Source organism: Durio zibethinus, chromosome 6 (genome assembly GCF_047325235.1).
Source record: "Durio zibethinus cultivar Kanyao isolate XHJ-2024 chromosome 6, ASM4732523v1, whole genome shotgun sequence".
Classification (NCBI taxonomy): Eukaryota; Viridiplantae; Streptophyta; class Magnoliopsida; order Malvales; family Malvaceae; genus Durio; species Durio zibethinus.
The window spans coordinates 14,707,419-14,779,507 of NC_143167.1; the positions used below are offsets into that span (position 1 = coordinate 14,707,419).

At 32.0% G+C, this 72,089-nt stretch overlaps 2 protein-coding genes across 11 annotated transcripts; one reads left to right on the forward strand and one right to left on the reverse strand.

Annotated features, from left to right (window-relative positions):
- The first annotated feature begins 4,097 nt into the window (after positions 1 to 4,097).
- On the forward strand, positions 4,098 to 29,751 carry DEK1 (calpain-type cysteine protease family). Of its 10 annotated transcripts, none has more exons than XM_022873689.2 (33): positions 4,098 to 4,331; positions 4,478 to 4,612; positions 6,928 to 7,178; positions 9,934 to 10,116; positions 10,326 to 10,461; positions 11,183 to 11,313; positions 11,426 to 11,540; positions 11,648 to 11,874; positions 11,968 to 12,671; positions 12,869 to 12,979; positions 14,047 to 14,105; positions 15,383 to 15,545; positions 20,331 to 20,604; positions 20,744 to 20,894; positions 21,042 to 21,153; positions 21,247 to 21,412; positions 21,540 to 21,610; positions 21,723 to 21,814; positions 21,984 to 22,146; positions 22,298 to 22,369; positions 22,792 to 23,169; positions 23,251 to 23,366; positions 23,469 to 23,766; positions 24,773 to 25,092; positions 25,322 to 25,673; positions 25,821 to 26,141; positions 26,222 to 26,323; positions 26,462 to 26,590; positions 27,640 to 28,020; positions 28,119 to 28,256; positions 28,370 to 28,606; positions 28,691 to 29,136; positions 29,290 to 29,751. In XM_022873689.2, the coding sequence occupies exons 2-32, from the start codon at positions 4,494 to 4,496 to the stop codon at positions 28,994 to 28,996; spliced, it is 6,378 nt and encodes a 2,125-aa protein (XP_022729424.2). In that variant the 5' UTR covers positions 4,098 to 4,331; positions 4,478 to 4,493; the 3' UTR covers positions 28,997 to 29,136; positions 29,290 to 29,751. The 10 variants fall into 10 exon arrangements, with proteins under 10 accessions (XP_022729424.2, XP_089618348.1, XP_089618349.1 ...); XM_089762222.1 differs by having other exon boundaries at positions 28,691 to 29,132; XM_089762223.1 differs by having other exon boundaries at positions 4,098 to 4,327; positions 28,691 to 29,132.
- Positions 29,752 to 30,230: 479 nt separating this feature from the next.
- Positions 30,231 to 31,701, reverse strand: LOC111284766 (uncharacterized). Its single transcript, XM_022873691.2, has 4 exons — positions 31,332 to 31,701; positions 30,932 to 31,232; positions 30,764 to 30,841; positions 30,231 to 30,666 (listed from the first exon to the last, which is right to left on the reverse strand). The coding sequence occupies exons 1-4, from the start codon at positions 31,529 to 31,531 to the stop codon at positions 30,598 to 30,600; spliced, it is 648 nt and encodes a 215-aa protein (XP_022729426.2). The 5' UTR covers positions 31,532 to 31,701; the 3' UTR covers positions 30,231 to 30,597.
- Between the last annotated feature and the right edge of the window lie 40,388 nt (positions 31,702 to 72,089).

A 72,089-nucleotide genomic window follows, 5' to 3' on the forward strand; every position in this document is an offset into this window, starting at 1 on the left:
TAAAAGAAAGTTATATTTAATTGAAATAACAAAATAAAAGAGTCATAATCTTAAATTAAATCTTTATAAATAGAGATTGATGTAGGTTTATTTAAAAGACAATTCAATTCTAATTACACATTTCCTTCTCTTAACTTTATCTTAAAAGGCTAATTTCTTTAGCATTGTTTGTTGCAAAAAACTTTATTAAAGATAATGTACTTTCATTTCTCACTAAGGAGTGTCTAGTGGTTTGGTTTTTCTAATGCAAAGTAAACCAAACTTAGGCTTTTATTGCATCTTGGAGGCTATCGATTCAACCTCTCTTGCATTCCATAATTAGTGGTAATGAAATAAGCTTAAGCAAAATGGCTATTGCAGCATGCCTTGAAGCCATTTTTGTTCATGGTTCCATTATATTATAAGAGGGTTACTAAAAGACACTAAAAAGATCATACCAAATATGTATTGTTTAGTGTTCTTAGCCTTGTGCTTTGTTTTTCTAAAAGGTTAGATACAATTCAAAGTAGAACAACACAATGGAATAAAAAGGCAACTTAAATTGGTAGAATGTAAGAAAAGTCTAGTATAAGTAGTACCAGACATGACTAATGTTGTAGTGGCAATGGTGAGCATCCATGTCATAAATATTGCATTATGCAGACTTTTAAGAATGATTAAAAAACTAATAAAGGTAATTACAAAAGTCAATACTACTTTAACAATGGCTTCAGTGTGTGTATCCACTTTCAAAGATGGTTCTTTTATCATGTGTGTATTATTGTGGCATTATTTCCAAGATCACCAGCAAACCACCCAAGACATTAGTTGCTTGGCAGTGAGACATTTTATTTTCAATAATGTATCTTCAACATTTTAGTTGATTATTTAATATTGTTGTTAAATAACTTAATAAGCCATTACTTTTACCTGTAAAAAAGGAAAAAAAAGACAAAAATTTTAACATATTCGTTCTTTATAATGCACCATTTTGTTCACTAATCGCTTTTGAAGTAAATATGCATTATTTTTTTTAATTTTATTTTTCTAGCACACTCAAATTTTCTTTTACAAAGAGGAAGAAACCTTTTAGAAAAAAGAAATAAAATATGGCTACATTTTAAATTTACAATTTAATAAAGCTATAAAGTTTAAAAAGAAATTAAAAAAGCAAATCAACAACCAAAAATGTTAAGAAAAATGAAAAAAATTTCATAAAAAAAAAAAAGATAACAAATTTATTTTTTACCTAACAAGGAAGCGGGGGCTATGGATATTAGCTATCATCATTGACTTGGTAACATAGAATGTGGTAGTTTCAGTAGGATTAAAGTTAGCACTACCAAGAAATTTACCAATAATTTATAGATGAAAATGAAAATGATGATAATGATAATGATAATAAAACTAAGAGCCTAAGCAACTATTTGGACACTAATGGTGGTTGCTATAAAAAAAAGATAATAAACTAAATGTTTATGTACAAAAATCCCACATGAAAGTAATCTCCATGTCCTCGATTGCAATCTTTATTAAATCATTGTCGAGGTTTTTTTCTTTGCTTTGCTAGATTTTTTCAAAGAATTTTCTAGTAACAAATAAATGAAAAGAATGGGAGGGCTTCGCGAAGAGAGATAGTAATGGGATTTTGATTTTTTTTTAGCTAAATGCGAACAAATGTTTCCAAATCATATGTAGTTGTTTTTTACTCTAAGTTTGGATAAACATTAATAAAGAAAAGGAAAAGAAAGTAAGGAAAGTAAGTTTTTTTTAAAGGAAAGGAAAAAATTCATGCACCTCTTATTTGGATAACTAAAATTAATTAAAAAAAAGAAATCTTAATAACCATTGATTAGTTAAAGAGTGTAAAGGAAAAGAAAGCATTCATTATAATATTTTTTTGATTATAGCGGTTTTAAATAAAATTTTTATTTATCACGTGAATAATTTAAAAATGAATTGTTTAAGTAAAAGCGAAAGAAAAAAATTCAATAAAAGAGATGGATTTTTATTAATTTATAAAAGAATGTATGTTTGGAATTATTTCAATATATTTATATTTTGAAAAATTAATTCTAATGAGAAAATTCAAGAATCTAAATATGTTTTAGTAAATGAACTATATTAATATTTTCTTACAAATTTAATAAGCTCCATTAATATATACATAATTTCTCAATTATATGTGTTTTTTCATGTACTTTTTTTCTTTTTTTCTCAAATTTGTGAAATAATAATAAAATATAAAAATAAGGCTTTAGCATAACTAAAAAAGATATAAGAAAGTAAAATAAGTAAGGAGACGAGTAAAAGTATGATGAAAAATATTAATATCACTTATCAAGTTTATAATTTATTTTTTGAAAAATGAAGAAAAAAATGACATAAATGCCATTTTATATTTAAAATTTTTTTTATTGCTTTCATTTTCCTAACTTTTTCCTAAGTTAGGGTAATTATAAAAATTGAGTATTTGAGTGAAAGGGAGAAAAGTTCAATCTCTTTTCATTTTCTTTATTCTAAAATAAATAATATCCAACAAGGGAAATGTTTCTTCTTTCCCCACTTTTCTTTCTTTTTTCTCCTATTCTCTCAAATCCAAACATAACTTAAGATAAAAAAGTGAAAAAAAAAAGAACAGGAATTGGGAGTGGGGATTGGGGGCACTTGAAATAGAAAGAAAGATGAAGAATTGCATCAAGTTAAATAAGACAAAAACATTGGATAAGATAAAAATGATTTCCATATTAATTTTTTAAACTTTTTTTTAGTAATTAATTTTCTAACTTAATATTTTTTAAGTAATAGTTTTATTTTATTGTATTAGTTAATAAAATATGTAATAGAACATACCTTATAGAAAAGGAAATTTCTAAATATACTACACCTTTTATTCTTTACACTTCACATTTTTTTAAAAAAATTTTTTATAAGTAAAATTACTTAAATACTTTTCTTATAAGTTTTGAATATTCATTATATTCAGTTCATAGAAAAAATATTTAAGAAAAATTACAAAAAAAAAATTTATTAAAAATTTTTATTAATTAGTGCAATGAAAAAAGTTATTATTTAAAAAAATTATAAAATTTAAATTAATAAAAATTTAATTTTACTATTTTGAGCTTAGAAAAATAAAATCTTATGAGACCCTAAATAAATTAAAATAAAATAGTAAATTTATTTTTTTTATAAATTTAAGATTCATCATTTGTTTAACAAATATTTTTTCTTGGTATCAATAATTAAAATTTTATAATTGTTTTAACTAAATTAAATTTTTTGGAGAAATTTCTCTATCCACTTATCACGATGAATTTTTTAAATTATCATATTAGATTTTGATAAGATTGTATAGTATTCAATAGTATTAATTATAAGTTTCAAAAAGTTTTAACTTTCAGATATTGATTAAATCTGATAATTAATTTGTCACCCCTCATAGAGTGCATTAAGAGATAAAATGTTTAATTAAGACTTCATGAGATTTTATGCTTTTTTTGAGATCAAAATAATAAGATCAACTTTTTTTTATTAATTTTAAATAATTAATTTTTTATTTCATCACTTAATAAAAAGTTTTAATAAAATACTTTTAGAAAATTTTCCTTAAAAAAGTTATAATCTTTTGAATTTCGTAAAGTTATATAATTTTTTAAAAATTTATTTTTAATAAGTTTTATAATTTTTTGAAAATAAATTTGTAATAAATTATAAATCCTGTTTTATATGAACAATTAGATAATTGTGAAAAAAATAATTAAATAATTTTTTTAAAAAAATAAAAAAAAGTAGAGTTTGAAAAGTAAAAGCTAAATAGCATTTAGAAATCCTTTTGTAATTCCCCCAACTTCATGACCACTTCTTTCATTTTTTGCGAAATATTTTATGTCCACCTTGCCTATCATTTTTCAGTGTGTTTCCATTCTCTCTCTCTCAGAAACACACTTTACTTTCTCTCTCTACAAAGGTTTTTTTTTTATTTTATTTTATTAAATGTTTTTAGTTTTATTGTCTGCTTCTGACTTTAAGTAACTGTTCACAGTTGACATACGGGAGAAGCGAAAGAGTGGAAAGAGAGCTGTAGGCTTTTAAACTTTACTCTTTCTTTTCTTTTTGTATTTGAGAGATTTCTCAAAGAAGATGAGAAAAAACCCTAATAGACCTCATCGCTTTTTCTCTTCACCTTCATACTAAACTTCTTCTTCTTCTTCTACATTTCAACCCTAGCTCACTGCTAAATGACCTATTTGCCCTAGTTGAAGAGCCCCCAATTCCATGCCCGAAACTCACTCCTCTCACCTAAATTCGCCGTCATGCGATTGTCCATTAAGCTCGCTTCACTTAAGTAGGTAAAACCCATTTCTTTGTCACTCTTCTCTATATGGGTTTCGCTTTTTTTTTTCCCTAAAACATAGAAGTTATTAATCTGTTATTGTCTTTTTTTTTTATTTTAAACTTTGAAATATAAAAAAATGGTTTTGCTTTTGGTTTGAAGGTGAGAGAAGGAAGCGATGGAAGGGGATGGGGTTGCACTGGCTTGTTTGATTTCTGGGACCCTTTTTGGGGTTTTGGGTTTAGCTTCATTTTGCATTCTCTGGGCCGTCAATTGGCGCCCATGGCGGATTTATAGGTAGTCCATCTAACTTTGCGACCTTTAATTTTGTTACTGATATAGTTGCCAACATCATAAAGCACCTAAATGCAGCTTCGTTTTTGTGTTCTGGTATGTAAGTGAATTGTTTAGAATGCATTTTGGCTTTGATTATTACACAACTGAGATTTATGTTTTAATGGCATTTAAATCAAATTATGATGCTGATTATTAACCATTTATTGTTTTGGCTTTATTATTAATGTGGTTGACGTTTATGGTTGGTTGAATCCCAGTATATGGTTTATGATCTAATTTTATCTATTGTTTCTGGAAATTTTAATAACTAATTCATCCCAATTGCAACGAATTCAGCCATTTATACAACTTTTTTCCTGTACAAGTCTGTTGGTTTATGCCATTTCTGTAAATAAATTTCCCCTTGGATGAAAAACTGTCAAAACACTGTTTGTGTAATCCTTATATTCTTTTCGGAGTTTTACTGGTTCTTCCAGAACCTTCTTTTTCATGAATTTGACAAGCCTTATTTTAGTCAACTGATCCCCACGTTTGGCTTCTAGAAGAATACATATGTATGAAACAAGAACAAAGTCCATAGTTGAAGGAGAAACTCAGAGAAAAAAAGGAGATGATCATGGAAGGTTAACAAAAGTCTCAAAATATGGTGTGTGTGACATGAGAAAGGTCTAAAGTTTTGAAATGCTGACAAACATGAATTTTAAACCTTACTAAGCCAAAATGTTGTTTCTCATGTTTGATAGTGTAGCAAAGGCAATATGCAACCTTTACTGGGGATCTCATTCTTACTGCTTATTGTATTCTTTTAACTCTATTACTAATTTGCCAAATCATACATTGAGCAGTGTGCCTGGGGATCTCATCCTTTGTGCTTTTTGTATTCTTATTGCAATATAACTAACTTGCTAAATCATACATTGAGAAGTGTGTCTATTCAGAGGTGGTTTTGCAGGTTTTGTCTCAAATAAAATTGTCTGAAATTTTTTTTTTTTTTTGGATTTTCCATCTTGAAGATGTATTTGCAAATGTGGAATAACATGAATTTTTAGTTTTGCTTATAATTCTGTTTTGGTGTTTAATAGCTATAAGAATGGATGAAGCATAGGAATGAAATGTTTTATGACTTTTGAGAAAACATTTTGAAGTACTTTTCATTTTTCACAATGTTCATCTTCACTGGTGCAAGATTCATCATAAAATCTCCATTAGGATCTTGCAAAAATTTTGCTATACTTGACAATGTAATGTTTCCTACAAGACAGTAACAACTTTAATCCTTTTCTCGTTCTTTTTTCTTTGTCCTTTGTTATGTTTGGGGCAAAGAAAATAATTGTAAAATCTTTGATTGTTTGTTTTCCTTTTTCACAAACCCCCTGAAAACAGGAAAAACGTTTGTTCATGTGTGATGTTTGATTCTGTGCTTATTTTTGGTTGCAAGGTAATGGATGCACTGTTCCATTTATTGGTTAATAGAATGGACAGAAAAGTGGCAAGATGGAAAATGTTGCTTTTTCGTGTACGTATGGTGTGAATGAAAAAGTAAATGGATATTGAAGTTTTTTCCTTTATTGAGTGGCATGATGATAAGTTTCTTTTTCTCATACAAATGATAGTTTAATTATGTGGGGTGCCAGACAAATTTATTTCTCATACCTTTCAATGCACAAATTTAGGAAATCAAACCAGAATTCCTCTAAAAGAAGCTGTATTCATGCAGTAGAACCATTCACAGATAAACATTTCTGGCCTGAAGTCGCCAAAATATACTGCCTGACTACTTTTTGTTTTTAGTTTTCGCTACTGGAATATCTAGTGGGAAGTTTTTTTTTATGTTGGTCCTTTCAGTTGGTTATTACTAAAAGAAACAACTAGACAGATTAAAATATTAATAGGGGGTTTTAATATTAGACAGTGGCATTGTCTTTGATGATTTGAAAAATTTTGGAGACCAAGGTATCTATCCAAGAATATTGAGTTGATCAGTTGCTACTGATTAATTCTTTCAGTTGTGCATCTTTTCCTCTCTTCCTGCTTCACCAATTGTCTCAGTATGTTCAGACATTTTGTATATTTCTGTTATATTTGTTGTTCTTGTTTGATTCTCTGGGTGGAGCTATCTCTTCATGACCTTATTATAAAAATATTTTGAATGTGACTGCTACTTTGATTAGTATGATTGGCTTGTTTCTTACTGCATGAAATGCATGTGCACCCTGTGCCTTTCTCTTGGTGGAAGAGGGGGGACAGGAAGTGGTTGTGATATAATGTCGTTTTTCTGATTGTCTTTTGATACTTGTTTTACATCCTCTTTTCAGTTGGATTTTTGCCAGAAAATGGCCGAATATCTTACAAGGACCTCAACTGGGAATGCTATGTGCTTTTTTATCTCTATTGGCATGGGCGGTTGTTGTATCTCCAGTTGTGGTGCTTATTGTGTGGGGATGCTGGCTAATCATAATACTAGGCCGAGATATTGTTGGTCTGGCTGTAATAATGGGTGGCACTGCTCTTTTATTGGCATTCTATTCAATCATGCTATGGTGGAGGACTCGATGGCAAAGCTCAAGTATGCATCTTCATGACCTGCTTCTTTTTTTTTTCCCCTTCAACTTGAAAGGGTGATAATTCTAATTTTCCTTCTAGAAAGAAAACCATGTTTTTTTCCTAGTCGTTTTATTTCCAATGGATTGAAAATTTTTTGAAGTCTTGTGGTGGTTCTTTTATTGCATTAGAGTGAACTTTGCAGTTAATCACATTAGTCTAAATTTCCATCTGTCTTTGCAGAAGGAAAAAGAATATGTCCATCTGAGTAGATTTTTAAGAACATATAAAATTTCATAAACTAACAAATAGAAATAAAATTCATTAGGAACAAAATTAATTCTGGGAAAAGGCGTTGGCTGCAATGAAGAAGTAAATTTAAGAATGTTAGATCTCCACAGAAAGGAATGGTTCTTAGATTATACAGCAACATGTGGTTAAGTAGATTATACTGCAATTATTAATTGTCGGACAAAGTGTTATATGGTGGTTCTTTTTCTCTTGACCCTTGTTTGCGAGTCTTACCAGGTATTTGGCCTCTAGTTGCCCATTTCTCTTGTCTCTTAATCTTTTTATTTTAGACTAGATGCTTAAATTAGGATCAAACCTTTATTCAATTTCTTAGTTCGAGAATAAACCTTTAATTTCATTCTAATTAGGATCAAACATTTCAAAACTGTCCATATGAGGATAAATTTTAACAGAAATTCAATCTGTGTCTTATATGCTCCGTTAAGTTCTTTAACGATGCCACTTGGCAAAAAATAGTGCCACATGTCCACTTATGCAAACTACATTTTAAATGAAAATAAAATCCATTGGACTTTTCTTTTTTCTTTTTTTTTTTGTTTCTTTTATATTGTTCTCTTTTTGGAAAATATCAACGAAAAGAGAAATGCTTCACAACTTCACTGATGAAACCTTAGATTTTGCCAACATTAGGCAATGAAGTAGATTCGAGTTTATGAAAAATCCTCAAGAAAAAGGGGGGGTGTGGAGGTTTACTGGTCTTGCCAAAGAGCAAGAATCACCAAAATATTCTTGAAAAAGTTTAAATTTCTTATGATTTGAATGTTAGGGTTTGAATTTGAGAAAAGATATTTCCAAAATTGATGAAAATATCATAAGCACAAAATTCGTAAAAAATTCATCAGACTCCAAAAATCTACAAGCTTGTAAATAATAAATAAATGCAATCTCAGTTCTCAAGCAACCCCAAAAAACCCATAATCAAAATTCATCAATAAAGAACCATCAAATAGAAAAGCTAAATTCAGCAATGTGTATGGCTTTGTGTTAAGGATTCAAAGCTTAAAAAGAGAGGAGAGACTCTGGTTTGTGGATTTGTTGGTGAGAGAAAGAGAGAGAATGATAGTTGTTTCAAAGAATATATGAAGCAAAGGAAAATGAAAGAAAGAACAAAGGAAGTAGAGGAGATATTGAAAGAAATGGAGCTGCTGGTTGGTGATCTGAGAAGCAGCAGTGACAATGACCAACCTGAAACTTTGTTAGTGAAAAAGGGAGATTTTTGGTGGGTAAAGGAAGAGGAAGAGACCATGAGAAAAAATATTGAGATTTTTTTTAATTTATGCTGAACTTTTTAATAAGTGAAGTGTTGTCACTTTGTCTTTATTTTATCACTTCATGCGATCAAATGGTGCATAAGAGACAAACTTCTAATTAGTGGAAATTTATCTTGAAATGACGTGTCAAAAAACGTTTGATGCTAAACTGGACAAAATAGAAAGTTTTATCCTGAAATAAGAATTTGAGTAAAGTTTAGTTTATGGTTTTGGTCCCCTTTCTGTTTGAATTAGCATCTGAGGCTAATAAGTTACAGTTCAACTATATCAGCCCAAAAGCTTATTTCTTGAAGGGAAAAGAGCATTATGTTGGTATTAAAAAGACTGCTATCCAACTAAAACCATTGACATTACACCTTAGCAGACTAGTTTTACTTAGAATGGAATAGCTTTACAGCACACGTTTTTTATTGTATCTAGCAACAGAAATTGTAGAAAGTTTTTTTTTTTAATTTATGTTTCATTTATTTTCTTGTTAGCAGGTGAAGATTGACTAGAAATAAACACTCTCCACTTGACACTGAGTTAGTGGTGTGCTATTTAAACAACATTGGACATGTGCTTCATATAAAACTAGAAAACTATTGAAGATCTTTTGGTGCCTGTTTGGCCCAGGTTCTGGAGCAACTTCTCTGCTCTAGAATGCTGAGGCTGAGTCTAATGGGGCTTATCTATATCAACTTTTAACTTCTATAAAAGATGAAACTTCAAACCAGAGCTTCTGAAAGAACTGCAATGAGAAGCTGACTGCCATTAATAAGATCTTCAAATAGACAAAATATAGTTTTTTTTTTTTTTTTTTTGTCCAAATAATTTTAATCTGCCAGTGGTTTTTGGAGAACATCATTCGATCAGTGTTTTTGACTTCAGTTCCAGCTGGACCAAATGGCCATTACTTGGGCAGTGATATTATAAATATTTACTTATGGTAGAAGGGAACATAAAAATAGCTTGCTAATGGTCTGGGAAAAAGAAAATTATTTTGGTTTAGGAGGGGAAATGGTGGAAGACACTATCTATATAAGCAACTGGTTTAAGGAAAGTGTTGTTGGAATCCTTTGTTGATGTGTTGATGTTAAGGATACTATGTTTTGTTTATGTGGGTTCTCTTGATTGGCTGTTAATTATCTTCTGTGATTTCCTTTTGTTAATGATTCTTTTTTACCTTATCTCATACTGCTCTGACTCTGCTGACAGGGGCTGTTGCTTTTCTACTTCTGCTGGCTGTTGCTCTGCTTTGTGCATATGAACTCTGTGCTGTGTATGTTACGGCTGGTTCCAGTGCGTCGGAGCGATATTCTCCTTCTGGATTTTTCTTTGGTGTATCAGCAATTGCCTTAGCAATCAATATGCTCTTTATCTGCCGCATGGTCTTCAATGGTAACCTTTGCTCTAATGCTATCCTGATGAGTTTCATTTCAGTTCCTTGTTAAACATGCAACTATAGTGTGATGGTATCATCTGAAAGTTCCAGGACATTAATCTTGTGGCTGCACTAGATTATTTAATGGCTTTTTTTCTTAATTATTTTCTTGTTTAGACTTGTAACTTATTGTCCCTTGTCTATTCAATTGCATCATCTTGTGCAGGAAATGGCTTGGATGTCGATGAGTATGTCCGGAGGGCATATAAATTTGCATATTCTGATAGTATAGAAATGGGTCCTGTGTCTTGTTTACCAGAACCACCTGATCCTAATGAGTTATATCCTCGGGAGTTCAGTAGGTAAAACATTTTTTTTTTTTGTTTTGTGTATTTGCTTTGATACTCAGATGTTAAATTTTAGAAGGCAAAACCATTTTATTGTGTTTGCTTTGATACTCTGGTGACCCTATTTCTTTGCATGGTTTTGCTTCTTCCGTGCATATCAGTCATTTTTACTTACATTGTATGTCGCACCTGCCTTCTTACATAACAACATCCATTTTTGTTGAAGAAATAACATGCATGGAAATAGGATGATCACCCTCTAATATGATGGATCTTCATATTTGACATTCTATGAAATATTGCCAAATGGTAGCAGTTTTTGGTTTTATTTATTTGAGTACTGAGTAATTAAATCTCTCATGATATACCATGCTTAGTGATGAGTCTTGAATAACCGTGATGCAAAATAATGTTTGTAGATTCCATAGGGATAGTGAATTCTGTTTTATATAGCAGGTTAACATACCTCCCAGTATGCTTATATGTTATCAATTTTTTTAAGGCTTTTCTCCACTTCTCTCTTAAGGAAGAGATGGTTTAATTGTTCAAGACCCTCTTCTCTCTCTTTCAAGATAAACTATGTGAATGCTTCAAGAACCTATTGCATACACAGTGTCGAATCTTAATATCCTTTTATGCCTTCTTCTCTAACTGCTTATGTAAAAAGCTTTATGCTCTGCCAAGAACTTATTTTCATACCATACTGTGTTCCTTAGATTTTTTCCTTTGTTTGTAGGGCTTCAAATCTTGGACTTCTTTACCTTGGCTCCCTTGTTGTTCTTCTTGTCTACTCTATCTTATATGGTCTGACAGCAAAGGATGCACATTGGCTTGGGGCCATCACATCTGCAGCGGTTATCATTCTCGGTATGCTAATAACTAATGTGTTAATATTGTTTTAGCTGTTTACAATGATTTCCTGGTACAGCAGTCATATCTCTATTGTGCAAATTTAGTTAACTTACCTTTGTTTCTGTAGATTGGAACATGGGAGCATGCTTATATGGGTTTCAGCTTCTTAGAAGTCGTGTTGTTGCACTTTTCGTTGCTGGAACTTCTCGGGTTTTTCTCATTTGCTTTGGAGTGCATTACTGGTTTGTTCTAGACTCTACCACGACTCTAGTATTGTTGGTTTTGTTACTATTGCATTGTGATAGTTGCTATCTTTTTTTTTTTTTTTTCCCTTTTGAAATTTCTTCAGGTACTTGGGGCATTGTATTAGTTTTGCAGTTGTAGCATCTGTGTTATTAGGTGCTGCAGTTTCTCGCCATTTTTCAGCTGCAAACCCCTTAGCTGCCAGGAGAGATGCCTTGCAGAGCACAGTGATTCGTCTTAGGGAAGGTTTCCGAAGGAAGGAGCAAAATGGTTCTTCTAGTTCATCTGATGGTTGTGGCTCAAGCATGAAACGCAGTAGTAGCGCTGAAGCAGGTCATCTTACTAATATTATTGAAGATAGTAGCAGGGGTTTGGTACAATGCTCGGTTGATGCTAATAATTGGAATAATCTTGTTATGTACACAGCTGCCTGCTTTCAAGAGGGGATCAATAGTGATAAGAGTGTAGATAGTGGAAGACCAAGTTTAGCCTTGCATAGCAGTTCTCATCGCTCGGTTGTCCAAGAGCATGAAGTTGGAACATTAGAGAAAAATTTTGATCCCAATAGCTCTCTTGTGGTTTGCTCTAGTTCTGGTCATGATAGCCAAGGTTGTGAGTCTAGTACATCAACTTCAGCAAATCAACAGATGTTAGATTTGAATTTAGCTCTTGCATTTCAAGAAAGGTTGAGTGATCCTAGGATTACATCAATGCTGAAAAGGAGGGTAAGACATGGTGATCGAGAACTGACTAGTTTATTGCAAGATAAAGGATTGGATCCTAATTTTGCCATGATGTTGAAGGAGAAGAGCTTGGATCCAACTATACTTGCATTATTGCAGAGAAGTAGTTTGGATGCAGATCGGGATCATGGAGACAATACTGATATCACAGTTGTTGGTTCCAATAGTGTTGATAATTCTATGCCCAATCAAATCTCTCTGTCGGAAGAATTGAGACTCCAAGGGCTTGAAAGGTGGCTGAAGTTGTCCAGACTTGTTTTGCATCATATAGCAAGTACTCCAGAGCGAGCATGGGTTCTCTTTAGTTTTGTCTTTATTATAGAAACAATCATTGTGGCAGTTTTTCGTCCAAAGACGATCAAAATTATAAATGCTACACATCAGCAAGTGAGTGGGCCTTTCTTCCCCTGGGGTGTTGCTTATTTTATTTGATGTCACTTGGCAGTGTCCTGATTGATATACTTGTTTTACATCAATTCAATATTGTAAATAGACAATGCTGTAGAATGATCTCAGTTATAAGGTTGTTTGGCATGGTTATATGTGTGCTGATGTGTAGATTCTGTGTATGTATCTCCTTGCAGTTTGAATTTGGCTTTGCTGTGCTGCTTTTATCTCCTGTTGTCTGTTCAATCATGGCTTTCATTCGTTCACTTCAAGGAGAAGAAACCCTCATGACACCAAAACCTCGCAGGGTATGCTTCTCTTCTCAAGTTTATATTGGACGTTTCTACATGAAATTATGATTTGGTTTCAGATTGAATTTGATGGCTAGTATGAGCATTTCCTTGATTTTGTTTGTCCTATTATTTTCTAAGGAGGTTTCTCTTGAGAAGTTACTGTGATTTTCCTAACTCTTTAATGTGGTTGTTTGCAATTTATTGGCTGTAAAAATGCAGGTTAAATTTGTATTTATTTTCATAATCAACTGGTGTATTTGTTTAGTTTTAAGGCATTCTCTTCTTTAATGATCCTGCCTCCTTTGGCTTCAACTAGTGTGCCAAATATACAGTTTTCCTAAAACATGGTCACTGTCTATTTCCTCCTATTCGTTCATGAAGGAACATTCTAGTGGTTTCAGGACGACAATCCCTAGATAGATGCTTTCTTATACTTTTCTTGTCCTATGTTGTCAGTTTCATGATGATTAAACATTTGTAGAAAAGTCTTGTTTGAAAATATGGGTCAAATAGCCTTTCTACTTTCCACATCCCTTGATTTTAGTTGACAATGCTATCTTATAGGGGCTAAGCATTGAGGAGAGGCCCCTGCCCCCTGATACCTCCTAGTACTCATAGTTGATAGAGTATATTTATCTTTTGGAGTGAAACTACACCTATTCATGGTTACACACCTTTACATCACTAAAGGTGGTTGGTTGTCCGAATCTTCATTGTTGGTTGGTAGTCTTGTATCTAGAATGTTGTGTTACAGAGTTGCATTTTGCCATTTAGGTTGTGCATCCTTCATTCCTTGTCTTGAGTGGGCATAAATGAGATATTGAATAAAAACTGTGGACTTTTTAGTGTGTGCCTCTAATAAAAATATTTTATGCTGCAGTTGCCTTCATTTTAACCTTCTTCCCTTATCTTTTAATAAGTTTCTTCCTTAGTGAAGAAGTTAATAATAAGTTTTACTCCTTTTGTTTCCTTTGGCTTCAGTGTTTAACATTGTTCTTTTGGCCATTAATATTGTAATGGCAACCAATATGAGATTACCATTTCTGGTATTAATTCAAGTTGCTACTGCTCTTTTTGTTCAGTATGGCTTTGTTGCTTGGCTGCTCAGCACTTGTGTTGGATTGCTGCTTTCCTTCCTAAGGTATGCTTTATGTTATGCACGAATGAATTAAATATATTTTTTGCTTTGTTTAGATTTTTTGCCTTTCAGTTGATACCGATTTTGGCCATATAAAATATGTGAAGTGGATAATAGTTTGATGTCTTATTTAAGATTTTTAGACACAGTTGAATTGCTATGTTATGTTTCTAAGTATTTGGTTTTAATTTGCTAGAAATGATTCTTTTTTCATCATATAAAATTTATTTCTTTAAATTTCCTCTGCTTCAATATCCTCTTTCAACTCCAATTAATTTACCTACACAAAAGCTGCCCATAGAGTCCACCAGTAATGTAAAACTACAGGGTTGTTTATCTATTTATTTATATATGATCATCCAAATTCAGGGTTCTTTTATCTATTTATCTTTTAATTTTGTTGTGTTTGAGCATGTGTTAAAATGAAATATTAAGCTGTAAGAAGTTTCTATATTTCTTTCAGGACCATTATTTATCATTTCTTTGAACAGCTTTGCATTGGTTCATTCTGTTATTGGTACATTAGCTAGGCCAAGTTTTTTATTTTTAGTTCGGGATATGGAATTAAGAATGTAAGCTACTTAAGCTCTGTTTGATTGGTACTTGCATTTTGCTTCTTGAAAATTTACTGTAAAGTAAAAAAAAAAAAGGCCAAAATCAAAGTTATTATTGATTAAAAGTGGACAAATAATTAGAATATAGCATGAATTAAAAAAAAAAGTCTATATAGAAGTAGAATATGCATTTTTTGCTATCTAAAAACAATAACATGTTTTTATCTATGATCCTTTTGTTTCTTTTATCTGAACTCAAATTTTGCTTTTTTGCATCCAGAAGGAAAAAACAAGTAGCAAAAGAGCAATTGAATGGAGCTTTAGTTTTGCCAGTAATATATGTCAGTCATGTACCTTATAAGTGTCGTTTTGTTTTTTCCCTGAAGATTTCATTTTAGTGATGGGTATTACAAATATAAATTAATAGTGCTTTTGATCCCCTACTCCTCGAATGGTAATCTCTCTTTATGGTTCTCTAAGTACTTAAAGAAATTCTGAGGTTAAAACCAAATTCAATTATGTGGAACTCAATATCTCTTGCTCATTGTTTAACAGCTATATATTTTATAATAACATGCTTGTTAAGAATGTTCCTCTTGTTATTATCTTTCCTTTTTCATTATTGGTTTCCCATTAACAATTTCTTCTTTAGACTAGCACTGCAACTATGGTTATGGTCTCAGGTTAATTGCCTGTTATGCTCTAATATCCTTTTTCTTTCTGCAGCAAGTCATCAGTGCTTCTTGGATTGTCTTTGACTGTTCCTCTCATGGTAGCCTGTCTATCTGTTGCCATTCCTATATGGATCCGCAATGGCTACCAATTTTGCGTTCCTCAAGTTCAGTGTGCAGGGCTTGCAGGAAATCATCAAATTCCTGGGAAAAAGGAGGTTTGTTCTGCCCCTTCTCTCTCTTTCCCTGCCCACAACGTCTTCCAATGCTCCTTTGTCAGTCAGTCTCAATCATCTTTCAACTTGCCTTCAGGATCTTTGATTCTATGGATTTGGCTCTGTTATTCTTTTACAGTTTACACATTAATATTTTTAGCTTTTGGCATAAGATCAATCTAAAGGTTTTTAGCTTGTAATTTTTTTGACACTATTGTTAGGGAAAATATAAAAAGCTATAAAGTTTAATGGGATAGCATGTGATGTTGTGCAGAAATAGAAACAATAAAAGAAAATTAAAACAGTTACAGAAAACCATTATAAAGGCTAAAATTGATGTGAAATTGAAGTTGGAACAAAAAAACTATACTATGGGTTGGGGGTTCTATACCAACGAATAATATCCAAATATAATAATGGCTGCCTAATGTGTTGAAAAGACTATTTATACTAAGGGATAGCAGCTTTTAATCCTAGCCCCTGAACACAAATAAAGGCTACTTGTATGATCACTTAATAAGAATAAAAATATAGTTGACCATAGAACTAAATAAGTAACAGAAAAGAACTTATAATAAACTTAGTAGAGTTTTAGGATGCTCTTGCATCAATCACCTCAGGTTGACAAAGGCTTTCATTTGCGAAAACTTTAGGAGCTTTAACTTAGATTTCTGAAGCTATCCATCTGAATCATCTTCTTCTATCTAAGTAAACTCACAAGCTGGATCACCCAACCACTTTACAAAAAATTGCCTCTTCTAGACTTTACTTCCTTGACATCCAATGCAGTGTTCAGTAATTTACCTTGGAAATTGATGAACATGTTCATTAATTGTGGCTACCTCCTCATTAAATCTCTTAAATGAATATAAATCATGCAATTAAATATGGGACTCACATTTTATGTAGAGGGCATCTCTATCACAGGCATTAGAGCTGATTTTCTTTAAAAACATTGCATGGTCCAAACTTCCTTGACTTCAGTTCATGATAGGTATGTTGACAATTAATGACAGATCTAGGGTTTGTACTCATTGGAGGCAGATTTATTAAGTAATAATAGGTTAGATAATTTACTTAAATATTGTAACCTAAAAAAATTTCATTAAAAGATAAAACAAAAAATGCTTCTTATAACACCAAAGGGAGTAAAAAAAAAATTTTTAAAGAAAATTTAAAACAATGAAAAAGTCACTATTTTTTTTTTTTGGTATAAAAATTAACTGGTCTATAGTTTTTTAAACATTGTCATTTAAAAATGTTCTGGAATTTTCTTTTTATAACCCAAGGCGAAAGAGATACTACTGAAAACATATGGAACATGGTACAGATGTCCACCCTTTAACAAGCAAGAATAACCTGAAGGAAGCCCTTAACAAGAAACCAATCAATTGCTGACCAAAAAGACATTGGCCAAGAGTCCCTTGTAAAAGAACTAAAAACAGAGTTAAAAACCTTCCAGAAGCTAAGCACCTGCTAATCAATGAATTACTTGAAAGTCCTATAGTTATATAGTAGCACATATCTTTGACAATTTATTTAGTGGGGGGAAAACAATCTATGTTCATCAAACATTTTGGTCTTTTACTAATAATCCTTTTATCCTTTTGGATCTGGTGGGGGCAGCTGCCTCCATTGTCCACACTATGAATCTGTTTCTGTTGGCCGTAGTAGCATAAGATTCATTGCTTGCCTTCAAAGCATCCTTAACCTCCTCATTCATTCACCTAATACATTCAAAGAAAGCCTCTCCATGATGTGGCTTTATGTGGCAGTGGCACTAAATCAATTTTATATGGTTTAAGCCCACAAGCAGCTTGAAATAGTGTCTTTTCTGTAGTTAACCGCATTATAGGCAAAATCTGCGTTTGGATAACAAAGTTCAAAAGCCTTAACATGATGAAAACCAAGTCATCTTAACATGTTACCCAAACTACTATCAGTTGCTTTGATTTGACCATCTGTTTGTGGTTGGCAAATGCCAGATTACTTCAATTCAGTCTCCAACTTCCAACTTCCTTCAAAGTTCCCTAGAATTTGACTTATCAGAAACTATAGAAGTTGGAATGCCATGTAGCCTCACTATTTCTTTGAAAACAAGTCAACGTTGAGCATCTGATATTTGAAACATGGTTTAAAATGTGCCAATTAGAATCGATCCACTGCAAGAATGGAGTCATATCCTTTTGCAGTCTTTGGCAGCACCAACAGAAAGTCCATGCTCAAATGAACCCACATAGCCTCTGGTTGTGGTAAAGGAGTTTACAAACTTGTATTTTGTAAATTCCCATTACCTCTCTAACAGGCTGAACATGCATCTTCTGCCAATAATAGCAATCATTCACCATATGCCTGGTTTACCTCTGGCCAGATGTCCTCCTAATCTTTTCCAATGAAGTTCTCATAGAATCTGCTCCAGTAAAGACCCCCTCTGGCATGCAGAATTGATTGCCTTTGAATAACTAACCTCCATGCAACCTGTGTGGTAGCATTTATACTTCTTGCCCATTCAATTTCTCCAAAATATGACATAAAAAAGGATATTTTTTGATGCTTTTTTAACGGTTCAAAACCAGTAACTTGAATGGTCATTATAACTTCTTCGTCTGTGATTGCCTATTTTTGCAATGTCTGCAAGTGCACAGATTGAGTTAAGTAATAAAGTGATAAGTATTAGAGTATCGTCTCACACAAGGATTATAGAATTGATTGTTAAGTGGATTCAAGTACCAAAGGTGACAATCTAGGCTCTTATATCTGAACGAATGAATACTTGAGTGAATTGCAAAACAAAGAAAAAGGAAGATTGAAAACAATATAGGCCTCAATCTTACGCAAACGTCACTTGGTAAGTATGAGATGGGTGGCCAAATGTAAATAAGAGAAATAGGAGTTGAACAAATGAGATTAAGAAAGAATGATGTAGTCGAGAGTTGTGAACAATAAAACCAAAGAAAATGAAAGCATAAAAGATTAGGACAAAGTGCATGTAAACCAAAATTTAGAAAGCAAAAATAACAATGGCTGAAACTTGTAATGAAGAAAACAATAATGAAACCGAAACTTATAAAGAAAAGAAAGCTTGTAGAAAACTTGATCTTGAAAATATAAAAGAGATTGTATTGAGAAGAATTTAACGAACAATTGTATTGAGGAATTTAGAAAACAATCTTGTATCGGCAAATCTGTCACCTAAGCCAATAACAAGAAACTACAAGAAAACTAAGAACTAAAGAAGAGAAGAGAGGACGGGTGTGTGGGATGATGAACACGTGAAGAAGCCTTGCCTATTTATAGGCATAGGTTTGGCCAAAAGGGGGGATAGGGTTACAATAGTTTAAATCCTATTCAAATGCTAAAGGATCAAGCTAATCCTCATCTTCAAATGGTTGGCCGATCATGGTCTCTTCATGCTTGGAGAGGCTTGGCCGAATGGGGGTCTTAGAGCTACATCTTGGCCTTTTGATCATGGTAGCTTCAATCTTGCTTCACCCTTGATCTTGTGTTCAGCTAAGGTTGGGATTACAAGACAGTGTAGTTGAAGTTAATCCAAACTTTTGCAATTCAAATAGCTAAAGTTCTTCTCCATGTATAACTCTTCAAAGGATGACACAAGAGAGTTGTGGTGGAGTACAAACACCTTTGGCCGAATGCTCTAGTGTCCATGTTAGCTTGAAATTCCTCAAATGGCACATGCTTGCTTAATCTCACTTGGAAGTACGTTAGCTGATTGGTTGTGGATTCCTTGTGCTTGCAAACTTCTTATCCTCTCTTGCATTTGATCTAGCTGAATGTACATGTCCTAATGCGAGTGAAATACTTCAAATATGCATGCAATCTTCCTCCCTTGGCCGAATGAATCAAGTGGTTGAAGGCTAATAGGATTCGGCTATATTCTTGCCTTGCATGGTTGAAAATCAACTTTGCATGTGGGCTTGCATGGTTTGCATGGAAATCGTATTCCATGGTTTTAAACCCAATAGAATCAAGAAAACATCATTAAGGCACCAAAAATCTATCAAAATTTAAAATTTTGCACTTATTTTAACATGTAAAATCACTATATAGTTAGGTGCTATCAGTCTGCTACTTATTTGACCCCCCAGTTTTGCACTTCAATGAAAAGTTGAACTCATCAAGAAATACTCCATTTATCATGATGATTGTTAAGTTTATTCTTAGAAAAATTCAAATGCTTATTGTGTTGCAAACCATATCTTAGAACTCAGAAAAATTAAAAGGAAGAAAATCCTTGCCTTTTGGTCATTTGCTGGTAGAACAAAAGGGAACAGTAGCATTCTCTTGTTCCTTCTTTCCGAAAATGTGGGTGGAAACTTTTGTCTTTTGTCTTTCTTGCTCTTTTGCAGTTTTCAGTTTGTAGAACTTACCTAATTAGACAAGATCATGTCATTACTTTTGGCATTGTAGTTCCTTTGATTTTGATATGCTTTTTGCTTGACTAGTTTTTAAGATATGCTGCAATAAGTTTTGACTTTCTTACTAAATTGATCAATCTCTATTTGTATTTTTTAAGCTAAAGTATGGCCAAGAAGGTATCCTTTCTAAGCTTTTGTTGCTAGTTTCATCCGGGCTGTACTCATCTGAAGTGAAATTTTTATGCAGTTTCCCTGTTTTGCTGATTTTGTCATTTTTTGGAAGTATCCTGTCAAAAGAGATGCGATTGGTTACTCCTTAAGAATTCTGATTACACATCATTTTACTCTCTCAAAGTAATTCACCATATTGGGTTCTCTGTTCTGTTGTAACATTCATTGCTGTCTTTGTCAGGTTGTTCTTCTTGCTCTTTGCATTACGGTATTTACTGGTTCTGTACTGGCACTTGGTGCAATTGTGTCTGTGAAGCCTCTAGAGGATTTAGGGTACAAGGGATGGACAGGTGAACAAAAAAACTTTACTTCCCCCTATGCATCATCTGCTTACCTTGGCTGGGCAATGGCATCTGCAGTTGTTTTAGCAGTTACTGGTGTGCTTCCAATCATTTCATGGTTTGCAACATACCGGTTCTCTGTCTCTTCTGCTATATGTGTCAGTATATTCTCAGGTATGTTTTGTTTATTTTCATACTCTACTTTTGGCTCATCAATTGAAGTTGTTTTGTTCGTATTTCAACAAACAATTATCTCATCCATTTGCTGGAGGTTGTCATTCTATCTTATTTTCTGCTGCTGCTATTTTTCTAGTTGTACTTGTGGCATTTTGCGGTGCCTCCTATTTGAAAATTGTGAAGTCTAGGGATGACCAGGTTCCTACAGCTGGTGATTTTCTTGCTGCTTTACTTCCATTGGTTTGCATTCCGGCACTGCTATCTCTTTGCTCTGGATTAGTTAAATGGTTTGTAAACTTCTTCTGAATTTAGCAAATAACAAAAGTTTAAGCCACAATCTGATGTTGCTACTGTTTACATGATTTGTTTTAACTTATTGTTCGCCATTACAGTTCACTATGGAATTTTTGTTTATTATTATTATTATTATGCAGGAAAGATGATGGTTGGAAACTTTCTAGAGGTGTATATGCATTTGTCACTATTGGTCTTCTCCTTCTGCTTGGTGCAATTTCTGCTGTTATTGTTGTAATTAAGCCATGGACAGTAAGTGAGGCTTATTTTGATGTTCTTGTTTTAGCTTACCCTTCGATAGTTATTTCCCTATCTAATATGTTGTCTTTTTTGAGTCACAAACAGATCGGGGCAGCATTTCTGTTAGTACTTCTCTTGATTGTTCTAGCTATTGGTGTTATCCACCATTGGGCATCAAACAATTTCTATTTAACCAGGACACAAATGTTCTTGGTTTGCTTCCTTGCTTTTCTTTTGGGTTTGGCAGCATTTTTTGTTGGTTGGTTTCAAGGTGAACACAGCCGCTATCCTGCCTATATTATTATTTGGTGCTTTATCTGAGAAAATCCAATATAGCTTTGATGTATAACTTTGAAACTTATGCTATTGGTATCATTACATCTCACTTTGTTTTTCAGATAAACCTTTTGTTGGAGCATCTGTTGGTTATTTTTCATTTCTGTTTCTCCTTGCTGGAAGAGCGCTGACGGTGAGTTATGTTGTCTTAATACAAAGTTTGTATTATTTTCTTTGTTTCTGATTCTTCTGCTTGTGCTACTTCATTTTGTTTTACAAAAATGACCCTTTTTTTTTTTCTGTAGGTTCTACTTTCACCTCCAATAGTTGTTTATTCTCCACGAGTACTGCCTGTATATGTTTATGATGCTCATGCAGATTGTGGAAAGAATGTCAGGTTTGTTATAATAGACTGTTCTTTTTTGTCTGATAGATTTCCAATTTTTCTTCGGTTACATTTGTTTATCCTTATTTTCTTTTTCTGTTGGTATTCTTAAATTCAATGATTAATCTAAATGTTCAGTTATTTATTGACATCTAATTTTTTGGCAATCAATTGCCTACAGTGCCGCATTTCTTGTGCTGTATGGGATTGCACTTGCAACTGAGGGCTGGGGTGTTGTAGCTAGCTTGAAAATTTATCCACCATTTGCTGGTGCTGCTGTATCTGCTGTAACCCTTGTTGTAGCCTTTGGCTTTGCTGTTTCTCGTCCGTGCCTAACTCTTAAGGTGCGAGTCCTGTCTGATCTGCCAATGTGCTTGTCACCGCAACGTGGAGCTAAATTTTTAGGGCATGTTGCCCTAAAGAAGTTTCCATTTTTCTATTTCAATTGACATGCATGCAGCCTTTTAACTTTATGTCATTTGTTATTTCTAACAGATGATGGAAGATGCAGTTCATTTTCTCAGCAAAGATACTGTTGTCCAAGCTATTGCTAGATCTTCTACTAAGGTGTGTGGGGATGTTTCAACAAATAGTTTCACTTCTTGAAGAGATGTTTCTTGTCACTGTCTTGTAAATTTTTCAGTTTTGCAGCTCTGGGAAGTTAAATGTATTTTTCCGCAAGCAGTCGTTGCCATTTTCCAAGTTTTTATTTTGTAATTTCATTTTCATGTTTCTTCATTATTATCCATTCTGTTCCCTCATTCGTAGTAGATGCATAAAGGTTCATTTATGTTTTTTTTTTTTTTTGTCTTCAGGGATACTGTTTAGTTGTTTGTAGTGTTCGACAGTATTGGTTCCATTCCATTCCATTCATTCCTTATTTTCTGCTTGTTTCCATTTATATGTCAGAGTAGTCTGGTTAGGAAAATCTTTGTGATTCAATGAATTTTTTTTTTTTCCGATCACTAAGTTGTTATGTATGTATGCAGACAAGAAATGCTTTATCTGGAACATATTCCGCTCCACAAAGGTCTGCTAGCTCAGCAGCTCTTTTGGTAGGAGACCCTGCTGCTGCACTTGATAAGGGAGGAAATTTTGTGCTTCCCAGAGATGATGTCATGAAATTGAGAGATCGTCTGAGAAATGAGGAACTAGTTGCTGGATCGTTCTTCCACAGAATGAGATATTATAGGAGGTTTCGGCATGAACCTACAAGTGATGTGGATTATAGAAGAGAAATGTGTGCGCACGCAAGGATTTTGGCTTTGGAAGAGGCAATTGATACTGAATGGGTCTACATGTGGGATAAATTTGGTGGTTATTTACTACTTTTGCTTGGTTTGACTGCTAAGGCAGAACGAGTACAGGTTTGTCATTGCCTTGTGTGCTTTTCATGTTTGAAGCTGTAGATTTCAAATTTTAATGATAGCTTCATAAACATGTGGCAGGATGAGGTGCGCTTGAACCTCTTTCTTGACAGCATAGGGTTCTCAGATCTAAGTGCCAAGAAAATCAAGAAATGGCTGCCAGAAGACCGTAGACAGTTTGAAATCATCCAGGAGAGGTAGCGACTGTTTTAACATGTTTTCATATGCTATTTTTACCCTACACACTATCATTCAACCTTTCTACTGTGTTTTTAAATCCTCTTGTTATGACTTTATAGTTATATAAGAGAAAAGGAGATGGAAGAGGAAATCTTAATGCAGAGGCGTGAAGAGGAGGGGAGAGGTAAAGAGAGAAGAAAAGCCCTTCTGGAGAAGGAAGAACGTAAGTGGAAGGAGATTGAAGCTTCCCTCATTTCTTCTATTCCTAATGCTGGCAGCCGGGAGGCTGCTGCCATGGCAGCTGCAGTGCGTGCAGTTGGAGGTGATTCTATTCTTGAGGATTCTTTTGCACGTGAGAGAGTTTCAAGCATTGCACGGAGGATACGTACAGCTCAATTAGTTCGTCGAGCACTTCAGGTTAAGTTTTCTTGTTATTTATGTTTTGAAAAGCTGTCGGTTAGCCTCTCCCCTATTTGTTTTTATCTTATTTATATCCCTTTGGCATATCAGCATGGTTTGCTCCTTGATAGTTATTACTGTCACAAGGAATAATTTCCTATTAAGAAATAATTTGATGAGAAATACTTATTCTTAATAACTGTTAATTCCTAGTTCTAAAAAATTTATGTTTATAAATATCAGAATGAGTTAGCTTATTCTGAGACATGATAGTTTAGTCTATGTGATTGCATTTTGTGATGTATATTATGTTCAGGTACTTGTCTGCTAAATAAAAATCAATAAGTACAAGTATTAAATCTTTTTTCTTTACCTAGTATTATTTTCTTCTATTTATCTGATATATTATATGAAGGTAATCAGTTAATTTTGAGGTTGTTCATTGTTTTTCTACATTTATTTTTCAGTGTTTAATTTTGTTTGCATGATTCATAGATGCCATGCATGTTATTTTAAGGTAATTGTGTGCTATACCAATTTAAAATCATATATAGAAAGCCATTAATTAATTATAAAAATGTAAACCTGTTTAACATTGCTATTCTAACAAGTTTAATTTTCTCACATCTTATGTTGTTTGCTCCTGAATAGTTATCTTTTTGTTTTTCTTTTTAAAGAAAAAGAATGGATGTAAAAGTACTAAAACATACATTGGTTGAGGTAAATGTTGATTGACTTAATATTGCTAAATATTTTAGATTTCAGGATATTATAGTGTAAGATGTGCAGTCATTCTGCCTTAATGTCTATAGTTCATGTGTGTGTGTATTCATCTACTGTAATTTGTGATTTTTTATTCCTTTGAAAGACATAATTATGAATTTGTAAGACCTGTATTTTTACTCACTTTTTACTCACTTTGGGTTGTACTGGTTTGTGTAATGTATCATTTAGTATCTATCAGATCCGTGCTTTTGGATATAATTATTTCTTAATTTGGTAAAAAGCTATATGTCATTGACAGACGGGAATTACTGGTGCTGTTTGCATTCTTGATGATGAGCCAACAACAATTGGCAGACACTGTGGCCAAATTGATCCAAGCATATGCGAAAGTCAAAAGGTCAGCTTTTCAATTGCAGTGACAATCCAACCGGAGTCTGGGCCAGTTTGTCTATTAGCGACTGAATTCCAGAAAAGAGTTTGCTGGGAAATTCTGGTGGCGGGTTCTGAACAAGGTATTGAGGCTGGACAAGTTGGACTTAGATTGATTACTAAGGGTGACAGACAGACAACTGTTGCAAAGGAGTGGAGTATCAGTGCAACAAGTATTGCAGATGGAAGGTTTGACATTTTTCTTTTTAATGGAGATACGTTTTAATCAGTTTTTCTCCCACCAAAATTTCTTGCTCAATGCATTGTGATCCTTTTTCACGAGTTTATTTTCATAACCTATATTAGATTTCTTTTATGGAGCAGGGAAATAGAGTACAGTTTCCCTATATTTATAATCTACTGCTTAAGTATTTCCTCTTTGACATTCAAGCTTACCAGGATTACAATTGCTTTGCAGGTGGCATATTGTGACAATGACTATTGATGCTGATATAGGGGAGGCAACTTGCTATTTAGATGGTGGTTTTGATGGCTATCAAACTGGCTTGCCCTTGATTGTGGGTAATAGCATTTTGGAACAAGGGACTGAAGTTTGGGTTGGTGTTAGGCCGCCTATTGATATGGATGCATTTGGGAGGTCAGATAGTGAAGGAGCAGAGTCTAAGATGCATATAATGGATGTTTTTGTCTGGGGAAGGTGCTTAAATGAAGATGAGATTGCTTCTCTTCATGCTGCTATTTGCTCAACTGAGTTTAACTTGATTGATATCCCCGAGGATAATTGGCATTGGGCAGATTCACCCCCAAGGGTATGGTTTGTGTCAAATTTAATATATATATATATATATATATATATGTGTGTATGTATTTGTGATTGTGTGTTTGTGTGGTGTGTTGTATCTGACCAATTTATAGAATATATATAACTCAAATCTGTTTATTTATTATTGCTTCAGGTTGATGAATGGGACAGTGACCCTGCAGACGTTGACCTATATGATAGGGATGATGTAGATTGGGACGGTCAGTATTCAAGTGGGAGGAAAAGGAGGTCACAGCGTGAGGGTTTTGTGGTTAATGTGGATTCTTTTACCAGAAGGTATAGGAAACCTAGGATTGAAACACAAGAAGAAATTAATCAGCGGATGCTCTCTGTTGAGTTGGCTGTCAAAGAAGCCCTCTTTGCCCGAGGTGAAATGTATTTTACTGACAATGAGTTCCCTCCAAATGATCAGTCACTTTTTATAGATCCGAGTAATCCTTCTTCAAAGTTGCAGGTGTTTTCCTGGCTAATCCTTTGCAGTCTCGTGTCTTTATTTCATTGTTATCCTGACCTTGTCTTGGCTTTCTAATCTAGGTTGTTTCGGAGTGGATGAGACCTACTGAAATTGTGAAAGGTCATCTAGATTCCCGTCCATGCTTATTTTCTGGCACTGCAAATCCATCTGATGTTTGTCAGGTTTATTATTTTATGAGCTTAGTTTGCCATGATGTTATCCTTTGTCCCATACATTTTCTTTTGCATTTATGTTTCTTAAGTAATGTTAATTTAGTGGTTCAGTTCTTTTTAATTAGCGTTTGTCTGCCAATTTAATAGGGGCGATTGGGAGATTGTTGGTTTTTGAGTGCCGTTGCTGTTTTAACAGAGGTTTCGAGGATATCAGAAGTGATTATTACTCCAGAGTACAGTGAAGAGGGAATCTATACAGTTCGCTTCTGTATTCAGGTAATGTGCTTGTAGGTCTATGCTCGGGCTTGCAATGCTCATTGCTTATTAGCAGTTGAAAATTGAAGGAACACTATTGGAACTGTCTTTCTAGTCATTTAAATACTTTGGCTTTATTTATTTACAATGCTGTTGGATGGTAAAGGAACTGGGATGTCTGTCTGGCACAATTGGTTTTGATTCCATTTTCAGATTTTCTTGAGACAGCTTAAGGCGATAGGATTTTTTTATAACAATAATCTGAAATTCTTAGGAAAATAATGAAAACTGAATAACAAAAAGGGAAGAAGAAAATGAAATATAACCTAAGCTTCGCACCAAAGCTTCCTTGATTGCATCACACAGAAAGAAATGCTAAGTATCACACCTAGGGTTCCTTAGGAGTCACTGGGTTACACCGAACGATGATTGCATCAGACAATGAAAAAGCAATAATGTTGAAACATCTCTTATCAGCAATAATGTTGAAATATCTCTTATCATAATTATCTGTTTCAAAAGAAAAACTACATTGATATTTAATAATCTACTAATCCTAAAAGAAGTAGAATTCCTATGTCAAATAAGACTTTTAAAGAAAATACGTAAGACTCCTAAAAGAAATCTAATAAAACTTTACCTAAAAACAAAACCTAATAGGATAAGGTAAAAAAACAATACTAAACCCTGATGTAAATATAAAATACCAAATATAACCCTAGATCCATGAAGTATTACAATTAAGGCCCATAAATACAAGAAGAGTAAGAAAATTAATTCCTAAGTTAGCTAATCTCTCAATTAGCTCTTTTTTTGTTTTATTCCTTCTCATTCTGTATCAATTCTGCTTGTAGAAAGAAATATCTATTTCTTTGTGATATAATAAAATGACATTTCATCTGATTAAAATTTTCCTTATCCGTATCTTTTAAACATTATTGGCTTTCTAGTGTTGCCTGATTCTTTGATGAAGTAGCTGCTGGTGTTAAATGTATAGTATATGTGTTGACAAGCAACATATAATTAGCATGTTGATCCTTGGACATACTCTGGCTATCAACACTCTGCAGGGTGAGTGGGTCCCTGTTGTCGTTGATGATTGGATTCCATGTGAATCTCCTGGCAAGCCAGCATTTGCCACCAGCAGGAAGGGTAATGAACTATGGGTCTCTATATTAGAGAAGGCGTATGCAAAGTTGCATGGTTCTTATGAGGCACTAGAAGGTGGGCTTGTTCAGGATGCACTTGTTGACCTTACTGGAGGTGCTGGTGAGGAGATTGATATGAGAAGTCCCCAAGCCCAGATAGATCTTGCAAGTGGTAGACTATGGTCTCAGTTGTTGCGCTTTAAACAGGAAGGATTTCTTCTTGGTGCTGGAAGTCCATCAGGTTCTGATGTGCATGTTTCTTCCAGTGGCATTGTACAAGGACATGCATACTCATTACTGCAGGTATATTGGAATGCAACCTCATATTTTGCTCAACATATCATATTAACTGCTAAAGAATTGTTGAAAGAGGTAATCGCATTTATTAATTTCTTATCCAGGTAAAAGAGGTGGATGGACACAAGCTTGTCCAAATTCGAAACCCTTGGGCTAATGAAGTTGAATGGAATGGTCCCTGGTCTGATTCCTCTTTGGAATGGACTGATAGGATGAGGCACAAGCTGAAGCACGTTCCTCAGGTTGTTGCTTTTTGCCTACTTTGGCATTTATCATTGGATGATTGCATTTATCTTAAGCCTGTTATTTTAGCAGTTGTCATTTCTGTGCTACTTATTTGTTCCTTTTTGAACAGTCAAAAGATGGTATATTCTGGATGTCTTGGCAAGATTTTCAGATTCACTTTAGATCAATTTATGTGTGTCGGGTCTACCCTCCTGAGATGCGCTATTCTGTCCACGGACAATGGCGTGGTTACAGTGCTGGTGGCTGTCAAGATTATAATTCATGGCATCAAAATCCCCAGTTCCGATTGAGGGCAAGTGGTCCAGATGCATCGTATCCAATTCATGTGTTCATCACCTTAACTCAGGTATACAGTGTAACCAATCTTCAATTAGTTTGTTACATTTTCTCGAGTTTCAATTTCTAACCTTAAGTGGTATTAACTGTTCAGGGTGTTAGCTTCTCAAGAACCGCAGCTGGTTTTAGAAATTATCAATCTAGTCATGATTCATTGATGTTCTACATTGGAATGAGGATACTCAAAACTCGTGGTCGTCGTGCTGCTTACAATATTTACCTACACGAATCAGTTGGTGGTACAGATTATGTTAATTCTCGAGAAATATCATGTGAAATGGTTTTGGAGCCTGATCCAAAGGGTTACACAATAGTGCCTACAACCATACATCCTGGGGAAGAAGCACCGTTTGTTCTTTCTGTATTCACAAAAGCTTCCATAATCTTGGAACCTTTGTAGTTAGGGTGGTGGCTTCTTCAGTCTGCTTGTCTTTAGGGCTGAGGGCATTCTGCTAAAACTTTTGGGTGCTTGGGTTGTTCGTGAACTGTGTGCACCTGCGGGCAGGTCTTATTGGACCAAATCAGGCAAAAAGCAAGTAGGTAATTCAACAGACTGATTAACGGATTTCTTGGGGAACTGTGCTATTTTTGTGTTAATTGAAGTTAGCTTCTTTTGTGTTTTAAATGTCACAACAACAAAAAATGGTTAATTCGTGGACTGTTAAGTCACTGATTTGAAGCCTCATGTAACAGGTAAAAGTGCCGTTGGGGCTCTCAGCTGCAAGGATGGCCTGCGAGTTGGCAGTTCATATGACCACCGAAAGCATAATGTTGATTCATTCTCAAAGATGTCATTCCTGTATGTGCCGGCATGTTTTTATCTGGATACAATGATTGATCAGATAGATCAGGTTTGGAGATTCCTCGAGCTTTGTATTTCGTGGATCTTTAGTGTTTGCAAAGAACCGAAGAGTGTTCTCATGGGAGATTAGTTGTACATTTGTAGGTATTTGTGAGGAGTATAGATCCGATCATGTAAATGAAATTAAAAAGGAAAAAAAAAATGAAAAATAGAAAAACAATTACTAACCACTAGGGAACGTAGAAAGGCATTGCAGCTGTAAAAGGTTTGATAGTTTCTGCTGCAGTTTTGAAGTGCTTTTATAATCTTAACGAGCCATCTTTGGAATAATTCCAATTTAATTATTTGTTGCATCCTCTCTCAAACGAATTCTGGTCACTCATTGGATAGGAGCATGTGGAGGCTCGCTGCAAAAGAGTTCCTACGCGTCTGGGATCTCATGCATTCATTAAGCTTTTGCACAAGACTTTGCCTAGGAAAATTTAAGAAAATTTTGGATAGTAAGGAAGAGGGAAAACATGATTTTTTTTTTTTTCTATTTGCATCCTTGATATATAAATAGGAAGTCGAGGAAAAATAATTTTCTTTTCATATTTTAACATGGTAGAGTGGAAAATGGGAGAAATGAAAATAAAATTATATTGTTCCATCTAAAGATGAAGACATAAATATGATGAGTAATTTTGTAAATAAACGGCCTTTGGTCCATTGCCATCCGCCGTACCAAGTAAAGCCGAGGATTGAAAGAAAATGAAAATTTTGAAAGATGGAATTTATTTATCATTTGTTACGTCCGAAGTCAATCATACACATACAATACGAGGGGCACGCATTGGAACTTTGAAGTGTTCGTTCGGCACAGCGCTAACGTGACTTCGAAGAATGATTTAACGTAAATTGAGTGTGTTACATTGCAATCCACATGTGCATGTGTCAACCTAATCTCTGAACAAAGATTTCCGACCTATCCAGAACAAGGTATTGAAAATTCAGATGTTCTGGATTGGTATGGCATTCACTTAGATTACCCATCGTTTTTTCTTCATTTGTTGGGTATAGGATCTATGATTTTGGAACTGTAAGGTTGAAATTAATTCGAAATGTTTTTCATCAGTGGTATCAACAAAATAAAATAAAATATGGGCAAAAGCTGAATCTCTAATTGTCTCTCCAAGCGACCAAAAGCGACAGAGTTTCATTCATTCCTCTGTATCAACTCTTTCTGAATCACTTTCCATAGTTCCCATAGCCTTCAGTCCTCTTGGTTTCTGAATGATTGGAGCAAACAATGACTAGGATAGTGATCAAAACAATAAATAATTTGATTAAAAAAAAAAAGATGGTGTAAAAGCCAAAACAAGTTACCTTCTTTGAAGTTTTCTTCTCCCTGACTTGATACCTCTCTTGGCACAGGTCTGATAGCCATGTCCCAGGGCTTACCAACTACACAAACTAACACAATGGTGAACAATGATAAATGAGAAAAGATAACAATCTTAGCAAAAATATTATAAAAATAGTAGAGTGACTCACGAAAATGCTTCTTTGGATCAACTTTGCCCTTTTCTTTGGCCTTTGAGGAAGCTTACATCCCTTCATAGCCATGAAATCTTGTTCCTTTTCTTTACTAGATAATGTGGTGAACAATCTCGGCCATACAATCCCTGTATCTTCCTTCACCCGTTGATCCATCAAAACTTTTGTATTATCATCCAATCCTAAGGAACCCGATCCCCTTGTTGCATAATACCTATCTTCCTTGGCTGGCGATGTCAATGCCGATCTTTGCTTATTTGTTGCCAAATCGGAATTCCAGTCAAAAGAAATTCCGGATCTACGATTACAGTTATTCTAACTAAGTCTTGGGTAATCAATAAACAAATAAACTTACTACATTAGGAAGAATTTGGATTTGGGTAACGATTTTTTTTACCTGTTGAGACGATTGGCAACAGGTGAAGCCATCTCCATCTTTGGCAAAGGTAAAGACTCTGATGTTGTTGACCTGCTGCTGCTGCCGTTGCCAAAACGGTGCTCTTTTTTTAGTTTATTAAAACATCTAAGCCTCTTTCTGTTTCCCCATTGCAACACAAAATCTTTCTCCTTATTCTCCGTCTTCCCTTTTATTTCCATTACTTTCTCTGTAAGATCTGCGGACAAATGTAAAATTACTTCAAAAAAACAATGCCTCCGAATGAAAAAGCTTGCAGCACACTAGATTTCTGAAGCCGCTCACTGCTCTCTCAACAAAATCAAATACGGCGCTTTTTATTTTATGAAGCCGCTCACTTCTCTCTGCTTTCTCGCCCTATTTTGTTTCTTTTTCCTTTTATTCATTTCACAAAATAAATAAATAAATAAAATAAAATAACAAAAAAATAAAAAAACAGAAAAAAGCAAAAAATTAGCTAAATAAAGCCGCTCACTTCTTTTTGCTTTTATGTCACATTTTGATTTTTTATCCATTTAATCAGTTAACATATCATTGGATCTTACATTTGAAGGTTATCGATTCAATAAAACTTAAGCATGTAATGTTATTGTTAGTCAAATATGTAATTGGGTAGAGATGTTTAAAAGTAGATTAAAAGTTTTAAAATAAAAAAAAAATACTAGCTAAACAAAGATTTTTGGGAGTATTAACAACCAAATTTATGTTTTATACACCTCAATATTTTTATTAAACATTTAACTAAATATCTGTTAGTGAATTCATTTCTATTCTCTATATGCACTTCATCATCATCTTCCTTTCTCATTTTCTTTTCTTTTTGTCTCTTTTTTTTTTTTTTTTGTTTCTGTAACCTTTCATCCTAAACCAAAGTAAAAGTATTTGTAGTATTTTGTACATTACCAAAATGAAAAGTGAACTTGGGAAAAATACTTGCAGCAACAAATATTTCAGACCATATAGTTGGATAAGCTGATTTTAACCTTAAATTTACACATTCTGAAAATATGTTTCCAGAACATAAATGTAGTATTCAAAAATTAATTTCAAAAATCTTTGTGTAAATTGTATGTGAATTGCCAAAAATCTCTTTATGTTTATAGAAAGATCTTACTATTATTGATATATATAGAGTCTAAATTGTTAAATAATTTTAGAATTAATTGTAAAGTTTTGGATATGCATTGCCAAGAACTTATAAATGTAACGAAAATGTATTTTTAAAAAAATGTAAAGTTTTGAAAATGCATATCTAAAAACTTAGAGAATTTAATAAAAATACATTTTTGGAAATATATTAATAACAATTTTTTCATTTTTTTAACATGAAGAATAATTTGGGAATTGCGCTGATAAATGGAATGAATCACCATAAAAATTGAATTCCAAATATCATTGTAATTATTCATTTACTATTGAAAAGGAAATATTATGTTTTTGAAGATAACTTTGGGATGGATAAAGATTGTGTTTTTTATTATTAGTTTATGTAGATGTAAAATGTAATAATTCAAATTGTTGTGCGAGAGTTTTGTAGTAAGGAAGCATTGATTTTTTGGGTAAGAAATGTTGGAAAAGATATTGGTTTTGTGGTTGTGATTAAAAACTTTGATTTGAGAGATCTAGTAATGCACCCTAAAAGAAGAAATTGTGTTGTGGTTTGTTTATGTTTGGTTAAACAAAAGAAAAGAAAGAAGAAAATCAAAATTCAATTGACTGAAAAGTTTGCATGTTACAATCAAAAGAATAATGCGTTGAATTGCCACACTTTTAGAAAGAATGAAAAAAGAATGGTATAAATTGAAGTTAATTTGCCACAAAACAAAGGTATTGTTTTGATAAGAATTGAAGACAATACAAGTATGCAATTATGAATTTTATTGATGAATAAACCAAAAAGTGTCATATATTGCAATTATAAAGCCTTTATATAGCAAGGCACAAAAAAGAAACCTAAATCCTAAGATGGGTAGCAATAACAGAATAAATCCTAAGTTTTCTTAATTATTGAGATATCCTGTAGATTTAACAAATCTAGAACATGTCCAAGATTTGCAAAGATTTAGCAAGTCCAAAAAGTCTTCAAGATATGCAAAGATATACCAAAAAGAAAATAGGAAAGAAAAAATTATAAAATATCAATTAAACTAAATAACTAATCTGATAAATTATCATGTAAGCCATTCAAACAAATCCTCCACACGCAAAGCCCATATACTAGGCCTATGATATGTTTTGGCCCATAAAAGCCTAAACTTGCAAAAAGCCTACTTTCGACCTAGTTTTCCATACAAGTGATCAGTGTCATGAATGTGGGCTTCTTTTCCTTAACTTCACTACCCAAAGCATTCAATTGAGTCAAATTTTACCTAAGAGGTAATTCAAGGGCTGATTGAAGTTTCTTGGCCATAAAATAAGGAATTGGACCAAGTGATGGCACAATAAGGTCTCGATCCAGCCTATCATCATCCTTGATCATTGATAATTTTATTTTTTTTAGAATTATCATGTACTTAATTGATTAATTTTATATCTCACTTGATCAATTTTTGCTTAATTATCCATTTAATTTTTTTATATTTCATGTGTAGGTAAAATTGAAGCATCATGCCCACACCTTATTCTCTTATGTTGGAAGGTTAAAATCAACTTGAAAATGGAGCAAAAAAAGGGTTATAAACTGCTTGCAAATGGTGTCAACATTAGGTGGAATTGAAGATTGATTTTCAAAGCTATTTGCAATGATATTTGACTTACGTTCAAGGTTGGTTTTGAGCTAAATTGGAGCTGCATTTGAAGTGTTAATTTCAAGTTTAAGTGGCTGATTTAAAGAGTTAAATTTGGAAGTAAACAAGGTGCAAAAGCTGGCTAGAAATTCAAGATATACATGGGGGCTGTTTGGCGTCACTTTGTGGGTTATGAGTGGCTGGTTTTTGCAAGCTTTTGAGGCTATTAATTAAGCTGAAATTAAGCTATATTCCAAGCCTTAATTGAACCATGAAAAGGTTAATGAGCCACCAAGAAGCCAACGCAAAATTAGGACAACAAAATGTTCTAGCCGAAAGGTGTATGTGTGCTTGAGGGAGGGCTACTTTTGAATTATTGCACAAGTTTACTTAGAAGAGCTTCAAGTTGAGTTTTTGAGCTGAATATAGACATAAGGAATAACCAACAAAACATGAAACACTCTGGAATTGAAGCAAGAGAACTAGCCATTAATGCAAGAAAAATGAGGGGGGTGACACTAATTTCATAACAAGATAAAAGTTGAGACCCCACTTGAAAGGGACATTTGCTGCCACTCTTTATTGCTTCTAGTTTACATGGTTTGGAGGGGTTCATGGATGGAAAAATGTAGAAAATGTCTCCAAATAAGGTTTTTTTTTTTTTATGGGAATTGATTGAAGAAACACGTAGGGTCATCCATAGTGGCATATGTGCATTGGTGCCAAGTCAACACCAGGTTGCTAACTCAGGCCAGATTTAGTTTTTTGCCTCATTTTAGCTACCAAATGACTTATTTCAAGAGGGGACCAAGCTACCAACATATAGCCAAGGTGGAGGTATGGAGATATCTCATTGGACCAACCAAGTAAGCATCACATGGGCTTGAGCTAAGCTAGAAATTTTAACTCTTGTAGTCATGCTTGACAACCTTCAAAATAACTCAAAAATTACCTTGGCTGTGATGGTTGAATGGAAGGTGGGGATAGCTTATTTTGGATAGTGGAGATGTTGTAAAATGTCCTATATTTTGGCTATAAAAAAGAGAGAGAGTGCTAGCCAAGTTTTTTGCTTTTCATATTTTCTATTAGATTAGGATGCCTATTGGGGTTTGGTGGCAGCAATTTTGCTGGCCAACCAACCCCTCTTTTAAGGCTTTAAATCTTTTCATTTTTACTTATTTTTTAGCTTTTTCTTTTTTCTTTTAAGTTATTCTTTAGGTTGTTCTAATTTCTCTTTAAATTGTAAACACATTCCAAGCTTTCATTTACTTTAGATATGCAAGTTCGATTTTTTTTTATTAATTTTTGTCAGTTTTTTATTTCTAGCTTTTAGCTTCTATTCTCTTTATTTTTCTAGCCTTTTTGCATGTATTTGACAAAGAGAATTATGCATCATTATACAATGTTAAAGTAGCAAAAATTTAAAAATTTTAACTCCCTAAAGCCAAGGTCAATCAACAAGATTATACAAATATGCAACTTTACAATCATGCATGAATTTTGGCTTAGGTGCTTACCTTGGATGCCAAAATTCCTTTGGTTGAATTTAGTGGCCTTCCAAATAGTTCTCCAAGCCTAAAAGCTACCTAAGTGTTTAGCCTTTAATAGTGATCCACACGAGCTCTTGTGAAATAACTTTTTCTAAGGTTTGGTAGAACTCAAAGCCACACTTTAGCTAATAAGTGTTTGGAAGATCTTTTGTACTTTCTTAAGTGAAACTTTTTCTCTTAGTTTTGTTCTTGTTTCTTGATTGCACTTAAATTTTAGCTTTTTCATGTTTATTTTTAATGCAATTTTTCATATATTATGGTTTGTTCCTTAGCATTATTTTGGCAAAAATACTCTTAAATGCACATTTATCACATACGTAGGTATAAATGATGAAAATAAAGAATTTTGAATTTTTTTATACAAATTTGGAGGATTTTTGATACAATTTATGCAAATGACCTAAACTAGTGTCAACAAGCAAAATTGACACTTGACTTTTCTTGCATAATTTTTTGAGTATTATTTTCGTAATTTTTTCTTGTAAATTGTAGGATAAAAATGTTCATATAATGTTTGGAAATTGTTTGTAGAAAAAAAATGAAAGGCAAGAAGAGCGTTGGTGCATGGGTGTATGGAAGGAACATGCAAATGCAAGGCTTTACAAGCTGGTTTAAGAGCATCAAAGCTATGGGCTGAGTTTGTACTTTTAAAGGCTGTGATTGGCTACTATTTTGACCATGTGGATCAACATTTTACGTGTGAAATCAACTTGCAAGTTGGATTACAGAAGCAACAAGATGTGAGATGCCAAACCAGTGCACCTGGCGCTACAGGACCAAGAAAAAAAAAGCTCCAAAAGCTCTAGCCAAATGAAGAATTTTCTGAAATATTTTTAGATTTGAGGCTTTTACCCTCTACCTATAAATAGGGAGAGAGTTAGTTTAGGATTTAAATTTTTGTTTCTTTACTTTCTTGCATTTTCTTTTTTACACTTTACATTTTCTTAGTTGCCTAACACTTTATTTCCAGCTTTTTTCCATTGAATTTCATTACAATTTTATTGTTTCTTAAGTGTTTTTTAGTGTTATTTTAGAATATTTCAATAAAATTTTCATTTACAATTGTTTTCTAACTCAAATCTACTGATTTCTCATGGATGTTCAAATCTATTTTTAGATTTGCCTATTCTAACCTATGTGTAGTTTTTCAGATCATAACTCCATCAAATCTTGATTGTTTTTGGTCAAGCCTTTTTCCATAGTTTCCTAATTCATACAAATATAACTTATTAAAAAATAAGCTTCAAACTTGCAGCACATTGATCCAGATCAAGGTTGGAATTCATGTATAGATGCAGGTAACAAGTGTAAGTCAGATGTGAAGGTCAACTTTGGTGTAGATCTTCTCTCCACTTTAACAACTTGTTTGGCTTTCTTTCTTCTTTAGATCCATAGTTCTATTAGTTACCTTGTTAAGTTTCATGTTGTGCAATTTTTTTTATACTTTTAGGTGCTGTTTGATTAATTTTCTTTGATGAGGTTTTGTTTTTCTAGATTCTACATTGTTTTTGAATTTGAGTTCATTGAGCTAATTTCTCTTTCGATTCATGCTATTTTCTTATTGATTTAGGTAGTTAACTCATAGATCTAGGGTGCTTTAGTTCAGTTTTAGTTCATTCCCTCTAGAGAATTGTTAATCTAATTTTTTTCTATGAATTGTTAGTTTCTAGCTTATAAAATCAGTTTTGATTTCTACTTTCTTTTGTTGAATCTTGCAATTTTTCTTGAGTTTTTGTTCTTCAATTTGAAATATCATGATGCTCATTGAGTGTTCTTCCAATTTACAACTTGTATACATTTAGTTTTACATGATTTAGTTCCATTTTCCATCAATTCATTTGAATTTCTAGATTTTGGCATTAGCTTTCAATTTGCATTTTTCACATTAAATCTTGTATTTTTTTTATTATTTGAATTTCATACTTGTCTTTACTATAGTCCTTTACTTTATTTTGTAATTTTTGAGCTTTAGTTCATTACCTTGTTGCCATTTAGATTCCAAATTATGTTGTAAGTTATAGTTTAGTCTAGGTTAGTTGAGAATTTTTTGTTTTGCAATGTTGTTTGTATTTTGCATTTTAATCAATTCAATTTTACTTCAAATTTGTCTTTTTCATTAATTTAGCCACTGTATTTTATATTTTATGGCATGCATTTACTTTTTGTTTTTGTTTATTTTCTCTTTTACTTAACTTTATATTTTTTATACTTAATTCACTTTTATTTTCATAGTTAATTTTCATGCTTATTTTTTGATCGAGCCAACTTTAGAAGGGTGTAGGGATAAAAGGTATTTAGTTTAAGAATTTCTTTAACTAATCCTAGTGGGATCGACATCTAGACTTTTATAGTATTTATTATTACTTGTACAGGTTGTGCACCTATAGAATTGTCCAATCAAATTTTTGGTGCCGTTGCTGGTGACTAAATCTAAAGAGTCTTAGGCTAATATTATCCTTCACCATACTCTTCTATAGATTGGTTCAACCTTAGTGTACTTTTGTTAGGTTTGTTACTAACTTGCCTTGTTTTTGTTTTCTTCGATTGCACACAAACTAACTTTCTTTTGTAGGATTTTGTTTAGGATTTGTTTTTTTTTTTTTTTTTTCACATGTAGGATTTTAATACTTATGAAGGAACCAAGCATCATTTGGACCTTGCTAAATCTTATTATTTCAATAACTACCTAGGACCATGGCCTAGTGAGGAAGACAATGCCAAAATAAAGTCAGCCCTTAAAGATTTGACAGAAAAATTTGACTTGATAAAAAATGCGGTAGAGGCCATTAAAGCTAGGTATGATCCTACACCTACTTTTGTCGATAACTTTGCAAGCCCATATGATAATGGTCATGTGTGTGGTGGAGTTTACCAAAGTGATAGGTGTCCATTTGACCAACACTATCAATCTTACTTAAACACCTACACTAGTCAAACTTGGGAAGGTCATCTTAAGCACATGTGGGATACTAGGTTGGGATATTCCTTTAGTTTACCAGTTTAGTACACCCCGACTTATCTTATTAAGCATTCACATCCATAGTACCCTTCACCACCCTAATATTCTTCACCATCACCATAAGTACCTCAAGTGCTACACTATGGTCAACCATAGCAACATTTTTCTCCATCACAATAGCATTCCTCTTCACATCACTTTCCATCAACACCATATTCACCACCACCTCCTCCATAAGAAAAGAAATCATCCCTTGAGGAAATGCTTACTGAATTGCTCAAAACTCAAGAAAAGTACGAATAAGACGTAGAGGTATGCATTAAAAATTTTAGAGAATATGGTTAAAATGCACATACCTTAAATACTTGCCTTTTATATCCTACGCCTAAGACTATAGAGTCAACACCTTGTTGGGAGGAAAAATAGAAGCTTACATTAGGGAATCATTTGAAGAAAGAAGATTTGAAATGGATTAATGATGATGATGATGATGAGATTGTTATGTTAGAGATGCCACATTTTGTAAAAGTTATGGAGGAAGAGATAGTGAAGGTAGAGGATAAATTTAGGGCTAGAAAAGATGATGATGGATCATTTAGGGGAGTTGAGAGAGAGGATATCATTCAAGAAGAAGTTGAGCTTGACATTCTACTCATGCCATTTCTTAAGTTCTTTGATGATCACTTACCCGATTGGGTAAAGATGAAGTGGATAGATGTGTTTATAAGGTAAGTTTACAAGATAGATCACTTAAGCCCTTAGACACATTTTTTCTTGAATCTAGTTTCCAACTTAAGAATGATAAATAACTCATTAGGAAAGAACTTACTTGTTTAGTAGCTTTTTCGTTCCTTAATCTTATGCTCGAAGTTTCAAGCTTAAGAATGAGAATTAACTCATTAAGAAATAACTTGTTTTGTAGCTTTTCCATTCCTTAATCCTATGCCTGAAGTTATAGGCACCTTATTCGTAAAGTTTACTCTAAATAGACCATTCATGGAAGAAGAAGTGAATGATATGGATTTTAGAAATGATGACTCAATTTCCTACTTTGAGTCGCAAGAAGGTCTCAACAATAGTCCTAGTCAATAAGAAAGTACACCTCATAGTGCAACCATGCTATTTCCTCAATTATGTGAGAGTCCATTATATAATGAGTTAGAAATGTATGTGTTTGAAAACCTACTATTTAATGATTGTGATGGGGGTTGTTTAACTCCACTATGAGACACAACCCTTGTTGAGTTTACATTTATACCATCCATGGAGGACTTTTTCATCTTAGAGCCTAAACCCATATTCTTTATGATGGTACCTTATTCATTAGTATTGGAGCCAATGACCACCTTTATTAGTCCATATTGCATTATACTTAGATCATTCATAGAGGTGGGATACAAATCTATCAATGTGCAATGCATTCATTTAAAGCTGATGATTACACATTTGGTTTAAAGGAAAAGAATAAAATGGGTAGATTTGGGAATGAAGTGTGGAGTAATTCTTTAACACTTGTGAAAGTCAAGGTTTTGACTTTAAATAAAGCACTTATTGGGAGGCAACCCTAGCTTTACATTTCATGTTTTGTTTTCATATATTTTGCTTATCTTTTCTTGTACATATTGATGTAGTTTCTCTGTATAGTTGTTTTCGCTATTTTGTTGGTTGAATAAGAGCTTAAAAAGGATGCACTAGTTTCTACCAAGCATTGATGGAAGATTCAACCACTATGCCTCCACATTAATAGAGGAGTTTCCTTGTTCCTCTCTTTTGTACTTTATTTCTTGATGCTTACATATTGAGGATAATGTGTTGTTTAAGTTTGGAGGTACGAGAAAATTGCTCAAAATTTAAAATTTTTTTGAATTTTCCTTGATTTTTCCCTTGAAATTGAGCTTAACATGTGGTAGCTTAAATTGTTAGTATACTTTCTTTGATTAGTTCTTCATGAAGCTAATGATAGGCAATGATTGATAATGAATATAGCTTTAGGAAAGACTTAATGTGTGTGAAAGATGATACTTAGGTTTAGAGAATTCTTGAATATGGTATTCATTTGTGGGTGATGATTTAAACATTGAATTACATTTTTTTTATTTAGTATTGATTATGTGAGCTTGAGATTATTTTTGCATTTGTAATTAAAGTTGTGTTTTATGATTCTAGAATTTGTTTTGATCATTTCTCGAGGTAAAATCTTAGAGGGCACATGATTAGGGAAATGATATAGGCAATCTTTGGATCATTTGAGCTTTTCAAGGTAACCTTGAGACAATTTTTCCATAGTCACCACATTTGAGCCTTATGATATCCTTTTCTTTGTTTTGAAACCACATTACAAGCCTATAGCATTATTTTGATATTTCTTATCTTTTTGGTCCCTTATCCTATATGCATTAGGACATTCTTGCACTACTTGTGGGGGAATGCATAATTAAGGAAGAATGGTAGAGTTTGGAAAAGAATGAGAAATTAAAAAAAATACAAAAGAGAAAATGAAAAAAAAAGTCAAGCTAGCTTGCTATAGAGAAAAAAAATAAATGAAAAACAAAAAAAAGAACTAAAAACAATAAAGTGGTGAAAAATCAAAGAAAAGAAAAAAAGAAAGAAAAATGTAAAAAATCAAAATTTGGGGGGGTTCTTAGTTAAGCTTACCTTTCTTACCTTGAAAACTCAACTATGGATGATCCTAAACATGTGATGCATTGTTTGGGTATTTAAACCTAAATGACTTTAATCATACCTTGATCCTAGCCTTACATTGTAAGCTTGTTAGAATCTTAAATGATCCTTGGTCAGGTGTTTATCTACTTTAGTGGAGAGAGATGTGATAAGCAAACTTGTAGAAATGAGCATACTTTATTGATCTTAGGTATTAATGTTTCATGTTTTGCATAACATTATTGGATTTCATGCAAGGATATGTGAGAGGTGTTGCTTGCTTATGAAACCATAGTTAGGAATGATCTTGGCCTAGGTGAATTATAGTATCTTAACACTTATTCGTGATTTAACTTTAGTTATATTCATTGATCAATCCATGAGACATTTATGTTGAATGAGGCATTGAGAGTATAGTATGATTCTTGCTCAATCTTGTTTTGCTTCAGGACAAGCATAAGCTTAAGTTTGAAGGTTTGATTGCACTTAAATTTGAGCTTTTTCATGATTATTTTAGTGTAATTTTTCTTATATTTTGGCTTGTTCCATAGGATTTTTGGTAAAAATACTCCTAAATTCATCTTTATCTCGTGAGTAGGTACAAATACTGAAAGTGAGAGATTTTTTATATTTTTGATACAAGTTTGGAGGATTTTTGGTACAATTTATGCAAAGGGCCTAAACTAGTGTCAATAAGGAAAATTAACACTTAGGGAGTTTTCTTGACATTTCTAGCATATTTTTTTTAGTATTATTTTCATAGTTTTTTGTTTTCTAGTAAATTTTAGGATAAAAATGTTTATAGAATGTTTGGAAATTGTTTGAAAAAAAAATTGAAAGGCAAGAAGAACGTTGATGTATGGGTGCATGGAAGGAGCATGCAAGTGCAAGGCTTACAAGTTGGTTCAGAAGCACCATAGCAAGGGGCTGAGTTGGTACTTTAAGAGGCTATGATTGGTTACCATTTTAACCTTGTGGATTAGTATTTTACAAGTGAAACCAACTTGCAAGTTGGATTGAAGAAGCAACAAGATGTGAGGCACCAAACCAGTGCACCCAATGCTACAACATGAAGAAAAAACGAAGCTCCACAAGCACCAAGCAAATGAAGAATTTTCTAGAATTTTTTTAAGACAAGGTTTTTCTCCTTTGCCTAAAAATATAGGAAGAGTTAGTTTAGGATTTAAATTTTTGTTTCTTTGCTTTGCTCCATTTTCTTTTCTACCCTTTATATTTTCTTAGTTGCCAAACACTTTTTTTCCAACATTTTTCCTTTGAATTTCATTACAATTTTACTGTTTCTTAAATATTTTTTAGAGCTCTTTAGGAATCTTTCAATAAAATTTATATTTGCATTTATTTTATTAGCTTAAATCTACTAATTACTCATGGATGTTCACATCAATTTTTGAATCTGTTTATTCTAACCTTTCTTCGATTTTTAGATCATAACTCTATCAAATCTTGCATTTTTTTTGCCAAGTCTTTTGTCATAGTTTCTTGATTCATAGGGCTATGGTGGTGTCAAAAATCAGCTTGAAACTCATAGCACATTGACTCAGATCATGGTTGGAAGTCAAGAAGGGATGCAGGAGATAGGTGCAAGCCAGACGTGAAGGTCAACATTGGCATGGACCTTTTCTCCACTTTGGCAATTTGTTTGGCTTTTTTTCTTCTTTAGATCCTTAGTTCTATTAGTTACCTTGTTAAGTTTCAATTTGTGCAATTTATTTCATGCTTTTAGTTACTGTTTGGTTAATTTTTGTTGAATATATTATGTTTTTGCATATTCTATGCAGTCTTTGAATTTGAGTTCATTGAGCTGAGTTTGTTGTTTATTCATGCTATTTTTTTGTTGATTTAGGTAGTTAACTTATAAATATGTGTAGTTCTAGCTTAGATGAAGTTCTTTTCTAGCATATGATCACTTGTTGAAAATTTTATCTTAAATTTTCTTTCATTCTAATATAGGTCAAAGTTGGATTTAGTTTCTATGCATTGTTTGTGTATTATCTATATATTTTCTTTTACAATTTTCTTTTTTCATTTATTCTTTTACTTTCTCATTCAATTTCTATTTTAGGTTTAGTTTTATTTATGCCAATTTGAGAAATATAAAAATCAATTTACACTTTGCATTTGTTTTTTGTAGTTTCTAGTTGATGCATTTATTGGTGGAATTTTTCTAAATTATGTTCATGCTTTTCTATTAAAATCATGCATTCATACAGGCTGGTTAATAGTTGTTTCAAATTTCATTTTGGAGTTTAGAATTTTTTTTGCTTAGCTTAGTTACAATTGCAACCTTTAGCTTTCATCTCTCGATTCTACTATGTCATTTTCAATATCTAGATGATGTTAAATTAGCTTAGATATTATTTTTATTTTTTCATTTTGACATCATTTTTATACATGCATTTCACATTTAATTATCAATCATGCATTTTATTTTAGTTTTTGGTTTTTGTATTTAGGACTAATTATAAGAATTTTTCTTACATTTTGTTAATTTTTTTTCATGTCTTTATTTTTTAGTTAGTTTTAGTTGATTACTCATAATTTTTTAGTAGAATTTTAAATTTTCATGGATTTTTTTTTATTGAACCAACTTTAGAAGGGATTTGAGGATAAAAGGTACTTAGTCTAAAAATCTCTTGAGCTAATCATTGTGAGAATGATGTCTAGACTTTTATAGTCTTTATTATTACTTGTATGGCCCCTGCTCTTGCAGAGTTTACCCAATCATTTCTTCTTTCTAGTTCCTTTCTTATTGTTGTAAAAGGATATGATTTGATGTTCCTTCTATAGGAGAAGCATTCGGTCACAATAGGTTTAATGTATGGAATGCAAATTTTCGTAATTAACCTTACGCTAGTTGAATGTACCACACAAGAGAAACTCTTTCACTTGTTTTTATTTCATTTATTTTTGGTCATATCTAAATCAAATTAAATCCTAGTTAATTTATCCCAATTTTAATCTTTTATAATTTTTCTATTGTGTATGACCCATTTGTAAACACAAAATTTTAGCCATTTGTGAAGCTTTTAAAATCTAACCCAATTCAAATCCAACATGTCTTTAATTCTGATAAGTTTCTAAAATTAAAATTTGGACCAATTTGACCAAAATATCCTAAATTCTGCTTTAATCAAACTTGGTCAAATAAAGTTAAAATTAGCCAAAGTTGGTAAATGGATAGAACCCAAGTCAATATTCAAATTTTACAACCAAGATGAAATCATTCTGGATTAAGATTGAAATTTGTGATTTTAAAATGCTAAAAAGTTTGATTGCATTTTGAGAAGTATAAAATTATTGAAATGCCCATAGGGGTATTTTTTAATTTAGCCTACTTGAAGTCAAATTTTTGTGAAAAACCTCTAGATCGTAATTGAATATATTTTCATAATTTTTAATGCATTAAAAACCCATATTGCATATTGGGAGGTGTGAAATTATCAAAATACTTTTTAGGGGTATTTTTGAAATTTGACCTTCCCAAGGTCAAAATTTTGCGAAAAGCTTCATATCATGGTTTTATAATATTTGATGATTTTTGGAATTCTAAAACCTTTGATTGTAAGTCATGAGGTGTGAAATTATCAAAATACCTTTTAGGAGTATTTGTGTAATTTAACCTTCTCGAGGTCGGTTTCCTGTGAAAACTTTCTAGATCATGCTTTTAAAATATTTGATGGTTTTTGGTGTACTCAAAATCACAACAGTATCTTAGGAGGCATGAAATTATCAAAATAACCTTTAGTGGTAATTTCATAATTTAACCCTCTCGAGGTTGAATTTTCACAAATTTTTAGATCTTAGTTTCATATTATTTTATATTTTTGATGTCTTAAAATCATAAAAATGAATATGTATCACTTGATTTTAAAGTTCAAGAACTTTAAAAATCATCAAAATGGTTGAAAATCACTTGATCCAAGAACTTTAAAAATCCCATCTTTGCTAGTGTTTATTCTAGGCCATTAGATCCTTTTGGGAAGGTGAATCCAATAGTGAAAGCTCACACCTTGCATCCAAAAAAAAGAATGGAATATCAACCTTTAGATGAGATTTTAATCCAATCTTAGGAGATTTTTTTCATCTTTTTTCATAAGGGGCTCGTTAACGTTGGAGAATAGAGGGAAAAACACATAAATGAAACACAAAGGAGAAAACCAAAGAAGAAAAGTGAGAAAAAAAAAAGAATAAGAAAGAAAATTTCTAGTGGGTTGAAAGTCAGAATAATCCTTCTTTTATTTTTGTTCTTTTTTTTGCGCATTCCATACCATTCATCACATCTTTCATGCCATTTATTTTCTTTTTTTTTTTTTTGAAAAATCTATAGTTTTTCATATTTTATTGTTCTTAAAGCTTGAATCAAACTGCTTCAAACAAGTTCATAGCTTAGGTTGGAGTTGGAAAATCAAGCAACAAAAATTCAATACCACTAAATATCATTTGGAGGTTTGGCCAACCTTTCTTTCATCATGGCTGAACTTCTTTTTGTTCTCCATGGATGTTTCGCTTGCTCTCCAATGATGTTCATGATGATTAAGTGGTAAATTTATTTGTTACTTTTATAAATTTTAGTTTGTATGTGATATATGCATCTTGTTTGGCTTTGAGTGTTTGGCCACATGATTTCTTTTCCATTTCATTATATGTTTGTTGAAACCTCTCCCATGATATAAATGCTTCCAAATAATGGATATTATGATGATCAATGCATGCTTGAATATTAAACTAGATGTAAATATGTTGGATGGGAAAGCTATAAAGGTTTTGCATGGATATCTTTAGGTTGGTTAAACCTTGGTTTGTTTCTTAGGAAAAGGAAAAAAAATTGAAAACAAATAAATGGTGAAAAAGAAAAGAAAAGAAGAAAAGAAAAAAAAATTGGCAAAATCAAAGTTTGGGGGGATTCTTTAGTTAAGCTTACCTTTCTTACCTTGGAAGCTCAACTATGGATGATCCTAGATATGTGATGCATTATTAATGTATTTGAGCCTAAATGACTTCTATCATATCTCGACCTTAGCCTTACATTACAAGCTTGTTAAAGGCTTAAATGATCCTTGGTTATGTGTTCATCTACGTTAGTTGAGTGAGATGTAATATGCAAACTTATGGAACATGAGTATACTTTATTGATTGTTGTTATATTTTGCATCACATTACTAGATTTTATGCAAGGATATGTGAGAGTTGTTACTTGCTTAAGGAATCATAGTTATGAATGATCTTAGTCTAGGTGAATTTTGGTATCTTAACACTTATTCATGATTTTACTTTAGTTATATTCATTGATCAATTCATAAGGCATTTATGTTGAATGAGGTATTGAGAGTATAGTATGATTCTTGCTAAATCTTGTTTTTCATGAGGACAAGCAAATGCTTAAGTTTAGGGGTTTGATTGTGTTTAAATTTTAGCTTTTTCATGATTATTTTAGTGTAATTTTTCATATACAAATTTGAAGAATTTTTGGTACAATTTATGCAAATGGCCTAAACTAGTGTTAATAGGTGAAATTGACATTTAAGGTTGACTTTTCAACATACTTTTTTGGGTATTATTTTCATAGTTGTTTTTATAGTAGATTGTAGGGTAAAAAATATTCCTAGAATGTTTAGAAATTTTTTTACAGAAAAAAAATTGAAAGGCAAGAAGAACATTGGTGCATGGGTGCATGGGTGCATGGGTGCATGGAAGGAGCATGTAAATGCAAGGCTTTACAAGCTGGTTCAAGAGCACCAAATCTTGGGGTTGTGTTGGTACTTTAAGAAGCTGCGGTTGGCTACCATTTTGACCTTGTGGATCAACATTTTACACATGAAATCAACTTGCTAGTTGGATTGAAGAAGCAACAAGACGTGATGCACCAAACCAGTGCACCCAGTGCTATAATAGCAAAAAAGAAGAAGGCTCCAAAAGCACCAGCCAAATGAAGAATTTTCTAGAATATTTTTAGACTTCAGGCTCTTCTCATCTGCCTATAAATAAGAGGAGAGGGTTGGCCATAGGGGAAGAGTTAGTTTAGAATTTAAATTTTTGTTTCTTTACTTTCCTACATGGTTTTTTTCTGCACTTTACATTTTTTAATTGCCGACACCTTTTTTCCAACATTTTCCCTTCGAATTTCATTGTAATTTTACTGTTTCTTAGCTATTTTTTAGTGCTCTTTCAAAATCTTTCAATAAAATTTACATTTGCATTCATGTTTTAGCTCAAACCTATTGATTTCTCATGGATGTTCGAATCAGTTTTTGAATTTGCCAGTTCTAACCTTTTTTTGATTTTTAGATCATAACTCGATCAAATTTTGTTTGTTTTTGGTCAAGTCTTTTTTCCTAGTTTCCTAATTCATAGCCTTATAATGGTGTCAAAAATTAGCTTGAAACTCATGGCACATTAATTCAGATCATTGTTAGAAATCACATATGATGTAGGCGACAAGTGCAAGCTAGACATGAAAGTCAACTTTAACGTGGATCTTCTCTCCACTTTGATGATTTGTTTGGCTTTTTTTCTCTTTTAGATCCTTGGTTCTATTAGTTACCTTGTTAAGTTCATTTTGTACAACTTATTTCATGCTTTTAGTTGTTGTTTGGTTAATTTTTGTTGAATATATTCTATTTCTGTAGATTCTATATAGTTTTTGATTTTAAGTTCATTGAGCTGAGATTTCTATTTATTCATGCTATTTCCCTATGAATTTAGGTACTTAACTTATAGATATGTGTTATTCTAGCTAAGATGAAGTTTTTTTCCAACCTATGCTCACTTGTTGAATTTTTTCTCTTGAATTTTCTTGCATTCCTAGTATACGTCAGAGTTGGATTTAGTTTCTATACACTGTTTGTGTATTATTTGTATATTTTCTTATGCAATTTTAATTTTTTGTTTAGTCTTTTACTTTCTCATTCAATTTTTAGTTTAGATTTAGTTTTATTTGTGCCAATTTGGGAAATATAAAAATCAGTTTACACTTTGCATTTGTTTCTTGTATTTTCTAGTTGCCGCATCTATTGGTGGAATTTTTCTAAATTCTGTTCATTTTTTTCTCTTAAAATCATGAGTCCATATAAGTTGGTTAATAGTTGTTTCAAATTTCATTTTAGAGTCCAGAATTTTTTTGATGCTTAGCTTAGTTACAATTGCAAACTCTAGCTTTTGTCTCATGATTCTACTATATGTTATTTTCAGTCTCTAGTTGATGTTAATTTCAGCTTAGTTATTATTTTCATTTTTTCATTTTGACATCACTTTTATACATGCATTTCACATTTAATTTTAAATCATGCATTTTATTTTAGTTATTTGTTCTTGCATTAGGACTAGTTATAATTTTTCTATTGCATTTGGTTATTTTGTTTCATGTCTTTATTTTGTAGTTAGTTTTAGTTGATTACTCGTAATTTTTTAGTAGAATTTTAAATTTTCATGGATGTTTTTTTTTTAACCAACTTTAGAAGGGGTTTAGGGATAAAAGGTATTTAGTTTAGGAAATTCTTTAGCTAATCCTTGTGAGATTAACGTCTAGATTTTTATATTCTTTATTATTACTTGTACGGCCTGTGCACTTACAGAGTTTACCCAATCATTTCTTCTCTCTGGTTCTTTTCTTTTTGTTAGAAGAAAGGGTAGTTTGATATTCCTTTTATAGGGTAAGCATTTGGCCACATTAAGTTTAATGCCTAGAATGCAAATTTTTACAAGCAAAACTCTTTCACTTGTTGTTATTTCATTTATTTTTGGTCATACCAAAATCAAATTAAATCCAACATAATTTGTCTTAATTTTAATCTCTTAAGATTGTTCTATTATGTATGACCCATTTGTGGACATAAAATTTTGTCCAGGCAAAATCCCAATCATTTGTGAAGTGCTTAAAATCCAACCCTATTCAAATCTAACATGTCTTTAATTTTGATAAATTTCTAAAACCAAAATTTGCTCCAATTTCACCAAAATGCCTCGAAGTTAGCTTTGGTCAAATTTGGTTAAACTTGGTCACATAATGTTAGAATTAGCCAAACTTGATCAAAATGGATAAAACCTAGGTCAACCTTAAAATTTCACAACCAAGATGGATTCAATATGGATTAAGATTGAAATTTATGATTTTAAAATGCTAAAAAGTTTGATTGCACTTCGAAAAGTATAAAATTACTAAAATACCACTAGGAGTTTTTTTTAATTTGGCATACTCCAAGTCAGATTTTTGTGAAAACCTTTAGATCATAATTGAATGTATTTTCATGATTTTTAATGCATTAAAAACCCATATTGCACCTTCAGAGATTTGAAATTACTAAAATACCCTTTAGGGGTATTTTTTGTAATTTGACCTTTCCATGGTCAGTATTTCACGAAAAAGCTCCAGATCATGGTTTTATAATATTTAAATGATTTTTGAAATTTTGAAACCCTTGATTGCACATCATGAGGTGTGAAATTATAAAAATACCTTTTACAGGTATTTATGCAATTTAACCTTCTCGAAGTCGATTTCTCACAAAACTTTTTAGATCATGCTTTTAAAATATTTGATGATTTTTGGTACATTCGAAATCACAGTAGTATCTCAGGAGGTGTGAAATTGCTAAAATACTTTTTAGTGATAATTTCGTAATTTGACCTTTTCGAGGTTGGATTTTCACAAAAATTTTTAGATCTTAGTTTCACATTAATGTATGATTTTTAGTTGCTTAAAATCTCAAAAATGAACATTGAAGCATTGATTTCCAAGAAAATGGCCTAAAGACCAAAAACTTTGTATTTTGGGTAAAATGATTTTTTCACTTAATTCAAGAACTTTAAAAATCTCATCTTTAGTAGTGTTTATTCTAGGCTATCAGATCCTCTTGGAAAGTTGAATCCAATGGTGAAAGCCCACACCTTGCAACCACAAACAAGGATGGAATATGGACCTTTAGATGAGTTTTTAATCCAACATCGGGAGATTTTTTTCATCTTTTTCATAGAGGGCTTGTTGATGTTGGATAATAGAGAGAAAAAGGTAGAAATGAAACACAAAGGAGAAAACTAAAGAAAAAAATGAGAAAAAGAAAAGGAATAAGAAAGAAAAATTCTAATGGGTTGAAAGTAGGTATAATTCTTCCCCCATTTTTGTTCTTCTTCTTTCGCATTACATGCCATTCATCACATCTTTCATGCCATTTAGTTTTCTTTCTTTTTTTTTTGAAAAATTTGTAGTTCTTCATGTTTTATTGTTCTCAAAGCTTGAATCAAACTCCTTCTAGCAAGTTCATGGCTTGGATTGGAGTTGGAAAATAAAGCAACAAAAATTCAAGACCACTAAACATCATTTGGAGGTTTGGCCAACCTTCTGTTCACCATGGCCAAACCTCTTTTTGGTTTTCCATGGATGTTTTGCTTGCTCCCTAATGATGTTCATTATGATTAAATCGTAAATTTGTTTGTTACTTGCATAAATTTTAGCTTGTATGTAATATATGCATCTTGATGGGCTTCGAATGTTTGGCCCTATGATTTCTTTTCCATTTAGTTCACTATATGTTGGATGAAACCTCTCCCATGATGTAAATGCTTCCAAATGATGGATATTATGATGATCAATGCATGTTTGAATACTGAACTAGATGAAAACATGTTGGATGGGAAAGCCATAAAGGTTTGGCCATGGATGTTCTTAGGTTGGTTTTCATTTTTAAAGTAATTGTTACTTGATTTCAATTTTATAATATGTTTGATTAAATTTTTGAATGAAAAAAAAGATAGTTTATTAGGTTGTTTTGGCTGATTTCTTTTTATTGATGTTGTTTTGACTGATTTTTTTTTTTTTTTAGGAAAAAGTGGTGGAACATTCAACCAAATTCAAAGTTTTCTTTTTGGTCATTTTTTTTTTATCTATTTTGTTCTTTAATTTTCATGCACAACATGTTTGTGATTTAATTTTGAAAACACCTTGTTTTTTAATTATTTTTCAAGGTCATACTTTTGGCACATGTATTCATTAATGGCAATTTTGTAATTTGCTTTTATTTCATATCTATTTTCATAAAACGCCAAATCCTAAATCTTAAACTTCAAACCCTAAACCCTAATTTTAAACTATAATTTGAAACACTAAACCTTAAACCCTAATACTAAACCATAAACCCTAAACCCGATACCACAAACCCTAATTCTAAACACTAAATCTAAAACCCTAAACCATAACCTAAATCCTAAAACTAACCCTTAAACCCTAAACTAATCATGCATTTGCATTGCATGTTATCTTGTCATTACATGCATTTTTATATTATCATGCATTCATACTTTGTCATTCTTATTATATTATCATGCATTCATCATATTTTATTATGTTCATGCATCTCATGCGTTTGTTTTCAAAATTGGTTTTCAAAGTAAAATGTTTTAACATAAGATAATATATATAGAAAATATAGTCATTGAGATCTTGTCTAACTATAGGGGGACTCTCACTGATTATTATTTATGAGAGTTGTTATCTCAATTTTGTTAGATCAAAGACTTGAGTTATACCAATAAGGGGTGAATTGGTTGATTATGAACTTTTAGCAATTTAATATCCAATGAACACAAAATTCATAAATTAATATTTCTAAACAAATAAACACAATAAATATGAGCATAATAATAATCTTGAAAGTATAGAGATAGAGATAGAGAATCAAACATTGAAATTTATAGAGGTTCGACCCTTTTTATAGGCACCTAAATCCTCTTGCCTAGCTTCACTTGCCAAGGAGTTTAATCACCTATGTGTTGAATGTTAAAAGCTAACTTTTCAAAGCTCTATACAATCAACAACACAATCTCTTAAGGATCCCTTAAACTCACAACCTCACAATACAAGTTTTGAAGTGTTTTGCAAACCCAAAGAACCTTTCTAAGGTTAGGTGTTTGCTAATTTGAAGTACAAATCAAAATTATGATGGATATCAAGAGAGAAATAAATATGAGATGAATTTTTTGTACTTTTCACATAACAAATGCACTTTAATGCTTAGAGAAGATAGTAGATAGAAGCAATAAGTTTTCTTGTTTCTTGATAGCTTGTAATATGACAAGAGACCTCCTTTTATATGTAGAGAGTGGAAAATAGTCATTGTTGCATTAAATGTTTGGAGTCTTTGTAAAATTTTTTAAAAAATAGCCATTAGGGGTTTTTTGGGCAAGATTGGATCAATCCTTTCTTGTAGGGGATCAATTGGATGAAGCAAAATGAAAGCTATTTTTGTGCATTAAACAAGACCCGATCGATTGGGTCAAGTACCCAAATGGTTGCTTTAATAAAGTGATTGATCCTTTGCCTTGGGTGATCGATCCCTTTTGGCCTAAATAAAAACACTTTTGCTTTTGGATGAAAAATGGATTGATCCCTTAACTGGGGGAATTGCTCGGGTCACTTTGAAACCCTAACCAATCAATCCCTACGGGGAGAGGATCGATTAATTCTTGAAAATTTTACATGGGTGAGCATATAGGCAAAAAAATCAATTGATCCCTTTGTATAGGGGATTGATTAGGTCAAAGAGGGTATCAATCCTTTCCACCCCAAAGTGCCCAAATATGTTTTTGATTCATGTAATAAGTTTTGTTTAGGTTTAAAAACATTTTTGGTAAGATAAAAGGCTGGAAAAACTTTCAATTTGAGTTTAAATCAATTTGGTTCAAGTATAGCAAACTTTTGTTTTGTCATTTCAAAATAAATTGATCAATTTAAGGCCAACAATCTCCCCCTTTTTGATATGATAAAATCAAATGAATAAAATTTGCTTTGAAAAACATTTTTCTTTTTGAAAATAAGCTCCCCTCAAATTTAAGCATGAAAAATTTTTAACAAGTCGTCAACAAGTATATCCATCCATTATTGTTAGTACAATAAGCACAATATCAAGAGCATTAATAAGTAAAGGCATTGTCAAATATTCATTGAAGCATTTGCCTTATAAAATTTCTCCCCCTATATTAAGTATTGAAAGCAAATAATTTTCTCCCCCTATTAGCATGTGTAGCAACATAATTTTTTAATCCAAGCAAATTAGCAATAGTAAACCTTCTCCATTTTTTTAGTATGTGCAAGAACATAATGTTTTTAATCCAAGAAATTAAGCAATATAATCAAAATTTAATTCCTTTTCCCCTTTTTACCAACCTTCTTCCTCTTTTTAGCAAAATTTTCATTTTTATTACTTTCTCCCACTTTTTGTCATAGCAAAAAGAATAAAACAACCAAAGTAATATGACATCAATTCAAGGCAACAATGAGATATAACAATTCAAACTCAATATATCCCTAAAGTAAATCAATTCAATACTACATATCAATGCCATAGCAAATTATCAACCATTTGCAACACAAAACAAAAGATATCAAATGCAAAATGGAAATGAAATGCTTATATCATTATTAAAAATGTTAAGTTCTAATGTTTAAATAATAATGCAATTTGCTTTTAAGAAAATAAAAAACTTAAGAAAAATAGATATGTAGGAAAAACAACCTTGGCATGGTATCAAGGATGGGCCGTGGTGAATGAAGATAAGGTGGGAAATGGTGGAAGTGCTGGTTCATTTCAATCCTTATTTGGTGGATTTCTTCATTCGTGGCATTTTGACTTAGCTCCAAATTTTCAAGCTTTTAGTTTAGTTTCCTAACCAATGAGTGCAAACTATTCATCAAACCATGAGAACTTGTAGAGCACCTTGAGCATTAAATTATGGACTAAAAGGGCCTTTTTGAGGAATATCTTGAACATCATGCTATTCTTCTTCTTGCTCAACCCCAATTTCATTCTTTCTAGCTCACAATCCAATAGCGTTCCATGTATAACCTATGTTATGTAATATATGAACACCAAGAATAGTTAATAGATCATTAAACACAATTTCTCTTAATAGATTATTAAACATAATTTCTTTATTACTTCTAGTGTTGATACCCAACTTTTTCAAAAGATTACTTATAGCAAACCTATAGACTAGAGTATAATCCCTATTTTGCACCACTCTTATCATGTCATTAAAAATGAAATGCACAAAGATTAGGTCTTTCCTCATGTTTAATCTTGTATATCCACCAATAATCTTGCTTTTTAATTGTAGAATATTAAGTGCCAAATAGTGCTAAAACATGTGTAAATATGAGATGCAACAATCTATCATGCATAGGCAATTTTGTGGCTTATGTCATAGCAACTCTCAAATTATCATTTTCAAAGATTTCTTAAGCTAAATCTAGCATATCACACCTAGTATTTGTGTCCTTTTCATCATCTAACAAAAATATCTCAGCCAATAATTATTTATTCACAACAATCTCTCTTATCATCACAAATGTTCTAAACCTATCAATATAGTATCTATTGCTATTTCATTCAATTTCAATACATGTGACATTGCTATAAAACACCTTAATTAGATTCTTAAAGACTATTCCATCCATGCACAAAAATTCATCCATCTAAAATTTTTAAACATGTCCAGATAAGGAAATTCAATAGACTAGAGGAATTTAAAAGAAGTTACTATTCCATGCTAAACCTCCTTATGAGAAAAATTTGCTTCATACCTCCCCTTAGCAATAGGATCCTTAAAATTCTAATTGAATGAAGGTTTAATGGATGAGGTAGAAACCTCTCTTGGATGATTCTTTCTTGGTCCAACATTTCTTTTGGTTTTAAGTGTCATGGAATTTTTGGAATATTGGACATGAGAAAATAGGTAAGCTTTTATGAAATTGACGAAAGGACTAACAATGTAGATGATAGGAAGTTATATATGCCTGTGAGGAGCAAAGATATTGAGTGAATGAGTGATTTGCAAATGGGAATCAATAATTTAGAGAGAGAAACATATGGGAGATTTTTTTGTTTGATGTTAAGATGATTTTGATGAAAATAGATGAAGATTTTGCTAGAAATCAATGAACAAAGATGTTTTTTAAGAGAGATATTACTTAAAAAGGATAAGTTTTGGTGAATTTGAGAGAAGGGGAGTTAGGGGTTGTAAGGAGAATGGAATAGGGAAGAAGAATAGTTAAGCTCGGGTAGGGTTTTTGTTGAAGAAAAACAAAAAAAATTTAGCCAAAACGAGGCATTTTAATGGTTTACCAACTTACCTGATCGATCAAGTCCCCTAGGGGATCGATAGGTTTGTGTTATTCCCAAACTAATTTTAGCTACTGAAAGAAAAACCAATCGATCGTGTCCTTATACAGGATCAATTGGTTCATCATGTAGCATATTTTTTTAGAGAATTTTGAAAACATTTTTCAAATAAAATGTATGCTATATTCAAAAATGCAATAATTAATCATAAATATGATCATAAACAATTCATCAAAGATATATCAAGATAAGCACACATTTGTTCAAGCAAAAAGAAAATATATCTAGAATTGCATTTCATGGAGCATTCATCATACCAAGTTCACCTCTAATTGTATGAAATCTATCTCTATCAAGAAGTTTGTGAAAATGTCAGCCAATGGATGTAAGATATAAACATATTCAAGCATAATATTACCTTTTTAAATGTGATCTCTAATGAAATGATGTCTAATTTCAATATGCTTAGTTCTTGTTTATTGAATTGAATTTTTAGTGAGATTAATAGCACTAGTATTATCACATTTAATAGGATATGATCCATGATAATTTCAAAATCCTTCAATTATTGTTTAATCCATAAAACTTGAGCACAACAACTTTTGATCGCTACATATTCAGCTTTCATTGTGGATTGGGCAACACTATTTTGTTTCTTGAAAAACCATGAAATGAGAATATTCTTGAAAAATTGACAAGTATCGATAGTGCTTTTTTTTTATCAATTTTGTAACCACCAAAATTGATATAAAAAAAAAAACATACAAACCAAAAGATGATCCTTTTAGATACCATAAGCCTAAATTAAGAGTATCCTTAAGGTATTTGAAAATCCTTTTAACAGGATGTAAATGTGATTCTCTAAGTAAGATTGAAATCTAGTACACAAGCAAACACTAAACATTATATTAGGTTTACTTGCAGTAAGATACAACAATAAACCAATCATAGACCTATATAATTTAGAATCAATACATTTTCTTCCTTCATCCTTATCAAGTTTTGGTGAAGTGCTTAAAAGTCTTGAGTAAGGCTTTGATTCCTCTAATCCAAACCTTTTGAGCAAGCCCTTGATGTATCTGGCTTGATTGATGAAGGTACCATTTTTTGTTTGCTTTACTTGTAATCTCAAGAAAAATGTAAGCTCTCCCATCATACTCATTTCAATTCGCCTTGTATAGTATTAGCAAACTCTTGACAAAGAGATTCATTAGTAGCATCAAATATAATATCATCAACATAAACTTGCATAATGAGAATGTCCTTTTCTTTTGTTTTAATAAAAGTATAGTGTCAACCTTCCCTCTATTGAAACTATTTTCAATTAAAAACTTTCACAATCTTTCATACCAAGCTCTAAGAGCTTGTTTTAAACCATATAAAGCTTTTGTCAATTTATAAACATGATTTGAAAATTGAAGATTTTCAAAATTGAGAGATTGCTCTACATATACCTCTTCATTTATAAAACCATTTAAAAATGTGCTTTTCACTTCTATTTTGAAAAGCTTGAAATCCTTAAAACATACAAATGCAATCAGCATCCTAATGGCTTATAACCTTGGAATCAAGGTATAGGTTTCATCATAAGCAATTCCTTCTTCTTAATTATACCATTGAGCTACTAACCTAGTTTTGTTTTTAACAGCTTTGCCATGCTCATCCATTTTATTCTTAAAAACCCATTTGGTGCCTATAGTAAGATGATCACTAGAACTAAGTACAAGGTTCCACACTTGGCTTTTTTCAAATTGGTTAATTCTTTTTGCATAGCTAATATCCAATGATCATCTCTTAAGGCTTCACCTATGTTTTTAGGTTCAATATGAGAGAGAAAAGTAATATAACTACACACATTTAAAAAGATCTAGTGCTTACGCCTTAAGTTGGATCACCAATATTCTCATTATCTTTGACATACTTATTTTTTCTATGGTGATTTGGTTCGTACTCCGTTTGTTGTGATTCCTCTTGGAACTCATCATCATTCTTTTGAATGTTCTCCTTAATGTCATGTGATGCATCATTGATATTTTCTTGAGGTAAACTACATATCATCATGAAAAGAAACCTTTCTTAGATGTGGATTAGATTCATCAAATATAACATGTATAGACTCTTCAACAACCAAGATTCTTTTATTAAAGACTCTATAAGCTTTTGAATTCAAAAAATATCCTAGGAAAATACCTTCATCACTTTTAGCATTAAATTTTCCAAGATTATCTTTTTCATTCTTCAAAACAAAACATTTGCGACCAAAATGATGGAAATAGCTTATGTTAGGCCTTTTTCCTTTAAAAAGTTCATAAGGAGTTTTTTTTAAGATTGGCTTGATCATAGCTCTATTTATAAACAAGAGGTATTTACGGCTTCTGTCCAAAAATATCTAGGTAAATTATTTTCACAAAGCATAGTTCTACCCATTTCTTCTAAAGTTCTATTTCTCTTTTCTACTACCCATTTTATTGAGGAGTTCTATGAGCAAAAAACTTATGGCTAATACCATTTTCACTACAAAATCATTAAAGTCAAGGTTTTCAAGTTCTTTTCCATTATCATTTCTAATACTAGAAATTGAATAACCTTTTTCATTTTGTATTTGTTTGCTAAAAGTCATAAATTTTTTCAAAACTTCACTCTTTGAATGCAAGAAGAGAACTAATATATATCTAGTAAAATCATCAACAATAACAAACCCATATTGTTTACCACTGAAGCTCACAATCCTAGTAGGACCAAAAAGATCAATATGAAGTAGTTGAAGTGGTCTAGTAGTTGAAATATAATTTTTAGGTTTGAAAGAGATTTTTCTATGTTTTCCTTGAGCACATACATTGCAAACCTTGTTATTTTCAAATTTCAATTTTGGTAAACCAACAACCAAATCATTTTGAGAAAGTTTTGAAATTACATGCATACTTATGTACTTACATATTCGAGTCTTCTATGTCAAAACCAACTTCCATTTTTTTTTAACCATAAAACAGACATTTTTAAAATAGAGATTATCCAAATACACCACATAAACATTTCTTTGATAATGTCTAATAAAAACTAGCTTGATAGTCTTGATATTAATCACTTGACAACATATGAATTCGGACACAAATTTAAGTCTTTTATCGCACAATTGGCTAATAATAAATAGATTATGCTTGAGTCCTTTCATAAGTAAAAGATTTTCAAAAGTAGTAGAAAAATTGTTACCATTAGAGCCAATTCCTTTAATTTGGCCTCTAGAATTGTCTCCAAATGTGACATCTCCTTCACTTTTAGCTTTTAAATCCTCTAATTGAACCTTGTATCCAATCATGTGCTTTGAGCATCCACTATTAAGGTATCATGGATTATTCTTGCTTGAATTTGTCTTGTAGTAATGCTCATCCACCTACAAGTACATAATAAAACCTTTGCTTTGGGTACCTACACTTTCTTGGGTTATGGAGTGTTAGTACTCACAATTCTTGTACCTTTTGAAATCTATTTCATCGTTGTAATCTCATTTTGAGATGTGCTAACTCTTTCAAAATCCATGTACTTTTAATGAGTTTACCTCTATCAGTGACTTTCTTCAAGGAATATTATTGGATAAAATATCCTAATTTATGATAATATGCAATTGTACTAGATGAATCATTTGGTTTAACGAGAAAAATTCTTCAATTGGGTTTCTTTGTCACCACCATTATAGCCTAATTCATCTTTATCAAAGAATAGTCTTTAAGTTTCAAGCATATCATTTAGATTTTGATGTCCTATATAGAATCTAATAAAAGAATTTTGTAAATTCACATTTTTTTAGTCAAATCATCAACATTCAATTTTAAAAGTTCAATTTCTTTTTCCATTCTTTGCCTTAGTTAAGAGCTCATTCTCTATTTTCAACTTAAAAATCATTTTCCTATAAATCATCTTCATGCTTTCAAATTCTATAGCTAATTTATCAAAAACATTTTGTAACTCATCAAATGTGTATGAATTTAAATCATTTGGATTAGAAATTACCTTAGGCTTATCAAGAGCCATAAGACAAAGGTTGGCCACTTCCTTTTTATTTGATTTATAATCAGAAAAGTCGTTATCACTCAATGTTGCAACAATTGCTTACTTTTTTGGCCTTATTGCATTTTGCTTATTCCATAAAAGACAATTAAATTTGATATGACTTAGTTTGTTGCATTCATAGTAAACAACTTGATCCCTTCTCTTCTATTTGATTCTCCCTTGATTATTTCCCTTTGTGATTTTTTTCTATTTGAGAACTTGTTCATCTTCATGAACTTCTTAAACCTTTTTACAAACATAGCCATTTCTTCATCCTCATCAACCTCATCTTGTTCAATATTTTCTTCTTATTGAATGGTTGATTTAAGAGCAATTCCACCTTTCTTGATTAGTTCTTGATTCCATTTGAGCTTCATCTCATAAGTAAAAAGAGAACCTATGAGTTTATCCAAAGAAAGTGTATGAGGATTTTTGGAATTTTCAATTGCCATCACTTTTGCCTCTCAATTTTTCAGTAGACTATTCAAGATTTTCTTCACCATCTCCACATTGGAACATGTCTTCCCAATAGCCTTTAAACCATTTATGATGTTGGTGTAGTGGTTGAACATTTCATTAATAGTTTCTTCTAGTTTCATTTTAAAAAGCTAATAGTCATGAGTAAGCATGCCGATTTTGGTTTCCTTGACTTGATTAGTACCTTTACGTACACCTCAATCTTTTTGTACATCATACCATGGAAGAGTATCACCATAGCCTTTTGATAAGTTGCCCTGATATTTTTCAATCCAAAGGGCATAACCTTATAACAAAAGGTTCCCTACATAGTTATAAAGGTAGTCTTTTTCATATCATCTTGAGCTATCTTTATTTGGTTATAGTCGGAGAATCCACTCATAAAAGAGAAAATCGCATGTTGGGTTGTATTATCCACCAATGTATTAATATGCAGTAGAGAAAAGTCATCTTTTAGGCTAGCCCTATTTAGATCGTAATAGTCCACATACATTCACACCTTTTCATCTTTTTTGGGAATAGATAGTATATTGGCCACCCATTCAGGATATTTGGCACTTGTAGAAAGCTCACATCAAATTGCTTTTTTACCTCTTTTTTAATCTTTAACAACATTTTAGGTTTTATTCTTATCAATTTTTGTTGAATTGGCCTACATTTAAGCTTCAGGGGTAGCCTATGTTCCTCTATCTTAGTGTCTAGTTTAGGCATATATTGTTATACCAAGTGAACACATCTACAAATTCTCGAAATAGATTTTCTAATCCTTGTTTATCAACCACTGGGAGTAAGGTACCGACCTTGACTTCTTTTTTATTTTCATCATCTCTTAAATTGATCACTCGGTAACTTCATTATAAGGCTCAATAGATTTATTCTTCTATTCAATTAATCTCATTAAATCTAGAGGTAAATGTATTCTTCGAAGTCCTCTTCAATGTCAAGTCATTGGTGTTAACTGAATTTTCAAAATTAAATCCTAGATTGTTATTATGATTATCATCATATTCATTTGAGGACTTGAAATTAAATGAAATAGGAGAAAATGGCGAAATGTTTTAATGGGAAAGTAGATTGGATAGAAGAAATGAACAAAATGTATTCTTCTATTTTTTATTGAAATAATGGATAACAAGAGGCATATACATAAGAGATCATCCCAATGCTTTTGGGCATAAGTGGTTGGGAGTTGTAATTACATTAAAAAAGTATCCAAGACAACAAGCATTTAGGTGACACTTTAGTTTTTCAGTTCAAAGTTTGGTGGGGATGGATAAACCAACACTTTCTCCATTTGGATATCTTTATTTATCATCTGGATGGATAGTTCAACAAAAGCTTCTTCCATGTTTAATTCCCTTTTAGCTTTTTCATTAGCTCTTGGGTATATGTATGTCCTAACTAAATATTTCATACAAGTGGGGAATAACCATTGACATATTTCTCATCATCTTTTTTCTTCTCCTATCATCTCGTATTCCTTTCACTTCACATCCCAGGCCCAGTCTTCCATTGTTGTCTGCAATTAACCACCCATACCTAACCTCATAAAATTGTTTGAGAAGTTAAGGAAGTTTTAGCTTAAGTTAAATCCATCCAAATGTACATTCAAAGCCAAGTCAAGAAAATTGCTGGATTTTGTGGTTAGTGAAAGAGGAATTAAAGTTGATCCAGACAAGATACAAGCCATTTAAAACTTATCCCAGCCCAATACACCAAAGGAAGTTTGAGGTTTTTTAGGTAGATTAAACTACATTTCTCAATTCATCTTTCAACTTACCTCTAAATGTGATCCCATCTTTAAACTGCTCTAAAAGAACAATCCTAGAGAATGGAATGGAGAAAGTCAAAATGCTTTTGATAAGGTTAAGCAATACCTATCAAATCCTCTAATATTAGTACTACCTATTTCAAGAAGATCATTATTTTTGTATACAATGGTTCATTAAAAGTCGATGGAATGTGTGCTGGCATAGCAAATGGATTTGGCAAAAAGAAAAAGGCTATTTACTACTTGAGCAAGAAATTTATGGAGTATGAGTCCAAGTATTCGTCACTAAAGAAAATGTGTTATGCTTCAGCTTAGACAGCTAAAAGGCTCAGGCCGTATATGCTTTACCACACTACTTGGCTTATGAAAAAACTCGATCCAACCAAGTACATCTTTGAGAAACCATCATTATTAGGGAGAATAACAAAATGCTAGGTAATACTTTCAAAGTATGATATAGTATGCATAAGCTAAAAGGCGATCAAGGCAAATATTATTCTCGAATTCTTTGTAGACCATGTTGTTGAAAGCTATGACCCCATGAAACTCAATTTTTCATAAGAAGAATTAATGACCATTTCAAGATTAAAGGAGGATAAAGATAATGGAAAGTCATGGAGAATGTATTTTCATGGGGCTGCTAATGCAATGGGCATGGAATTTTGGTAGTTTTAATATCTCTAAAAGGGTGTTATTGCCCCATTACAGCAAGATTGAACTTCAATAGCACCAACAATATGGCTAAATATGAGGCTTGTGTTATAGGATTGCAAGCTTCTTTTGATAGAAAAATTAAAATATTAAAGGTGTCAAGGATTTAGCCTTGGTTATTTATCAATTGAAAGGTGAATGGGAAACGAGAGATTCAAAACTTATCTTATACCATAAATACATTTTAGAATTGTACAAACAATTTGAGATAATCCAGTTTGAACATTTACCTCGAAAAGAGAATTAGATCACGGATGCATTAGTCATTTTGGCTGCAATGATACAAATTAGGAATAACATTAAAATATAGTTAGATGTTAAGTATATGCTAGTACATTTTGCCAACATGGAGGAAACAGATGGAAACCCTTGGAATTATAATATTTTATGATAACTAAGGAGTCAGCAATACCAGATTAGGCGATAGAGAATGATAGGAGGGTTTTAAGGAGATTGGCTATGGGATTTCTTTTAGATGGTGAGGTTTTATATAGGAGAAGCAGAGATTAGATGTTATTATGTTGTGTAAATGTTTTCGAGGCAAAAAAAATTATTGAGGAGGTAAATGACGGTGTAGGTGAAGCACATGCAAATGGGCACATGATGGCAAGATAGATTATGAGAGTCAAATACTATTGGTTAATAATGGAGGGTAATTGCATTGATTATCCTCGAAAGTGTCACAAATGCCAAATTTATGTCTACAAGATCTATGCTTCACCCACTGCATTACATGTTTTGGCACCACCTTGGTTATTTTCTATGTGGGGAATAGATGTCATTGGTCCCATTACTCCAAAAGCATCAAATGAGAATAGATTCATTTTTGTGATAATTAATTATTTCACTAAATGGGTCAAAGTAGCTTCTTTTACAAATGTAACTCGATTAGTAGTTTGCAAGTTTATCAAGATAGAAATAATATGTAGATATGGGCTACCAAAAAGGATCATCTCAGATAATGCAAAGAACTTAAACAATAAGATAATACAAGAAGTATATGTTTAGTTCAAGATTAAGCACCATAATTTAGCTCTATACTATAAAAAATGAATAGGGTAGTAGAAGCTGCAAATAAGAATGTCAAAAGGATTCTAAAAGGGATGAATGAAACGTGTAAAGATTGGCATGAGAAATTGTCTTTTGCTTTGCATGCCTATTGAATGTTAGCACACACCTTTACTAGGGCAACTCCATTCTCCTTGGTTTATAGGATGGAGGCTGTATTGCCAGTGAAAGTAGAAATCCCATCTTTGAAAGTCTTAAGAGAACGAGATTAGAAGAAGTTGAATGGATTCAAGAGCACTATGAGCAATTAAATTTCATTGAAGATAAAAGATTAGTAGCATTTTGTCATAGTCAACTATACCAAAGAAGGATGATAAGAGCCTATGACAAAAAGGTCCAACCTCATCAATTTCGAGATGGAGAATTGGTGTTAAAAAGAATCCTCCCAAGTCAACATAATGATAGAGGAAAATGGACCCCAAATTGGGAAGGGTTGTATTTTGTAAAAAGGGCATTTTTAGGAGGAGCCTTAATTTTATCAGAGATGGATGGAGATGACCTTCCTAATCCCATAAATGTTGATGCCATAAAGAGATACTTTGCTTAAAAAAAAAAAGAGAAAAGAAAAAAAAAGAGTTCAAATTGGAAACCCGAAAGGGCAACTTGAACTAAAGAGAGGTTTATCTAAGTTGAAAACCTATAAAGGCAACTTGGATAAGAAGAATATGACATCAATTGTGAGGTGCATCAAAGTCAATATCAGTGAATTTTTTAAAAGCTCTAAAGTGTTGAGTGCATCATATGATTGAATTTTTGAAGAAATCCAAGATATGTTGTCATGATTATCTGATTATTTGTCTAGGGGCATTTCACACCCGAATAGCCGTTCTTATATACCTTTATATTATCCCGTTGCCATCATTTGTAATTTGTTTCTTCTCTGAATAAATAATATTCATTTCATTCTATCTATTTCTCACTTTCAATCCTTGCCTTTTCCTTTCTATTTGATGCTTTGCCGTGAATAAGAGAAATGTATAATTCATATCTTATATTTTGACATTGGGATAATGACAAATAATTGAATAATGTCATAAGAGATTGCGCATTTATTTTGGGAAAGTTGAAAAAGATGAAGGCAAAAGATGAAACCTTCAAAGTTTGGTAAAGGTATTGGTTTTGAAAATTCCCTTTAAAGGAAAGACGAGTGTCTATTTTGATTGACGAAAAGCATATTTGATTTTTTTCACGAGAAGCATGTAGAGATTGGGATACAAAAGAAGGAGTTTGGAGAACTTTAATGCCACAATCAAAATTTCCATGCATTTACATCATAGATAGGACATGCATTTGCATCATTCGCATTACTGTTATTACATACCAAGTTTTAATCTCAGCTCAATCCAAATCATTTTATTTTTTTGATTTGTGACTCAATCTTGGTTACTTGTTTTGATCTTGGCTCAATCCAAATCATTTTACTTTTTTGATTTGTGGTTTGATCTTAGTCACTTATTTTGATCTTGGCTCGATCTAGATAATTTTATTTTTTTTTATTTACGGTATGATCTCGGTCACTCATTTTGATCTCAACTTGTTTTAGATCATTTTATTTTTCCAATTCACAGTTTGATCCCAGTTATTTATTTTGATCTCAGCTCTATCCAAATTATTTTAATTTTTGATTCACAATTCAATCCCAATCACTTGTTTTGATCTCGGCTTAGTCCAGATCATTTTATTTTTCTTACTTGTGATTTGATCTCAGTCACTTATTTGGATCTCGGCTTGGTCTAGCTTATTTTATTTTTTCTAATCGCGGTTCAATCCCAATCATCTATTTTGATCTTGGCCTTTTTTGACTCACGATTCAATCCTGATCACCTATTTGGATCTCAGCTCAGTCTAGATCATTGTATTTTTTAACTCATGATTCAATCTTGGTCACTCATTTTGATCTCGGCTCAATTCAAATCATTTTAATTTCTTGTTTCATAATTCAGTCTCAATCATTTTTCTATTTTGGTATACTTTGATGAATTCTGACTTAGACTCAGTTCAGTCATTTTCACATTCTTAATTTGACTTTAGCTTTCAGGTTCGGACGTAATGGCCATTGATGTCTTTGCATCATTCTTGTTTTATAAGAGTATGTAAAAAAGCGCAACTGTGGACACTCATTTCTATCTGGGGTATGATTGATTTGTCAATTCATATCACTTTCAAATCGCCGGGCCTCAGAGGGATTCATGTGTGGGTTTCTTGCATTTTGTATTATTCTGTTTGGGCTTTGAGCCCGGTAATTGTTGATCAGATATAGGCTTTAGGCCCAATCAATATTACTATTATTATTATTATTATTATTATTATTATTATTATTATTATTATTATTATTATTTATTCTTTCTTCATAAAAGAAAAGCAGATCAACAAAAGTTTGCTAAAATTACGTACGTGAATCGAACAAAAAGGATTGGCTTTACTGGAAACCAAAATCAGTGGGATCATTGACCGCAATAATATCATAGAATTCAAGCATAGATTAACACTGTTAAATCCCTAAATTTGTGTTAAATGAACCCTATAAATGAATTCCTAAATTACACAGAGCAGATAAGAAAAAAAAAAGAGTTTCGATTTTGGGTTTTGCTACTATTTAGATAAATTTGTTTTAGGATTAGTTGATAGTTGGGTCTCTGAGTTTGGTAAAAAGTAAAGCTATTTGGAATCCCGAAAAATCTAAAAAATGGGAGTTTCTAGAAAATTTTGAAAAATTTTGAGTTTTTGTTTCAAGGTTTGAATTTTTTGGTTGAATTTTTCAGTGAAATTTGAAGTTTTTGACCAAGTTTCGACTAGTTTTCTTGAAACCAGCGATCAAACCTAATTTTCAATGACCAAATCTAGGATTTCTAGATAGAGGCAAGAGAGAGAAAAGAAAGCTAGAGAGAGAAAAGGCTGAGGTAATTCTAAGAAAAAAACAAAGGACTTAAGCTTTTATATTGTGCCAAAATGATGTCGTTCTAAAGGCCTAGGATCCGCACATTGATCCGTTGACCAGAATGCTGATCTGTGCTCTAAACCCGACTTGATCATAGGTTTTTTTTTTTCCTTATTTCATTTTATTTTCCATTTACATTTTTATTTATTTTATTTTTCTAGATTTTTAATTTCTTTTCTAGTTCATTTTTTTGTTTTATTTTTATTTTTTAAAATTCTTCTTTTAATTTCATTTATTATCATTATTATTATTTTACTTTAAATCCTTATATAAATTTCATTTTTTCTAGAATAAAAAGATATAATAAAAATGTTTCTAAAGAGAATTCACGAATCCTACCAAACTATTGGAAGTTGCTCATGAATTTAAAATTTTATAAATTCTACCAGACTATTGAAAAATCTCATAAATCAATTTTCATAAAAAAAAAATTACTAATAGAATATTTTGTTTTGATCCTTCCAAACTATTGCAGAATTTGCATCTTAAATTAAATCTTACCAAACTATTGGAAGATTTAATATATTTTCTAAAAAAAATCTTATAATAAAATCTTATAAAACTATTGGGAGATCTACATCAAATTAAATCTTACCAAACTATTAGAAGATTTTAATAATTATTTCTTTAATTAAATTTTAAATGAATATGACGATAGAGCCTCTTCAGGGTGGGACACTAATCTCTATGAATACTCTTAAGGTAAGAAAATTACCTTAAATTGCTACCAAACTATTGGAGTAATTTTAAAATTAATTTTCAATATTAAATATTTTGGTAAATCACAAATATGGTTAAGACTTGGATAATTTGAAATCAAACTAGTATCATCCTTTGGATGGACGTTATGAGGGTGTTATAATCTTCTTCACGCGTAATCACACTCATAAATTTGAAATCTAATTTTGTGGACTAAAATTTACTATTTAAAGATACCTAAGTTAATCTTGGGACTCCTCTTTAAATGAGACAGATTCTGTCAGGTGGCCAATCATACCTAAACAAAAAATATTGGTGGCGACTCCTTTAATCTATGTCTAGCGGTAGGTCCATAGATCTATACGTTATGACAACAAACACCCACATGTTTGCTTAGGTTTACCTAAGCTTTAACCTATAAAATTGATTACTTGCTTTGTAAGCAAGAGCATAACTATGTGCTAATCTCAATAGCTTTTATCAATGTCCTCTAATTAATAAAGCATCAACTAGGAGCAATTTTGAAACATATAGCTTTTTATGCAATGATGATCTCATAATTAAAATTTCATTGTAATTCCCTTGTAAAGCTTTATCTATGTTTCTAGGACTTTATCATATAAGTATCAACATTGAAATATATGTCTATGATTGTGGAAATTTTGTAAGCATACAGGCCGTTCAAGTAATAATAAAGGCTATAAAAGCCTAGATCTCAATCCCATGAGGATTAGTTAAAGACATTCCTAAGCTAAGTACCTATTATCCCCATACACTTCTAAAGTTGGTTCAATCAAACAAAGAAAACATGCTATTAAACTAACTAAAAAAAATTAAAATCAATCAAAGCATGTAACACAAAAATATAGTATGGTGTAAAATTGCAAAATGTAAACTAAGTAAAATAAAGTACAAAATAGTAGGTAAATTGAAATGCAATGAACTAAACATGATTTAAAGTAAAAACATATTTGAAATGCAAGCAATAAAAAACTCGAAAAATCTAAACTAGAACATGAAAACCCAAAATATAGCAAAATATGGAAACTGAACTTGAAAGTACCATTCTAGCTCTAATTGATGCAAACTTAAGTTAACATGAACTAGAAATTTAAAGTCTGACTAAGAAACAAGATGAGAAAGTAAAGAGAAAATAAAAAATTTTAGAAAAGTCGCATGAAGGAACTAAACATTTAACCAAACAACTGTTGTGCTAAAATAGAATTTTAATAATTCACAAAATGAAAATGCAAATTTAAAATTTCTAATAAATATGAGCTTAAACTGAATGAAAGCAAGATCAAAATACATGTTTACTATAGATTTCAACAAAAAATTGATGGCAAAATAAAGGAAAAATAGCTCAACCAGCTAGCAAACTAAATAGCATTAAAAAACAGAGAAAATAGAGTGTGCACTATAATTGTAATCTAAACAACAATGAAATGTAAGGAAATAACCTAGATCAAGCAAGAATTAACAAATAAAAAAATAAAACTAAGAATTTAAAGTGAAAAGAAGGCAAACAACTTGCCAAGGAGAGAGCAGTTCCACGCCAAACTTGATTGATCACATCTGACTTGCACCTATCACCTACATCCAGAGGAATCTTCCAAGCCTAATCTAGAATACTGTGGTATGATTTTGAGGCTAAATTTTTAATATGTTGTAGTGAATTGAATTAGGAAAATTTGAAAAATATTTTGAATAAAAACAAGTAAGATTTGGATGAGATATCATAAAAAAAATTGTAGGTAGGTTAAAACTAGCAATTTCAAAAATAGATTTGAGTATCAACAAAAAAATCAGTAGATTTGAGCTAGAAATCAATAAAATTTGCATGTTCCATTGCCAAAATTGTAAATAACACTGAAAAATACTTAAGAAAATGTAAAAGTACAATCAAAATCAATAGGAAAACATGAAGATCAAGAGCTATTTATTTGCTAAGAAAATAAAATGTAGTAAAGGAAAGTGCAAAAATTAAAGAACCATAAAAATAAATTCTAAGCTAAAGTCTCCCCAAAATGGCTGGCTCCACTCCTATTTATAGGTAGGTGAGTAGTGAATGGAGCCACAAAAAATCTCTCCAAAATATCTACAATGAGGTGAGCTTCTAGAGAATTCTTTCCTCCTTCCTTTTGCATTTGGTTCATGGCTATTTGGCTTTAAAAATCTTCCTCAATTACATGCCTTCCTCATAGTTTTGGCACTTCCAGAAAGTCCAAGTTATGACCAATGAATGCTATCCAATATGCCATGTCATCACCTCTTGATGTCTTCCTTTGAATGCCAAAATGTGTTGCCCAATTCTCATGTAAATGAAGGTTGCATTCCAGGCCACTAGTGCACTAACTTTTCCTTGTTAAGCCTCTTGCATGCATATATGTTCTCATTTTTTTGCTACAAAAAAATTCAAGTATCCCATGAGCAAATTTAACAATAAAATCACTAGAAAATGCTGGAAATAATGCTAAAAAAATTTCATGGAAGAAAGGTTCAAGAAAACTCCTTCAAAAGCAATCTAACTTAATAACACTAGTTTTAGGCCATTTTCACAATTTGCACCAAAAATACTCCAAAATGTATCTAAACTTATCAAAATTCCTTATTTTCTCCATTTTTACCTACACATAAGACAAATATGATTTTATGAGTATTTTTGCTATGAAATGCTAAAGAACAAGTTAAAAAAATAGTCAAATTGCACTAAAATTAAACAGTAAGAAGCTAAAATTTTTAATGCAATCAGTATACAAGCTCAATGATAAAGAAATAAGATCTTTATAAGATATCAAATATCAAAGTACTACAAATAATAATATCTTAGCCAAAATATGATTCAACTTGAAAGGAAAATACCAACACATCCAGACTTTTATAGTCTTTACGATTACTTGTATGTCTTGTGCGCTCGTATAAAAATCCCAATCAGTGGGCTTAGTCAAGTGATGCTCTAGTTCAATGAACATGGAACAATATTTTCAAGAATTGATTGAAAGACTTGTTGTCAGATGAGAGGGAATTTGGCAATAAAAAAATGTGGAATTGGTAACATCATACACTACAGAAAGATAAAGTGGAGGTAGATCACTGTTCCAATTTGGGATGCTCTTGTTGAAAATGTATGGAGCACTTTAAAATGGAAAAACATCTCCTTTAAAGCCAAAGCAAATTGTTGAACATAGAAAGAAAGGCATTTGATTTTCTTACTCTTTCCATTTACATTTATGCAACTTATTATTTCCTTTATGTTCGGTCACACCTAGTTTTATAAAGCTTTTGGTTTACTTGGTTTCCTATTTCATCTATATTGCTTTCTTACTTCCTGTTATATTTGGCCACCACCAATGCTCATAAGTTTTCATCTTGTTTAGCATTGCAATCAATCTTTATAGTTTCATCACCCTTATTTTAAGCCTTATTTAGCCTTAGAAGAATCTTGACTTCACTCTTGTCATTTGTCCCCCATTTAGCCTACATTCATTTTTCTTTACAACCTTAGCTTACTTTTGGTTTTAACTGCTATTACTCAAAGGTTGATCATCTAAATATAAGGTTGAAAAAATCATTTTAGTACTTGGTTTTAAACATCTATCTCATAATCCTTGAGGGAACAATAATCTACTTACTAGTTTATTACTTAAATGCGATTTGTGTACTTGCAGGTTAAAAAGCAGCAATCAAGCTCTAGACCCAAGTTTTGTCTTTTCTTAGAGGGAGTAAATACCTACACTCTTGTAGGGTAATAACTTCTGTGTGAGCTAGGAAAAACTCCCACTCAAATTGAACCTTATGCATTAGATCCATAATAGGGGGAAGAATTGAGGTACCTTACTAGTATATAATGGACAATGATGTAAGGAACAGTTTGAGAACCTTTAGTTGTCATGGCTTGGCATATAGACAAACCTTAAGATCCAACCTTAAGTTAAAGTCCAACCATGCCTTTTATATAGAAAACTCTAAAATAAAACACATGAAGGGACATCTTTTACCTTTTACTTGAAAATTGTATTTTTTTTGCTTTTTTTATTTTTGTATACATTATATATACTAACATATTTTTCATACATCATCATAGTTGAACTTTTAGATTATGTTGCATTATACTTATTCATGCATATTCACTCATAATATGGTGCCTTAATTATGGTAATAAAGGTTCAAGGATAGCTCAATCTTTGAACAATCTTAAGTGATACAACACTCTATATCAAGCTAGAATTATGGCAAAAGAACAAGTTTTTTACTTTCAAAAGGTGGAAAATGCACTAAAGGATATGAAAGGGTAATTAGAAAATATAGTTGAATTGCTAAAAATTTTGAATAAGGAAAGCAGTGGTTAAGAAAGTTATTGTCCATAACAAAAATACTGATGATCCATTATACCCACCTAGTTTTGGCCCATACCAAGCTCAAGCATCCTAAAGGGCATAACCTTAAATGCCATTTACTAGAGGTTGCCCCTATATTCATATCGACATACCTTTAGCAGCTATTCATACTCACTTTCAAGAACACATCACTTCTATTCCTGAAGTGAAAGCATCATAACCAACTCAAGTTCCTAATTGGATGATCCAAAAGAACAAGAGAAGTTGAAAATAAGTATAATAAAAATCAAAGAAGGCTTTGGATATAAACAAAAATTGAATCTCATAGAGGAATAGCTCTAACCTATTGAAAGGATGGATTTTTATGACTCAATGTATGCTGTTGGACTATGCCTAGTTCCTGATGCAGTGATTCCACCAAAATTGAAAATGCTTAAGTTTGAAAAGTATGATGAAACTAAATGTAGAATAACACATGTCATTGTGTACTATCGTAGAATGGTTACTTATACACATAATGAAAAGTTGCTCATCCATATTTTTCAAGATAGCCTTATTGGATGGTATTTCTAATTAGATAGAGCCCATATCCATGGTTAGAGGGAACTAGCAAAAGTATTCACCACACAATAAAAGCATATAATAAATTTGGCTCTAGATCATCTGT

Coding starts and splice junctions, on each gene's coding strand:
- DEK1 (XM_022873687.2), top strand. CDS start 4,494: ATGGAAGGGGATGGGGTTGCACTGGCTTGTTTGATTTCTGGGACCCTT. Junction 21,815..21,983: donor GATTGTGGAAAGAATGTCAG/GTTTGTTATAAT, acceptor AATTGCCTACAG/TGCCGCATTTCTTGTGCTGT. Junction 28,021..28,118: donor ATGCATACTCATTACTGCAG/GTATATTGGAAT, acceptor TTTCTTATCCAG/GTAAAAGAGGTGGATGGACA.
- LOC111284766 (XM_022873691.2), bottom strand. CDS start 31,531: ATGGAAATAAAAGGGAAGACGGAGAATAAGGAGAAAGATTTTGTGTTG. Junction 30,842..30,931: donor TGATCCAAAGAAGCATTTTC/GTGAGTCACTCT, acceptor TAGTTTGTGTAG/TTGGTAAGCCCTGGGACATG. Junction 30,667..30,763: donor AGAAGAAAACTTCAAAGAAG/GTAACTTGTTTT, acceptor CCAATCATTCAG/AAACCAAGAGGACTGAAGGC.